Source organism: Apteryx rowi, unplaced genomic scaffold (genome assembly GCF_003343035.1).
Source record: "Apteryx rowi isolate R43461 unplaced genomic scaffold, aptRow1 scaffold_604, whole genome shotgun sequence".
NCBI lineage: Eukaryota > Metazoa > Chordata > Aves > Apterygiformes > Apterygidae > Apteryx > Apteryx rowi.
Window position 1 is genome coordinate 174,495 of NW_020450877.1, and position 71,787 is coordinate 246,281.

The window sequence follows — 71,787 nt, forward strand, 5'->3', positions numbered from 1 at the left end:
TGCCTTCAGTATATGAGAGGATTGTTTTTATTGATCTTTTTTGTGACAAAATTTTGCTTTAAGTAAAAAAGAGGAAACAATTACAGTCAGTGAGTTTTGCAGGCCTTTGAGGGGCACTCTGATGTAAGCAGTGTCTTGAAATCACTTCCTAATCTACCGAATAAATTTGGTAAAGTAACACTTCTCATCCACTTCCATTAACGGTGCAAAAGCAGATGTAAATTTAGTACCATAAACGTGCTAAATACAGACTAAATACAACACAATACACTCAGTTAGGTGTGTTGAGCTTAGAGCTTTGGGATCAAGTAACATAGTTCATATCTAAATGTTTCATACTACTCCTTAACATGACTTAAGGCCCTGTACATGGCAGGTAAGATTTCATTATTAACAATCTTCTTCATTTGTGCTTTTTATATCAATACTAAATTACTTACAACTCTTTCTGATAATCTTTTAAAAGAAGAGGAGATTTAATATGTATAAACAAATACAAAATGCAAGTGTTTGGCTCTATAAGTATTTCTTTTACTCATAACTTTCCTGATGGCATGAAAGAGGAGAAGCTGATGCAGGTATTTAACTCATTGACTACAAGAAATTTACTCACCCAGTTATTAAATGGACAAAGAATGATCAGAAGATACTACTGACAAGAACTGAAAGCCTAGCTACTTTTTTTATATACACATGACACTAAGTGAAGCATTCATTTAATTAAATTATTATATGCTTTTTTTTAGGCATAAACAGTGAAGCTCAAAGGTCTGTAAAGCAAAAAGATAACTACTGCAAACACCCAGCGGCTGAAGCCTGGTTTCCAAAGAATTTATCATGTCCTTTATACAACCTCGCCACAACAGATCTACCTATCCCTCATGTTTTCCCTGAACCTTTTAGTTTCTGTGCTCCCTTCATCATAATACTCAGCTTCTTCATCTGCCACCATCAACACCACTGCAACACCCTCATGTCTTCACTGCAATACCTCCACTTTTCTGCCACCCAGATTTATTCTCAGCTGCCTCAACCTCAATTCTCTCCCTCCTCAGGTTTTTTTATTTCCTTAATGTCTCCTATGACCTTACAGACCTGCCTCACCTCATATCCTTTCTCGATTTGATCAGCCATGTGAGCAAGTGACAACATGGGAGATGGATGGATGGATGGATGGATGATCATATTAACACCATACATAAGATGTATTTCCTTAGTGAATCAGGCCAAATGGGGCTACCCACTCAGTACTTAGGAGGCATCCTCTTCCACAAAACAGAAGTTGCCAGTAGTATCTCAGAGTCCAGGCACAGATCCAGTTTCTCCAGCAGCACCCTCAGGTTCCCAGTTCAATCACACCAGACTGTGCACCTCCCAAAAACTCAGGGTTCAAAATTCAGTCATAGTATGTGTATCTTGCTGACATGACAGCACAGCCCTCTTCCTGTCCATGTAGACCATAATTATCTTTCAGATAAGCATAGGGCAATGAAATCTAATGCTACCCACTATTTCCTGCTGTCCAACAGATCAGTCATGAAAAACAGTGAAATACGGAACGGAGTAAGCTACACCATATCATTATGGCTTGAATTTGTTCACTTCCTCTCTGATTTGTTACACAAATAAAAGCATGCACGTGCCAGGACATTCTGAGTACTGTGTGAGTGCTCTATGCAATCAGCATGTGTGTAACAAGTCTAGCTGAGGACAGTTGTGTCAGACCCTCTGTGCATGAGCAGACTGGCTCTACAACACCTGCACAGTGGACACTACATTTGTAATGCACAGTGTGCACCCAAGGACAGCAGATTGGACTAACCAAGCATACAAAATATAGTTGAGCTGAACACAGACAGCTGTCATTTGTCCTGCTACTGCTTTGAATGGACTGCTGGGCATCCAGAAATCCCAGAGAAAATGGCTGAAGCTAGTAGGAGGGCAGGCGGTGAGACATAAAAGCAATCAGCTACTGCCAAAAACAGTAACATTAGCAGGTGCATATTCCCTTGTCTGCCTCTGAGGCAACCTAGATGGGATCATTGCAAAGTTACAAGTAGGACACATGATAAAAGTTGCAAAGTAGTAATTACTGTACAATACAAAATCTTATATTCAGTCATTGTCTCAAGCTGTTGTGTTTCTCATTATAGAGTAAAAAAGGTATTTAAAAGTTAAAACAGGCCCTAGAAATGTTGCCATTAATTTGGTTCTGTGGCAAAATTGCTACATTGCATGTCACTGAAGCTGCTTATAGTTGTCTAAGAGAAGAATTTCGCCTGTTATGTCTCTCACAAGTATTTTTCTTATACTCTCCATGCTTATTGTTTCACTTTTTCACATTGATTTTTATAATTTATATCATGTTCACTTAGACAGGTTTTAGTAACAACCACCTGGCACAGTCTGGCAATAAAATATTTCTCAGAATTTGCTTTATCAGATTAACCATTAAAATCATTGGGACCTTTCTCATTTTCTTTATCAGAAGCTGTATTGGGATGACAAACCCATTACATAACTCACTAGCATATGCGACTTATATGTATTTATGTATGTATTTATATATTTGTCATATAAATTACACATACATAAATGTAATAAAGCACCCATAGTATATGCTATTATACTAAAAGACACAGAACCTATTTTTTAAAGCATACAAATTGCATGTTTGTCTCAATAGGTTACAAACAGATGGGGTGTTGTGTTCAGCACATTTCTTCAGAGTTTCTAAATCTGCCTGAGGGGAATTCCATTACCTGCACCAGCTGTACAGGCGACCTCTTTGACTTCCACTTGCCAGGCTCTGAATATATGAGGCAGTGCTGGCATGTTTTTAAAATAAAGTATATGCATATATGGACATATTTGGCATGTTCCTGTAGTGCCTATTTAAAATGTGTGCTATCTGGTTTAACCCTTGCTCCCATAATTATAAAGTGTTTCAAACTGTCTGTGCAATAAAATGCTTTTATAGCTTTCTTTTTGGTTAATCTACTTTACTTTTATCCTTAATCAGAACCTATTAAGATTTCTTTTCACCTGAAATTAAAAGCCTTTTTGTTTCATTAAACTGTGGAAAGTTAGGAACCTACTGCACTACTAAGGCTGAATTTTTCAGACACTGAGTACCTACTTCCCACCCTACCTGCAAATGTTCAGCAGATCTTGAAAGCCTTCAGTATTAGGAACCTTGTTATACAAGAAATAAGGGACATTTCTTGTTTTCATAGAAACTTAGCACATGAAAAAATCCTCTGTTTTTGTCTCATTTATTTCAAAATATCAAAGTGAACACATCCATTACATAATGTTTTAAAGCTACAGTAAGTGCCTTTATTGAAAATGACATGAAAATGGCCATTAGTTTTGTCAGCCTATAGCCGTCTGCTGATTGAGAGTTACCATACACTTGAGACAGTCACCCTCTTACACAAATGGCAGAATGTTCCTTTCCTAGGACTATGAATAGCCTGCATAAGAAGATAGGTCCAATTTTAAGAAAACACATACCTAAATCCAAATGATTTCCTTGGGTTTAAGGCATTCATGTGAGTATGGTCTTGAATGAGGATGTGTTCCCCAATGAGGTTATGGTTGATAGGTAAGGTACAAGGACAAATTAATTAAAATGTAGTGTCCCCAGCAAATGGATCACCCCATGGAAGAAGGCTCTAGCCCTCCGCTCAAAGCTAATCCACAGAAGGGCTTCTCAAAGTTTAGTGGGCTTCAGAAATAGGGGGGAAAAACCTCTTTAGTTCCTTGAATTCTCCCTATGACCTTTCTCCATTTCTGATAATTATAGTTGTTAGGCTCAAAATACTGTTTAAGGGCAAAGAGAAAACTCATTTTATAAATAAAGCCAAGAATTTATTGTTAGCATAATTGAAATCTAATCCAAGAATCATTATTAGACCAGATCTAATTATTACAGGAAATGAAAGAATACTTTTATGCAGAAAAGTAGTCTCTCTAATAACAATAATAATACAGTCAACATTTTTATACACACATTTCTTAGTTTCTACCCCTTTTCCTGGTGTTATATTCACCCCTCTTCTGCTCCTCTGGGTCCTAAGATCAGTGATTTCATTCTGGTTGCGGGGATGGTGAGGAGTGTTACCACAAGCCATCATAAGCCACAGTCTTTCACCGGAGGAATACGTTGGTTGATGGTTTCTGCTTCCTCACTCTAGGATCCACTTGTCATTTTTGTGTTTGCTAACACGTTTTTACACCTTGCTCTTTCTTCATATGTCTGCAACTCCATGTTGCATCTGAATTTACTATATATGGTGCCTTTTACATATCTTACAAACTATTTCTTTGTTCTCTTTGTTACCTGTGAAATCCAGTTTTGTACAGCTCCAGGTCTGCATTTTTTTAACTGACCATTAGTGAGCTGCTTATAGCCATGGGGTCTCCAGTGTCAGGTCTATGTCCTGTCTCTTATCATCCCATGTCTGTATTCCTCCACACTGCATCTTGTGACTCTCCTTCTCAAGATCTCTGCTATTGTAGCAGCTCTGTATTTCTCTATAGTACAACCTTATATTAAAGTTATAAATATATCATTCTACATAGATAACTGCTTGTTATTGTTAACTAAATAAGACTAGGCTGTACCATACAAGGATAAACAAATTAGCCGTAAGCACCTGGTAACTAGAAAAAATGTTGTTATAGCTAACCCAAGTAAAATAAAGCTGCAGGCAAGGCAATAAAAGTTCAGACAGAGCAAGCCGTGCAAATACAGCTCAAAGCCTGTGTCCTAACTAGCTAACTAGCATGGGCAATATTATATTATGGGGCTACAGGATCACAGAGTTAAGTCTATGTATTGTAACTATAAACATATCTCATGAAAAACTACCAAAGCTTATTTTCATTTTGTATTGTCTCAGATCACTATGCATGGTACCAAATTCCTGCGCTGAATTAACATCTGATAAACTTGCACACTGTGGATTTTAACGGAGCTCTTATGATCAGTGTATAAAATGCATCCTGACCTAAATCACTCTGTTGCTGCCAAGAGTCCTCTTCCATCCCCAATATGCACTCTATAAGACACTTGCCTCCCTGCTGTTGTATTAACTGGGACTAGAAATTAGCAAATGGAAGTGAAGACAGGTGTTCCAGCCAAACTCAGAAAAGGCTTAGAAAAGAAACTGATGTAAAGCAGAAGTAGGACAGAACAAGGGAATAAGCAGGTTTTAGGAATGGGATAGTGAGAAGAATAGGAGGTGGCAAAGAGTCTGAGCTCTCAAGAGAGGAAGAGACGTGACCAGCAAGAATGCAGCTCAGTGTCTGTTACATATGAGGGAGAGAACTCATAAATAGCAACATATTCATCTTCAGTTTCACAAAGCTCATCATTGTGAGGAGAAGTATAGGGTTAATTTAAACACCAGGTGCTTCATAATCCTCATGAAATTGCTAGATGAAATGTCAGATTTATTGTTTATACTAACCGCAAAAAACTCCACAGATCTGCCCAAGACCTGAAACATAATAGATTTTCTCTGGCTAACACTAACCCTTGCTTTATATTTCTCAGTACTGGTGAATTTAAAATATATATTTACAGTCAATCTTAAAAGTGCCAGGCAGTAATAATTCTAATCTAAATTTACAAGGATCAAGTAACTACTTATAGAAGGTATTCTATGGGCATTGCAGAAACAGTTCATAGTTTACAGTGGTCCAACAAATGTAACAAGAGTCTATGCTTACAGACCATAAAAATGAAGTACAGTAAAAACCTAAGATTGCTACTATCGATTTGAAATATCAATATCAAATCAATCTTGAGCCTAGCATCATACAGAAAAGTGATTGTAACATTTATTATTAAGTCTAGATATAGCAGAAGTTTTGCACACTTTCTAAACTTTGATATCTAAAAGTGAAAACCATAGTTCTTTAATTTATTTTGAACAATATTTTTTATTTTCTACTAAAAACAGCTGAAATGTGCAAGGGTTTATCTGCCTTTAATAGTAGCTTTTGGCAATAGCAGTCTAATCTCTTCTTAGATGGAGAACACAGAAGCTACCTGTAAGCCAAATTGCATTTTTCACACATGACAAAGCAACTCAATATAATGGAACCCAGGTGTTAGACTAATTTCTAATTTAACCATAAATGAAGAAAAGAGAAATATTAATCCTCAATGCAAGTTGTTGTGGTATTACAGAATCCATCATAATGAAAAAGTGACCCCACTTTGCACAAAGGTTAACTGTACAAATGGTACTGCATTGACGAAAATGTTAATGAGTTTGTGTGGTAGCAAGTAAGCAAGAGCTGGCAGAAGGAAGCTATTGTGATAGGCAGATAATTACAATGGAAGTCATGTCTTCAGTAATGACTAGGATTCACATCACATATCTTTTCAGTCACAGTACAATTTCCCTAGCTCTGTTTATGGTAATCTATGGGATTATTTGACAGCAAGGTGACACTTTGACTTTGGAACAAATTTCTTTCATAGACAGCACAATTACTGATATTGTGACATTCAGTTAGACACATCACTGTTGTATAATTTTGATTTTAGAAAATATACAACCATTAGATATACTTTTCATTAGTACATAAGTTCTTGGTTCTCAATATTTGGGTCTCATCATGCTAGATGCTTTGATCTTACTAATGTGTAGGAGTTGGGAGAAATTTAACAACTGTGAGTTTTTAACCATTCAGCTACAGGATTAATAAAGAAAAAGGAAAATGATATATTTCAAATATATAATTGTCTTAAAGAGAAGAAATACAGAATTCCAGGTAAAGTTTATGTGGTTATAAACTCTACTAACTAACAAAGGATTTACAATATACATTTTGAAAGGGAAGGTCTCTGACAATAGTTACATGTATTGAATCACATGGTAGGCCATACCTCCAGCTATACTTATTTACCTCAGCCTTGCAAAAGAGCTAGGAATAGGAATATATCCAGGTGAAGAACAAAACCTATGTCACCCACACTTTCCTTTACAGAAGGAATTTGTAACAGGGAGAGGACAGTAATGACAGGGAAAGCAGTGCGTAGCTTCTGAAATTCCACCATACCTTTAGTCCACAGGAATAAGCAAGATGTTACTCTGAGCAATTCATTGCAAGATCAGAGCCTACCGCATCCTTGCAGTGGAGAGTCAGTATTTCAGCATGTAAGTAAGAAGTGTTATACCTGGTTCAGAGAAATGATCCTTCACACGTTACAAAAATGTACAGTAGCAAACAGACAGCATTTTTTTCAGAGAGAGGTTTGCTGTCAGTTTGAAATTCTTCAAAGAACACTTTGTGCAAACAAACTTTGGCCTCTGGGATGCTCATAAACATTTTCTCCCCGTGTTTCATGTGTATGTTTCTGTCCCTGAACTTGTGTGGTTGGTCACTTAAAACACACTTTGTTACTTCAGTTCTTTCAGTGGCTGATCTAATCCTCCATAATAGCCAAAAAACCTGCCTTGCATCATAAACTTATATATTCACAAATATAACATTGTAAATAAGACATTTCTGGCAAAAAATGAGAATATAAGAAGGTGTATGAATGCATCAGAAGCAAAAATTTGTTTGGAAGACAAAAGAATTCTACCAATTCTTTGTCTTACTATCAGCATGGCTATTGTCATACCAGTGATTTTTTTCTTGCTGTAGGTTTTACAGTCTAAAGTCTGTGTATTGGCCTTCTTTGTTTTTCTGATCCCTGTGAAGTGTTCATTATTTCAAGATATGGGATCCAGGCATTAATTAGAGAGCAGCACTAAGGGACAGTAACCACTCTTATAATGTCTGCATCAGTCTTTCCACTGAACTTAGGTGTAAACTTTTATACTGAAACTGAATTAGAAAAGTTGGCTTAGGTAACTTATTTATAGTTGTGATGTGGAAAAACACAATTTGTTATCAGTATCCTATTATTTCCACTTCTGCTCAGTAATTTGTGACTTGAATGAATAAAACCCAAAGCTTTAATGGGATGAGGATGCTGCTAAGATTTGTTAGAGCAGTGAGGATGTCACGTTTTCTCTCTCCAAGGAGACGAGTTGCCATGATAATGATAGTACATTTATAGAGTGGTTTTCATGTCAAAGAGCCCCCAAATGCTTTAAAAACTTGACAAATTATATACAGGATTTTTTCCATTCATCATTGAAGTTCAGCAGCCTGTGTTGTGAAAAGGCTTTTAACAATGCCCAGTGAACTCCAGTTCTCTTCAGGACAAGATATGACTGCTTCTATAAAGCAGGAAGAGTCTGGGCAGGCAGACAGTAACACTTGGAAATGCAACCAGACCACTGAGTTTAACATACTCAGGAAGTTTGGCACATCAATTTAATGACCTTTCTTTTGTGTTTTTAGAAGACCGTACATCCAACAACTCACTGAGCAAGTCCAAGAGACATTTATCACTTCTTAATGCACTTAGAGCATGGCTCTTGAAGGTGCTGAGCACTGTGGTTGAGAAGACAACAAATGGTAAGTCTGTAAAAATGATTAAATGTAAATAAATGCTTAAGTACTTTACTGATCAGAACTTAGTCAAGTGCTCAGTTCCTTCCAGATTCAAATCCTAATGCCTGTCAAGAGAAGGAATGCAACTGAGGTCAGAATATGTTGTTACAGAGCTGTAGAAAAGTGTTCCTGATAGTCCGAGGCTGAGAAACCAGAATTCCTGAAGTGGAGAAACAGAAGCAGTGACAGGGATCAGTATTTTTTATAGACACAGTTTACAAGGACAGAATGAGGTAATTCCTCTCAAAATCCTTTCTCTGTGACATTCCTTGAGAATTTGCTCTGTGGGGCTACTGTTGAAGAGGAGGACAAAGGGACATATTAAGAAAAAAGAAAGGATTAAAGCACATAAGAAGAAATTTAGGCAAAACCTTGGTGTCTGAAAAACTTCTGCACATTTTTCAATCTAACTCTAGAGATGCCTATTTCTATAGATGCCTCTGGTGCTGTAGTAAAGATTGTAAAAGAGAAGGGTCTACTGTAAGCACTACTTCCAGAGGTATCTCAGATTGAGGCAAATATACGTAAGGCCTGTTAGCTGCTACCACCATGGCTGCTGAAGGTGAGTGGTGAGGGAGAGAGCAAGCAGTAGTCTGGTGAGACTCTCAGGAGATGAGAAGCGTGTCTGCGGGTCTCAAGAAGCAAGAGGGAGGGCCACCTGAGGGAAGGGTGATTTTGAATATAGAGATTTATTCTCCTAAGTTTCTCCTAAAGTTTACCCACAGGTGCTTCAGTCTTTCTTGGACAGATCAACTGCCTGAGCCTGGCTGCTTTCACAAACCACTCACTTCTCCAACTATTTGAGTTAATCATGGAATAGGAAGTGCTTTCACATTCCTATCAGATTCAATCTACTCAAATTCAGTGACAGACACTGTTCTTCCTTAAACATGGGGATTCAGGAGTTTTCTCTACCGCAGAATTAGTTTGCTTACCCTTCCAACCTTCTCAACACTCCTAGGGCCACATCTGTGCCTTCTACATCAGCCCTTGCATTAGAGTTATGTTCCTTATATTAAGTATCTCTTTTATGAAAGATGACAGTTATATGCCTCAAAAGGCATCCACAAAGGCCAGAATGGCAAGACAAAGCAATATGAAGTCATTATACTGAATTTTAATACTTCCTAAAGTAAAATCTAAGTAAATGTTGAGGGAAGAGCTTGCATTTGCTTCTTTTTCCAGGTTTAGACACATTGTTAAGGGATGAATGAGTGGTCTTATTTATCTGTGATTCAGAGGCGTGAACCGATTTCTAAGGTGAGGGTACATAGCCTGTCTTTCTATAAAAACTGAAACAGAAGTCACACTTCCTTTTTTAAAACAGCAGGAGGAAGAGGGTCATAAGCTGTTTCACAATATTCAGTTGTTAGATAACTCATCTGCACAATGGATGACAAGGTTCAAGAACCTGCTTACCCTAAGGGTAAGGTTACCCACTTCTCCTGCAGATGCCCTAACCAACAGGTTATAGGCTAATGAAGCTACGCCACATTGCAACTCATTACTGACTGGCCCAAGGCAAGGGGGAGAATGACTCTCTGCATTTTTATCCTAGCAAGGAAAGATCTGTGCCCTGGTTTTGCCTTTCTCTTTAACATTAACTGCAGCATGGCAAATACTTACATTTTCTACGTTTCTTATCTACATTTTTTGTAGTAGATTCACAATGGTATCAGTAAGCTTTCAAAGTATTAAAGAGAAAATCTCAAAGGTTCAAACAAGCCAGTTAATTATCACCCAGAAAGTGGAAAGCCAGCCTGAGTGGGCCCAGTAGAAAGGAAGACATAATGTGAGTTGAAACCCTAGCTAAGCAGAGACAGGTTGAAATTACAGCCACATGCAAACGGTTTTATGACAGATGAACAACAGCAGTAAGGACGTCAGCAATACATCTTTATGTGCTTAAGGAAGCAAAATGTCATGTAAAGCTCAATTTATGAAAGATCAATATGTCATAATAGGGATTATTGCAGTAACACTGTACAGGTGCCTGGCTTCACAGTGAAATTTGTAGTGTACAAGTTACATGTCTGGCCTCTCTGGGAAATGTATGGTGTTAGTGGATGACTAGAAAAGGATGCCCACCCAAGATACGCAATCAAAAAGGATTGTGAAAAGTACATTTCCAAAAAACCCACGCTCATCTAGGACTCAAGTACCCTACACCCAGGATTCACTGTCTGAACCCAGGAAAGCTTTCTGAGCCTTAGACCTGAAATATGGAGCAGGCATTCTTCCTTTCTGAGCAGACACCTGAGGAGATCTGAACCCACATTCCCACCCCTCAGAGAATGTCCTAACTGGCAGAGTTGGGTACTCAGAAAAGAAGGAAGGGGAAACCCTCATTGTCTTTTACATGGAGTAAGTAAATGTGGGAGCAAGAAAGAGACAACTTAATAACCAGTCCTCTTCAATTAGTGGTTGGTAGACAAATTGCCTCTAACAGAGACATCGAAAGAGAGCAGAAGGAGAAGGATGTAATGTTAGAGCTGGCCTCTTACCTCTACTCTCACCCAGCAGTCAGAAAGGGGAATTGAGATGGAAATGTGTATTTTGTGATTTTATTTTCTCATCTTCCTAGTCCTACAGGTAATTAGTCTTCTACTTTTCATACCAGATCTAAGGCAGCAGGAACGACACCCAAAGGTAATACCTATGCTATGATACCTAGAAATGCTTTTCAAGTCCCATGAATGAATATTCAACCCTGCCTAGAGTTCAGCTCAATATCAGCATGAGGCCTAAGTATTAATCCCACTCTCTGGCATGATTTTTATGCTGAAGAAATATAAATACAGCCAAATGTATTCCAGCAGAACGTCAAATTAGGAACCTAAGGGACTGATAGATCACCAGTTGGCACCCAACCACAGTTCAGTGTGCATGCAGACAGCATGAGAAAATTGGGAGCATCAGCCAGCTGCAAGAGCTGGGGTGGGGTGGGGAGAGTGGGGAGATGCAGTCATGACACATACACACGCCCAAGTTCATTCATGAGCATATGAGCAGGGACGAGAAGGAAGTTCTGTAAAAATAGCATCGGGGGAAGGGGTTTCACATCCTCATTCAGTCTCCCTTGTGTAAGCTGGAGATGCATTGTGGAGCAGAAGGAGGGAACTAGTAATAGGACAAAAAGAAGAAAGGGCTTCCTTTACACACACACACACGAGGATGCTCAGGAGGAAAGCAGGATGAGCATAATGTTTTCACTGAGAAGAAACTAAATGGGAAGAAAACAGGAGAAAGAAAAAGGAGGCTAAGAAAAACCACTCAGCTGTGAAGCATTTTGGAGAGAGGGAAAGTTGTCTCCTGCTGAAGCTGTTCCACTTTGCACTGGGACAGAGGGAAGGGAACTAACTGAAGTAGGACAGCAAAGGCACCCTGCTCCCTCTGCAGCCATCAGACTCTGCCAGCCTGTCATCCAGCCCTGATTTGTTTACAACCTTTTTCCTGGCTGATGCCTGTGAGCAGGGAGTATGGGATTATAAATCTTCTACTGCTTCAGTATTTTTTTTACATAGCGTTCAATGGAGCAGGAACAGAAACCAAGATCAGTCTTCATATATTGGTTCCCTAAACCACCCTATGCACACAGAGTCCTCTGTGAATACTCTTCATTTTTCCCTCTTTCCTTCCTTTTCAAGAAAGAGAAAGCAATGGCTTCACTTTCTTCCAAGCTCTGGATGTAGAAATCCTAAATTCCCTTCATCCTGCTAAAGAACTCTAACCAACAAACTATTGAATAAAAAGATGATGGAAAGCTTTGTTTTGCCAGGTCTTTTTTTGATCAGGCTTACAGGCAAGCTGATGAGGAATACTTGTTGGTAAATTTGGATGGCATTTTGGTGTGGATGGATGCTTAACTCTTCAGCTCTGTCAAGCGCATTTACCTCCTGTACGTGCCCTGAAGAAGACTTCTAAACACCCCAATAACTTTTTATTACATCAGAGCTGGGTTTTTCTGCTTACTGCTGATTTGTGTTGTTTACACTTATAATTGCTACCATTCTCTAAAACAGTTTCAAAAAACTACAATCAACACATGAAGTCTCCTGTGGTAACTTTGGCATCTGTCCATGCAACTGTGAACTAAGTAACTACAAAATTTAAAAATGCATCTGCCAGAGAACTGTCAGTGAGGTATGTCATGGCTAGCACTTCTTCTCTAGGAAAAAGCACCTCAACACTGATTATTAAATCACTCTCCATTGTAAAAGTATATCTTCTTACTGTTTGGACAACACCCCTCATCTTTTCTTAGTTTTACCTTGTTAGCATTGAAAATCAACTTCAGCCAGAGATACAGTGTAAGCAGAAAGTATTGGTGCTTCTAGTGGTATTAAAAAGCCTGGATGCTTAGCTGGTGTTTGGTACTCCCACAGGTAGAGTTAACTGGATGGCATTAGAAATGTGAGTTAGCGCCTAACCAGATTAATACATTCCTGCAAGTCCTGAGCCAGAACTTCCAAACCTTTCAAAAATAAGAGAAAAAAAATCAAAATGTAATGGAAATACAGGCATGGGAAATAAGAGATTAAGAAAATATAATTTTTCTGATTCTGATTAGTGATGATGGGTCTTTATAGCTTAATGTTTTGGTCTGCAATGCGCACCCCAGCATTTACCTAACTGCCCCTGCAAACATAGTCACGCTCCAAAATGTCAGAGATGGAAAATGTATTTCCATGTCTGTTCTGAGGTGATCCTCTGAAGGAAGCAAATATTCTGCAAAAGCAGAATAATGAATGGAAATATATTTAATTTTTAATCTATTTTAACATTAGAGTTATGCAAATTTGATTAAAACAGATATTTATACAAAAACAGAACTGCACACTGAGCAAATGCTGTATCTGATCTGCAGGTGGCTTTTCATTGCAGCATGCTGTTCAATGGTCCTTCAGCTCCCTCTGCTGTGTTATTTTTCAAATTTGCAATAAGCTTTTCCTCTTTTTTTTTTTTTTAAACATCTGTTTTGATGAGAAAAAATGATGCAGATTAAAATTGCACCTAAAGCAATGAAATGATTGCTTGAATTGATAAACAGTGTGTGCAAAGTTTCATATAATTACTGACCCTCATCTTTTCAGGGAACAGCAAGAAGCCCATCATACAGTTCTGATTGCTTTCCAGTAACTTGTAGTGCATATATTCTGCCATTAGAATCTGATTTGGTGTAACTGCAATGTGTCTGTTGCTTAAGCTGGCATTTCCTGGTAATGCAATTTTATAACATACTGATCATTTTTTTAAAATAATTATGTCTTCCTGTAGATCTATGTACTCTTTATTACCAATGTCTTTTTCAGATGTATCTTTGGCATACAGTCTTTCCTGGATTTTGATGGTGTTCATCTATCAAAAATGGTAAACAAAATAAGAAGCAGCTTGTATGTTTATATTTTAGTCTTTGTTGTTTTCCCATTTTTAAATAGACTTGACAATGCTTATCCTAGATAGCAGACAACTGTAAATATTCAATGAATGTATGAGTCAAAAAGCAATATAAATACAAAACACACACACATTCATTAAATCAGAACTATGCTTAAAAAGGTATAATGAACGGAAGGAATATATGCCTGAATATATGTTAGAAACATTATGAAAAATTCAGCATCATACATCATACTGACTAAAATGGGGATCTGAAAAGAAGTAAAGGTTAAGGGAATATTAACACACAAGATTATGTTGTTCCGAGGCATCTCTGATCCGCAGGGGATTTTAGAAAATGCAGAATGTCTAGCTAGATTACATCAAAGATGGAAAGCTTAGAATTCAATGTGTAATTTTCTCCATAGGTATGTAGGGTATTTTATCCATTTTTTTTCCTGCTGGATATGCAGCCATGTGATTATGTCAGTCACTGACGGAATTATTCTGAGAAAATAAGATTATGAAATCTCCATGTGAAATTCTGCAAAACTATTGAAAACACAGATTTGGGGAATCTTGGGCAAGATGATATTTTCTCCAACACAACTAGGATGCATTTCTGAGGGATCTACATTAATGAGTAACCCCAGAAGCAATAGTACCTAATGATATGTATTATGCCTCCTATGGGAATAAAGGGGCATTCCTCACGTAACCCAGCATGAACAGAACAAGACAGACCACTTGATAAAATCTCTCATAGACTCTTTGGATGTGTTCCTGCGGTCCTCTATGAGGGCAGTGCTTACATCTGAATATTCTCAAAATGTTTTTTTCTGTTCAGGAAATGGCAGCACAGCACTGGATCTGCTTGGGTGACAAAAGAAATTGCTGCCTTTTCTATCTTCCTGTTAATGCAACTTGATCTTTAGTGAGGCCTGTAGGAGCAGACCCCTTGGAACTGAGACTAATTACATGACAGAATTAATCATGGGGAATTACAGAATTAGAATCAGACTCAAAGAATGTAGGCATCCAAAACAGGCTGTAGGTAGATTGTAGGAGCCCAAAACTGGAGTTTAACAAAAGCCCTTTCAGATGCTGCTTAATTCTGGAGGTACCTTGGAGGAGCTAGGGAGGACCTTCCCATTCCAGCCTGAGAGTTTGTTGGGCACTTGAAATCTTTTGTGCATGTTCAGACCTTCCCCTGACTGAGCAGCTCAGTACCTCACTCCTGCTCAAGTCCCACCAGTGAGTCTGTTGCCTGTACCAGCCAAATCTAGCACGTGGTATCCTCTGAGGAAGCTTCATACACTGACAAATCAGTCATCACAAAATACATAGGGACACAGACCAGGAAAAGACAATGCTGATTACTATATCCAGTCCTCCACCACCAGGGACAACCATAACATGAGCAGCAGTTGAGAGCATGAATGACACAAGCTAAAAAAGGTTTCCCATTGCTGATAATCTTCAGATCTACAGTAAAAGAGGCCTGTGTCTCAGCTGTGATGTGCCACAGCTGAAGAAGAGAAAGTGTTCAAGGTCATGTCAGTGAGCTTCATCCCTGCAAAAAAAAAAAAATCATCATTTACCAGGGAATTCACAGGTGACTCTGTGATGCTATCTAATAGCTGCTCCTTCCAGAACTGCCTTTTCCACTGGCCACACTGTCCCAGGGGCTACTATTGGCCCAGGAAGCCTAACTCCCAGCTAACACCCCAGCATGTAGCTCATCCTGCACAGACTTAATTGTCTGATCCAGAGCTCATATCAGATCTCATTTCTGAGGGCCAGACTCACCCACCCTTGCCACTATCACAGCTTATCACACTATCACAGACCTCTTTATTCAGAGCAGTAATAGTAAGCAGTGAACATAAAGGTATGTACTAGTGACTGAGCAGCACAAAACAGTGTCCAGCTTGAATCCAGTTCATCAGCTTGAATCCAAAGAATCCAAGCAACATCTCTTTATTATGTGCATTTAGTTAGGTCCTTATACATTTTACCACGCTGTTTATCCTAGTATATGATCTTCTCTCATGCAATTCCAGTGCTTTGCTCATATGCTAAGTATGCATGCAAACACCAATCAGTAGTAGCACTGTATGTTCCATTCATGCTACATTTTGTTATACATCAACGCCTTCCTCCACTCAACGTCACAGGTGTCTTCTGTAGATCTTAGCTAGTCCTTTAATGGCTCACAGACAGCCTGTTCTCAGTCCAGTATCTAACTGCTTTCCTATACACACACTATTCACCTTCTTACTACTTCTGTAGGACAGCTACAGTAACTACAGTACTTCTTTTTTAAGCCTTCAGAGTATTGTTTTAGTCTTCGTACTATGGAGTAAGGCAAAAAAACCCGCCAGTGATCTCTACCATATTACTCAAGGAAAATTTTCTTTCTGATCCCAGATTTAGTGATTAGTTTAACCTTCAGCATATGAGTAAAATACACCAAACTGGCACTAAAAGAGTTTAAGACCTTAAATCCATCAGCTCATTCTAACTCATGCCTATTACTGTTGTCTCCCCAGTGTTGCGGGGGCCGGAAATGAAGAACTAGAACTTTGGGAGTGGAGAAGAAGAAAGAAGCAAAGACTATTCCTTTCCTTTATGAACTCTGCAAATAACTAGCAGAAATCCTGAAACACAGGATTAATACAACAGAAATAAAATACAAATTAATGTGAATACACAACAATCTAGTTTCACTTAAACATTTTTGAAATACTCAAGAGCTTAACTTTTCTCATTTTAGGATCACCCCTTTCCATAAACTTTTCATTCCATGTGTAAATAATGCATGTTCCTTGTCCACTGTCATATTAAGAATGCCTTTACTCTTCAGATGCCATCTTTTAATTTTCTATTTAAATTAATCATGACCAATTTATAACAGTTTGACCTTGTACCATTACTCAAATAATTCCCTCTCCCAACGTTTTTATAGAGTAATCCCATCCACTCTCATTCAGTTTTTTTTGCTTTCTTTCCAAACCTTGCTGGGAGAAAGAATCCAAGAAAGCAAAATGTACAGGGCCAATGAAAGCAAGAACAGGAACACCAAATTGTAACTCTGTGACAGGGACATTCTCTTGGGAGTGGGCAAGTGAGGAACCTGGGCTGGCAGACCTGGGAGTTCAGGTCCCCCAGGACTACTTACGCATTTTACACTAAACAGGCAGCAAATAAAATGTGTGTATCTATGCAGTTATTCTTCCAAAAGATTGAGCCTGAGCTCTGGGTTCACACTACAGATTTGCATAGTGACCTCACATGTCATCTAAGCCCACCCAGGTAGCAGGTGGCATTCTACTGCTATTTCCAAGTAGTTTGAACTCAACAAGTAACAGAGCAGAGGGTTTTTTTTTGCTTGAGTGAATTCAGTGTGAACAAAACATAATTGGCAGATTCTTGTGCTTAGGACTCAGGCTCCAGGTACTGTATAACCAACTACATCTACAGTGATAAATTAAACTTGACTAGGATGGTTATCTAACACTGATGGTGAGTGAACAAAACAACTCCCATCTATATTTTCTAAACTTTTCAAATCTCCGGAGGACTGGCATGCAAACTGCCTAGTGGGAATGTTCCCAAGTTCATGTAGGCTCTTTAACTGTATCTGGGACACCCATGCCGAAGCGACTGTATTACTTGTCATGAAAAGAATGCCCTAGCGTCTAGGTGCATGGAGTAATTTCACACTGGGAGTGTCAGTCTCACCCAGATATCTACAGTCTAGAACACAGTTGCATTTCAGATCCATCTCTTTCAGGCATTTCTTGTAGGCTGTCCCATGTACAGTTCAAGGCACCGAATTCTACTACAGCTTTGCAGATAACTGGCATCAACTCAGCATTGTTGCTTCTATGCTAGGAGCTGAACATTTGAAACACAGGTGAAAATACTTTGAATTTTAACTTACACAGTTCCTTCTCTTGATCCAAATCTAACTGCTGCACAGAACTAATGTAAAATTTGTTTTTAAACTGAACTAGTATCTGTGGCATAGTATCTTGTTAGGTGTTCAGCTGAAGAAAGGGATAATCTAGATGATACATTAGAAGTCTGTACTATTCAATCATTTTTTAAGATGCTGGGGGGGGGGGGTTGTTGTTTTGTTTTTTAGCAATGCCCTATCCTGCAGATGCAAAGAAGAGTTATGAAGAATTAAGCTAAAACAGGAGGAATCAGATGCTTGCATGCAGCTACATGGCTATGATCTCACTAGGATGACAGAGACGTGGTGGGATAGCTCACACGACCAGAGTGCTGCAACGCAGTGATGAAACACGCTCTTTAGGAAGGACGGGCTGAGGAGGAGTTGCCCTTTTTGTGAGAGAGCAGTGGGAATGCATGGAGCTCTGCCTAGGGTCAGGTGATGAGTCAACTGAGAGCTGATGGAATTAGAAGGCATACCAGCACAGGAAGCTTTTACTGTGGAGCCTCATCACCATTATGTCAGTGAACCATACTTGAGGTAAAGAAGCCTCTAATTTCAAGAGAGAAGAGAATGTGGTTATCTCACATCTGAGACAATCATTAGAATACCTTGTATTTGGAAATAACGGAGGAGTGAGACATTAGATCTTTGTTTGTGCTGTGGTATCCAAGACATTTTTCTCTCAGATATAGGATGTAGCTAGTAACCCGCCTTCCCTCAGAGGAACAGGGGATCTGGATAACTAGATACCCTGTACAGTTTATCTGCCTTGCAGTATAGGAAGAAAACTGTAAGCTACACCTACCTTTTGGGCAAGGCCCAATCAGGTGAATACACTCTCACAATGCTTATTTAGCTTAAGCCAGAGAATTGTCAGTTAAACCCCTAATAAACCAAAGGGCTTGGTGTACCTGTGCAGTTGACATCAGTTGGCTGGGTTTCCAAGGATCTCAGAGGTGCTGAAAGACTGAACTTTAGAGACAAATGCAGCAGTTTAGGCAACTAGGGATAATCCAAAATTTAATGGAGACCCAAGAGCTATACTTCGGGTGCTCACTTTTGAAAATGGAATGATCAAGATTATCAGGTTTATGACTATGTATCAGAAATGATGGAAATTTAAAGATTTTATGAAAAGATTTATTCAGTAAAGACAGAACTTATAGAAACAAAGTCCTAATCATACTGAGCAGAATTAATTTGCATTGAATTGTGCAGAATAGGTCTTATTTGCCAAGTCATTTGATACACTGAATGATCTTGCTGAAATAACAGGTGAGGAAACACACTGTTTATAGTCTTGCTTACTTCATTTACCTCAATGGAACTTGGCTCCTGGATAAAGTCTACAAAATGAATTGATTCACTTGGTAGAACTGCCCTTTCCACCAGAGCTGTGTGCGTAGGCTTAATCTAGGCATAACCAGATATTAAAATAATTTTTCAAGTTTTTTCCTTTACAAATTAGCATTATAGCGATCTCGGTTCTGAAAGTCTTTATAAGCACGTTTTGCATCTGATTTGTTGTGTGGGATTCTTCCAAATGGTTCCAAATCATTGAAGCAGGCATCAAAAACTTCATCCACAGCTTTTTCTGCTGTTTCTTTGCTAACTTTTCTAACAGCCAGAATGGAACGAATAGCTCTGTCTCGTACACAAGTCTGAAAGTGGGAAATAGATGAAGAAAATTTGTCATTATCTGAGAAGTTAAAATAGATTACATTGTTCAGATTTTGTCAAATATTAACTCCTACTACATATGCAGAAATTTTATAGCACAGAAGAGTCAAACAATGCCTGTAATAAAGTACATTTTTGTTCAATCCTATGTTAACTATGTATTTTAGTTTTCCATTATGCACATAAGCCTTTGGCTAAAAAAAGGAGTTTTCCTGTAACAGGAAATAAAATGCAATTTGACTTTTGTTGTAGTATCACATATTTGTACAACTTAGAATTACACACAAGAGAAAGTATGTCAAAAAGATAACCCAACATAAATTTCAGTTAGCGCTTTTCCAACCGAAGTGCTGTAAAAAATAAGACCAAGTAATGGATTCCTCTGCTGACCTTCATTTTGATACCTCTCCTTAAGACAACATTTGCTGATATGAAAAACAAAAAAGGTGGACAATATCTCCAGCTACAAGGTCACTGCTGCTCTAGATTAAAAGGGAACAATTACTTGAGACTCAACCTGTAGTCTTTATTCTTATTAAAGAAAAAAAAAATAGTATAGGACTTAATGCACTAGGTTATTTAGACCCCTTGTCGTTCTCTCTCTTCCAGTTTTCAAACTCTTTTAATCATATAGAGGGTAAGACATTTCCTGCCAAAACTTATTAAACATCTACTAACAAAATTATTAAATAGTAACTGGGATGAGAAAACAAGCTCCTAATTTAAAAATCACTTCTGAGTCAAAAAAAGTTTTCTATAAAGCAGCTAAAGCTTTCCAAAGATGTTTTAGAAACTGTATTCAAACCTGGCCTTTAAGAATTTTTTTATTGTTCATTCAGTGCTCTTCCACTGTCAGTGGTACTGCGCTAATCATTGACTCAGTTCTCTTCAGTTGTCGGTGATACTGCTCTAGAATATGACTAGGTATTCAGCTATTTCACTCCAACAAAAATAACAGAAAAGGCAAACAAAATCAATCATGAAGCATTAAAGTTTAATTAAGAGAAAGCAGCAAATACATAGCATATTCTCCGGCATTGCTGCACCCTACTGCTCTGCAAATATGGAATTGTGATGGAATATGGCAAACATCCACTAGCAATATAAAAGGGGGACAATAAATACCAAAAGCCATAAGGGGGAATGGTATCATTATGTATTCACTTTTCAGGTGCAAGTGATAATGAAAACTGTGAAACAGAATTACGGCTCAGTGTTATAGGAGGGGCCTGTACACTGTATCTGTAAAAAAGTAGAAGAAAGTAACAGAAAACTTAAGTAGACTGCTGCTTTGCAGCAAAGTACTCAGTCAGCTGCCATTTAACTGCGCGACAGTACAGGAAATTCATTGCAGCTTCCTGACAAAACCAAGCAGGATCAGGCTCTTTATGATTTTTTCCCTCGCCAGTCAAGACATTTGCCCTTTGAGAACAGTAAGAGGAGGATGCAGATTAGTCAGCAGCTACCAGTGTTCCATTCAGCTACGGTTCCTCTCTCTTCTCCTTAGTAGAGAGGTTTAAGAAGGAATCCAGGGATGAGAAATGAGTAGAGAAAAACACTGCAAGAAGAGCCAAAAATGAAAGAGGCACTGGTTAAAAGGAAAAACATCCAACAGCAACAAAACACAGCTTGTCCAAGGCAGATATAGATGCTAGACAGAACTAGGGGAGTAGGAATACATTTCCAAGGGAAAACTTCAGAATAGAAAGACAAGACAAGCCTTGAGGAAGAAGAGACACAGAACAGTGAAGCAGGGCTCAAAAATGGGAGAATAAAATTAAATGGAGGACAGATAAACATTTACAAGAGTATCAATGATTCTGAGATCTACTTCTTTCTGTGATGTTTTCAGCTATGAAAGTATGGAAGGCAGAGCTCAAAAATAGAAAGAATGCTCATAACAAATCAACAGACTAACATCTACAGTCTTTACCTGATGGTGTTGCTTTAATCCAAATTTAAACCTGGCTATTTCATTCATCAGTGTACAGTCTCCACTGAGATTAGCAGCTCGAATCTATTGTGGGGGAAGAAAAAAAGCCACAAGATCAGAGAAAAAAAAATTGTAATACAAAGTCAAACAAACAACTTTTTTTCTGGTGACTGCCAGTAAAGAATGTTCCCAGGACCACTTGCACTTATTAAGTACATAATATCTTTATATCCTCTCAATTCCAACAAATGGCAACATATTACTATAAAACCTGCAGATAGCTCCAGGGATCAGGTTTAGACAAATGAGCAGAAAAGATCATAAATACATGAACTGCTAAAGAAACATGGAAACAGATTCTCCCCAAACCATCTATATGAGAAACTGATACAATGGCCAGGAAGGAAGACAAGATACCTTTCAAAGAGATAGAACAGCAGTAACCTGCTAAATCACCTGCTTTAGAAAAAGACACATTTAAAAGAATACATCTTTATTCCCTTGTAAACTGTCTTCTCTTGTGCCTTGAAATTTCCTTTGTCAGCCAACTGTTCCACACCATATCTCCTCAACTGGGAAATGTAACTAAAATTGTATTTCCTATAATTAAATACCAGAGTGAAGGGTAATATATCAAAAAAATGAAATGGAAGAATTAAAAAGTTGAATGAGCAAAAGTTATAAACGCCATGGTTATAGAAAATAACTACCAAAAGAGCTGAAGCACGCAAAGAATTTCAACAAAAGCAAGATCAAGCCAAACTTGTTTTATGCATGTTCTCTAATTTCATGTTTGAGATGTACATTTGTTAATCTGCACTGTGTAGATACATAGACAAAAAAAGCAGGTAAGATAACAATTTTGAATTATACAGAATGGCTTTAATGACACCATATAACATTACTTGACACTAAATTATATCTATTAAAAGATAAAGATGATACCTGACAATGGAAAGTATTTCCAAGGCAAATATGCTTAAAATTTGTTTTTATGAAGTCTGATCTGTTCTGTACCAAATTTGTCATGTCAGTTCTCTGACCTACTGTTTACAGTTTATAGATGAAACTTGTGCATATCTTAAGTCTCAAATTGAGTACGTTCCCTAAAGAATGATTGCAAAGTATTTTGATATCATTTTATTTTTAAAAAATACAGTCAAAGAGTCACCTAATCCTATTCATTTGCACAGTCACAAAGACATGGTTTTGTAACATTAATCATAAGGGTAAGATTTTATGTGCTCACATGATAAGGATTACATAGGAAAACAATTAAAAGTATGTGAATATACACAAGCTGTATACATAAGAGGCATCTTTAGTAGCCTAAGCAGTGGTCTGACTTCATCTCATAATGTATCCAATTTCCAAAGCCTTTCAAGTAGCTTATTCCTATTTCCTCTGAAATGTATATGAAATCATGAGCAAAATGTACTACTAACAATGTTACACTTAATCAGAAAAAAAAGTATGTTATGGGAATCACAGAATCGCTGAGGTTGGAAGGGACCTCTGGAGATCATCTAGTCCAACCCCCCTGCTCAAGCAGGGTCACCTACAGCACGTTGCACAGGATTGCATCCAGGCGGGTTTTGAACATCTCCAGAGAAGGAGACTCCACAACCTCTCTGGGCAACCTGGTCCAGTGCTCTGTCACCCTCACAGTGAAAAAGTATTTCCTCGTGTTCAGATGGAGCTTCCTGTGTTTGAGTTTGTGCCCGTTGCCTTGCGTCCTGTCACTGGGCACCACTGAAAAGAGTCTGGTCCCATCCTCTCGACACCCTCCCTTCAGATACTTGCACACGTTGATAAGATCTCCTCTCAGCCTTCTCTTCTCCAAGCTAAACAGGCCCAGCTCTCTCAGTCTTTCCTCATAAGAGAGATGCTCCAGTCCCCTAATCATCTTTGTAGCCCTTCGCTGGACTTGCTCCAGTAGTGCCACATCCCTCTTGTACTGGGGAGCCCAGAACTGGACGCAGTACTCTAGATGTGGCCTCATCAGGGCTGAGTGGAGGGGGAGGATCACCTCCCTCGACCTGCTGGCAACACTCTTCCTGATGCACCCCAGGACACCATTGGCCTTCTTGGCCACAAGGGCACATTGCTGCCTCATGCTTAACTTGGTGTCCACCAGCACTCCCAGGTCCTTCTCAGCAGAGCTGCTTTCCAGCAGGTCAGCCCCCAACCTGTACTGCTGCATGGGGTTATTCCTCCCCAGGTGCAGGACCCTGCACTTCCCTTTGTTGAACTTCATGAGGTTCCTCTCCGCCCACCTCTCCAGCCTGTCCAGGTTTCTCTGAATGGCAGCACAGCCCTCTGGTGTATCGGCCACTCCTCCCAGTTTTGTATCATCAGCAAACTTGCTGAGGGTGCACTCTGTGCCTTCATCCAGGTCATTGATGAAGAAGTTGGACAAGACTGGACCCAGGACTGACCCCTGGGGGACACCGCTAGCTACAGGCCTCCACCTAGACTGCACCGCTGATCACAACTCTCTGAGCTCTGCCATTCAGCCAGTTCTCAATCCACCTCACTGTCTACTCATCTAGCCCGCATTTCCTGAGTCTACCTATGAGGATGTTATGGTAGACAGTGTCAAAAGTCTTAAAACATGAAACATCCCTAATAACCAGCAGTAATAGAGTGACAATGTTAGAAGCATTTTAACTTACCTCTGAACATGCTAAGTGTTTGACATTTTTGAACCAGTCAACATGTGCACGGCAGTGATCAAAAGCATGAATCAATTCATGTGTAACCACACGGTTCATATGGGATTGGTGACGAATATTGTTCTGACACAGAACAATCTGTAGAAGAAAAGATATGGATAGTCTTTTATAGAAAAATAAACCATCACTGCTAGTGGTACATACTTTATTTACTGACTCTGAGCTACACTAACTTTCAGCACCTCCCTTACTCCTCAGAGACCTTGTGGAGATCACCTGCATTGTTTAAACCCTTAAAAATGACCAATGGTTTTCAACATTAACTGTCTCATCATTCTGCAGTTTACCAGTAATGCTAGTTCTATATTGCTGGACATCTTGCACGTCTTCTTTTTATGTTTTCAAATCAGATACCAGTATTAGCAATTCAACTCCTTTTTCACTTAGTAACAAAATACTAAAACATTCATAGTCAGTTCTTTGAAAGACGACAATGTGTAGTTCAGTGCCTACCTGAGATGTGGCAGAATCAAAACCTCCACTGACGCAGCCATCACAGTTTTCACAAGAAAAGTGCCGGTCATTGAAGACAGTGCTGAAAAGACCCAAATGAACAAAGTTACAGGAGAGAATTTTAATAAGACTATTAACCCCATATAATACAGATGTTACCACACAAAGCAATATCAGTTAGTTTACATACCAACCAGATTGCTTCATAGCCTCAAGAAGTAGTTGAGCATATGGATCTAGAAAAACATGGCTGCAATCAATTTCTCTAGACAAAACTTTTGTACAGAAAGTCATCTATAATCAAGAATACAAAGATAGTCATGAAAAAAGCACCATGCATACAAATTTATATATTGCAATATTTGACCATAACGCATTATAGCTGATATCTAATCAGTAGAGCTCAGGCTATGTAAAGTGATATATATACAATACTATTCAGGAATCAAGTCACACCAGACATTATTTTATTGGTAATAAATACCAATGTAGGGACTAATATCTACCTCCATGTCCTCACCAACGCTTAGCACAGTCAACACACCGTAATGAAAAATCCACACATGAACCAAAAATCTGTCGATCCTCTCAAATTTTTAAGAAGAAGAAATAGAGAAAGTCTTGCCGGGAGAAATAAAACACACAGCCACTTTTCAAAAGTTTTCTTTGTCTTAACCAAAACCAGGGTGTTCATTAAGCACCGGCCGCATCCCTGCCTTCTCCTCAGGCCAGGCCAGGCCCACTGCCCGGGTCCCCCGGAGGGGCAGAGACGGTGCCCAGCGGCGGAGGGCCCCGAGGGACAGCGCCGGAGAAGGCAGCAGCGCTCGGAGGAGGGGCTCCCGGCAGCCCGGGCCCCGCAGCCAAGGCCACCGCAAGACACAGACACACACACACCCTCCCCCTCCCCCGGCGGGCGGGCGCCCGCCGCTGCCCCGGCCCGGCCCTGCCCGGCAGCGAGGCGCCGCCACCGGGCGGCGGGGAAGCGCTTACTCGTGTCCAGGGTCATCCTCAGCATCAGCTGGCACCTGTTATGGAAGGTGAAGAGGCTGCGGGCCAGGAAACTCTGCGGCTTCTTGTTGCGGTCCGGGAAGAGCCGGTAGCCGAAATCATCCTCCTCCTCTGCCGCCTTCTCCTCGGCCGGCGGCGGGACCGGCTCCCCGGCCTCCATGTCCGCCCCCTCCCCGCGTCGGCCACCGCCCCCGGCTGCGGAGCAAAGGGCACGGCAAGCCCCACCAATCGCCGGGCCGGCTGCCCGCCACGTGACGCGAGAGGGGGCGTGACCAGGCAGCGCCGAGGGCCGCCGTTCCGCGAGCCGGGAGGCAAAGCGCGGCCGGGCCGAGCCGGGGCAGCGTGGGCGCATGCGCTGTCTGTTCCTGTCGCCGCGGGGCCGCCGGGGTGCTGGGGCGACCGCGCCGCTCGCCCGAGGGGCCGCGGTGCATCCTGGGAGGCGGCCGGGCCGCGCGGCGCGGGGGGCCGGCGGCGGCGGCAGGAAGCGGCGGGACGCGGCGCAGGTGGGGCCGGGACGGGGCTGCGAGGGGGTCGCCGGGTGCCGCCTGTGGCGCCGCCGCCGCCCGCGGGGAGGGCGCCCGGTGCCGCAGCGCGCTCCGGGCGGGGTTCCGCGGCGGAGATACTGGGGGGAGGGGGCGGGTATCGCGATACCTGGGAGTGTCGCGGTGCTCCAACACGGCTCCCTCCATATCCCCCCCACTCGCACGGGAGGGGGCTCTGGGGGGCCGCCGGCGCCGCGGCCGCCCTTGCCGCTTCCCTGCGCCGCCCTCGGCCACGGCGGCGGGACCGGGACCGGGCCTGGGCCTCCCTCCGTCCCGTCCGCCTCGCGGCGACTCCTCTGCGCCGTTGCGCAGCTCCCGGGCGCATCCCTAGCTGTTCCCTAGCACCCGCAACGCGTGGGGAAGGGAAAGCGGCGAAAGCGTAATTAACTGGTTAATGAAAGAGCTGTCGGTGCACCCGCCCTGAAGAAGCCTTAATTGAGCTCTCCTGTAACTGTTGAGTGGTTGAGAGGCCGACTTCGAAATTCAGATGAACTTGCTTTTCTTCTTGGGCTTCTCTTTTGAAGCCTCGTGCCTTCTGAGGTGCAAAACTGCTAAATGGCACAGTCAGCCTGAGGGTTGAGGTAAATCTCATTATTGAGATGTGCCTACAGTATAGCAGAGGTATAGTATGCGGAAGCCACGAGTTAACCTGCCCTGCTGGTTATCAGCAAAGTCAGCTTGGGGTAATCGGATGACTCCTCCAGTGTATTTCTGGCTGGAGTTGCTGGGACAAGGAGGCCCTAGGCTGCTAGGGAAAGTTCTTTTGTTTGTTTTTTAAAAAAAAGGGGGGGGGGAGCAGCAACACTGAGAGTCAGACAAAGCTGCCTTAAAGAGTGTATAATATCTGTGCTATAAAGGGATCTACTACCGGCTTTTGGCTTAAGATCATCACCAAGCTATGTGCAAGATGCAGCAAACGATGTTAGGCTAGTGGATGACAAGAGCCTGCTTAAATTACACATTTCTGTAAGATGCTTTAGTATCCGAGAAAATAACATGACTTGATATCAGGTTGTTGTCTTCAACACTAAAAATAAGACAAAATTCATGGAGACTTCTAAATATTAGTAATTATTAAACAGTATTCTAGGGACTTGAAGGGCTGCAGGTATGTGGAAAGAGCATGTTCAAAGAATATACTGGAGTTGTAATTCATCTGACTTCATAATAAAACTCCTCATTCATTTACTCTCTCCTGTGCTAAAATGTAAATACGTGCATATTTGAGCATACTTTGTAGGGGCAGAAGATGATTTTGGGATTGATTTTTGGCAGATGTCTTGTTTCTATTAAGATACAAGGCAGCATATATATTTTAGTCTGTTTTATAGTTGAAACTTAATGTGTTAATTTCTTTCTTCTGTCATCTGGGAAACAGTACGGAAATTTCTTTAAATTACAATCACCTTGTTATCACCTTCAGGATTATAATTGACTTGTTAGGTCCTATAGCGTGCACTTATTGTTTACTGTATTTTGGTGTATTTTATTTTATCTGAATACTGTGGCTTCCCTTCGTGTTTTCAGAAACATTTAACTTGTGTTTCTTCTTGGTCTCTTACTATTTAATGGTTTTTACTTACGCTGTTGGGAATCCTGTCGTGCATGTAAAATAAGCCAATTTTCTTCAGTTTGAAGAGTGTAACTTCCTTCAGTTACATACTTACAGTTCTCACTAAAGAGTTTTTCCCTGAAACTTGGCAGATTACAATGACTGCACCAAATAAAGCATTGGAGCTACAACTGCAAATGAAGCAAAATGCTGAAGAGCTGCAGGATTTTATGAGAGAGTTAGAGAGCTGGGAAAAAGATATTAAGCAGGTGGATTCTGAACTAAGGAAACAGAGTGGTGTTCCAGAAGAGGTAAAATTGCAAGTCCAGTATGAATATTAATGCAGCTATTCATGATAGTGTTTTTAATAGTTGCTTGTTTGTTCTTCCCCTCATATAATGATGTAGAATGATGTAGATGTAGAAAGATACTCATTTTGCAGGTGTTTTACTTGAGACAGCCCAGTCTGCTTCAGCAAAATTGCATGTGTCGACTTAAAATATCTGGATAGGTGGTATGAGCTAACCAAGCTGATTGGTTGCTCTTGATCAAGGATTCCTTCATAACTGCTTCACCAACAGAGCTGTGGCACAGTAGCTTCTTGAGCTGATGAATGCTTGAGGCCAACAAATTTTTAACCAGCTCCAAGTAGATCTAGGAGAATATTTCTGTCTGCAGCCTCACTGTTGCTTATTTATTGCTGACTTTTAATATATTAATGTTATTCTGTGGTGATGTTCTTCAGTGAATTGTTTTCTAAAACTTAACTTTTTACCGTACATATAATGTGTTACTGTGTGTTGAAAGATTTATGCTTGCTGTCCTTACTGGTTTTATAGAATTCAGAACAGCTTGCTTGTTGGGTTTCTAAAATAAAACCAGCCCAATAGGTATAGATAAATAGTGTATGCCTTTTTTTCTTTATATTTAAGGTTGTCAAAATCAAAAGAATGAATTAACTTGTTCATTTTACAACAACTAATGTGGTTCATGCAGGAAAAAAATTTTTTTTTTTGTAAACATTTGAGAGCTTGAAGTGGTCAAACATCTTTAGCAACAAAGAATTGTTTTCAGCTTATAAGAGTAGTGATACCTCTCTTAATCAGACTTCTCCAAAATAAGTGGCTTTCATGCTTCTGTTTTATAATAAATTACTTATTTCAATTTAGAATTTGCCACCAATTCGAAACGAGGCTTTTAAGAAAAAGAAAAAAAGCAAAACTAAAGTCCCCTCTAAGACAACCACTAAGGAAAACAAGAAAAACAAGATCAAGTCCTACGATTATGAAGCATGGGGAAAACTAGATGTGGTGAGTCAGAATATCTGCTTGTTACCTTTGCTGTTGTGTCCCCAGTTGATTTTTATTTTAAATTAGATTTTATTGTATTGCTGAGAGTTCAGTTTAGAAACCAGTATCTTGTTGTGCTGGATACTGTATAAACATAGAAAACATGTTAAAATTTGAAAAGTTGAGAAATACTGCCTACCTAGTTTAACAATAGGTCTATTAAAAAGTCATAATTCTAGTAGAATATAAGACTGAACACACCTAGCAGTATTAGAAGATACATCTCTTACTTGTAGAATTTTTCTCAATGAGGACTTCAAGCAATAGAGATTTTTAAAGATGCACTACCTATTCTCCTAAAGTCCTACTTCATTTATTTTATATTCTTAAATTATAATGAAGATAGTTTATTTTTTTTCTATTTATCTATTTCTAATTTCAGGATAAAATACTTGAAGAACTTGATAAAGAAGATAGTACTCATGATTCTATATCTGCAGAATCAGACTCCGAAGAAGACGGAATTCGTATAGATGCAGAAAAGGCTCTTGCAGAGAAAGAAAAGGTTATTACATTATAAACATTCCTTGTTTACAAAATAAAACTTAAGCAAATGAGCGTTTATAATTTCTTTTAAAAGATTATCAACTGAGACTACACTTCTGATGGGAATGTGCCTGTTCTTCAGATTCTTTGTTTTTTTTACTACCCTTTGTTCCAATGTATAAAGTTCTCAACGCGTTTGTGTTCTCATCACACATTTCGGCAAAGCCCATTAGACTGAACTTAATGTACACTGATGATAATATATATTTTTTTCTTTAAACTGTTGGATTGCCGTATAGAATTGCCTTATTGATCAAATTGGTGTTTACCTGAACACAAGGTCACAATGCCCAAAACTGGATCCCGAAGGATTTAAATTGGTCCCTTTGCGAGGCCTGTACATTTGGGAATGATGAACAAAGTAGTATGTCTCCTCTGCCTTGGCGATGGCATGTTGGTAGCACTTGCACTTCTACAAAGAGAATACAGCAAGCCCTATCTCATGCTTCTCCTTCTTAGTGTACATAGTGAGGATTTCTTGAGATCCAAAATAAAAAATTTCTTCCATTCAGCAAGATCTTCAGCAAACTCTGCCTTTGGGCAAGGTTCTGAATTTACAAAGCCACTCTTCACACTGAATTTGGGAGGAAGATAAAATAGCTGCCAGTTATCTAGACAACTTTTAAGACTTGTGGCAAACAGTCTGCCAACTCTAAAAAAATTTCTGGAGGAAAACTGTATAAATTCTGGTCTTTAGGTTTTGTAGGTATCCAGGATGTCTGTTAGACATGCCACGCCCACTATGAAAAATTTGTTAGAACTCATTAAGGGCATATGGTAAACCTTGATTTCAACAACATTTGTTTATGAGAAAAATCAGCATTTTCTGTAAGGTTTCCAGAACATGTTATTTGTCATACATGACAGATTCAAGTAGCAGGGACATTTAGTCAAACCATGATAATAACTTTAGTCTTAATAATTCTCTATTTAAAGTTCCAGTAGGAATTTATTGCTTTCTACCTGTTAGGCACTTTCTTCCATATATCTATTTACCTAAGACAAAATTATCCTAAATTCAAATAGAAGCGTCTTTTAGCAGTACTAAGAGTAATTACCAAATAACTGGCATAGAGCACTACTTTGTCTAGGAAAAAAAGAAATCTTGGTGTAACCATACCTCAGTGATGCAGTAGGGTTTGTTGTTGATGGCTTTTTTTCTTGGAAAAAGATTGCATGACAGGTGAAAACCTCACCTATTATGTGTTAATGCCTTTAGGTTTTTAGACTCATCAAGAGTTCCATTTATGAGTGAGTTTCTTCCTCACAGTCCTAGAACCTGCTTGTTATCCCATTGTAATATTAGAAGGTTCTGTCAATCCTGTTATGTGCTGAATGCTTGATATTTTTCTGATACCATTGTGCCAAGGAGTCTTTTTCATGACTTTTCCCAAAGAGTTAGTAACCATGAGGGATCTGACATTTGTATTAAGTGAAATGAATAATTTGAGCATTAGTTCATGTGACCTATATCATCACGTGAGATAGTCTATCTAAGTTTGTTGTATAGAAGTTTCTGTGGTTCTGAGAAACTTTATTTTACAAGCAAACACCTAACATTATATGTCAGTCCATACTTTCCTTCAGTAGAGTTTCTTAGTTTTTTAGTTGTCTTCATGGGTGACATTATCTGCTTTCTTTTCCTGATGCAATGGAGTTCCATACTGTATCGCCTGCATTCTGTATTGAGGAAAAATTGAGGTGTCTTTGACCTTTATCACCTCAACTGCACTGAAAGAGATGAGGGCACATTTAGGTATAAGTTGTGTCCCAGAGGTAGCCAAAAAATAGGATCTCATACAATGGCAGTATGCCTGTTTTGAAGTGAAATCCATATAGAAAGCTGTTATTTTAGGTAAATAACTGTTCTTTTTCTCCACTTTGTTTTCAACTAGAATATGTATTTTCTCTGTTACTGGTTTTAACGATGAGAAGAAGATAGATGCTTGACTTCTGTGTTTATATTTTATTTTTATATATATATGCACACACATATTTGTGTGTATGTGTGTGTGTATATATATATATTTTAGTCTTTTTTTTCCCCTTGTTAAAGCTGTCAGATTATTAAGGCTATTGTCCATTGATCTGTGATGCAAAAAGCAAAAATTGCAGGAGAGACTAGAATATTTATCTTGAGAAGCAAAGATGCTGAATCTAGTTGCTAAAAACTGAAAAATTTCAATAGTTCTGCATTCTATTTGAGCAGCTATGTATGTACTTATTCTAGGTTTGCAAAAATGACCTACAGTTCCTGAAAGATCCTGAAAATAAGTTTATAATAAATCCTTTCTATTGCATAAGTGATGAAAAATATTTAATATGGGATGTTTAAAGTGTTTAAGTTAAAAGAAACATTTCAAGGTAAAGCATTACTTGATGAGAGATGTTAAACTAAAAACATCTGAGCATTCTAAAATATAAGGCTTTGAATTGTTTTTCCACCTAAAACTAGTGACATTAGTCAGTATACACTAATTTACTAAAATGACGCATCGTTTTGTGTTCACAGGGTAATAAGTACTTTAAACAAGGAAATTTTGATGAAGCAATAAAATGCTATACTAGAGGGATGCATTCTGATCCATACAATCCAGTATTGCCCACAAACAGAGCATCTGCTTTTTACAGAATGAAAAAGTAAGATTCATACTTTTAAATCCTTAATGTTTTCTTCTTTGAAATACTACCTTGCTTCAGATTTTTTGTTTGTTTTTATGCCTTGATGATATTATTAATCATGCTGTAATACACAGGTCTATGTGGGACTGCAGTCACAGTGTGCTTTGCAGTTTCAAAGTAAAATGGGGATTGCCAGGATAAGGAATCTTGTAGTTTCTCATCTTTTTTTCTCTGCAATTTCATGCTAGAAGTTTAATATCTGTCTTACAGCATAAGAGATTTAAAAAAGAAAAAGGACAGAAAGTTCACTATCTAATTTGCCCTTCAGATTCTTTAAGCACTGTTTAATTTGTTTTAATTTAATTTAATTTGGCTTTAATTTGTTTGGGGAGAAGAAAAGGGTACAGGGGAGTTGGTTAAGTGTAAGTTGGTTAAGTCATGAAGTATGTAAGATTTCCACTTTGGAGAAAATCTGTAAAACTTCAGAGTAAGCTAACTTGCTGAGGTTTTGGATTTATTCAAACTGTGTTCAAACTCACTCATTCACATTATTGATAGGTTTTCTGTTGCAGAATCTGACTGCAATTTAGCACTTGCTCTAGATAAAAATTACACAAAGGCTTATGCCAGAAGAGGGGCTGCTCGCTTTGCTTTGAAAAATCTTCAAGGAGCTAAAGAAGGTGAGTCTTTTTTTAATGCCTTCATTATAGTACATGCAATCTATTCATATGTGTACTTGATTAAAGCTGGTGTGATTTGCTAATGTGGTGTAGGAATTTAATTTCCATATTCTATAAACAAAGAAATAAAATACCAGATCTCATGTTTCTGGTAAGGTAAAATTCAAGTAGAATGTCCAAATGATTACTATAGCTCTAGACAGGTCTGGAATAATTCAGCTTTAGATGTCTTGGAATAATATGTTCTTTGTAATATCTCCGTTTCTTTATGTACTACACGAAACGGCTATTTCAAGGGATGCTTGTATTTTATGTTCTGTTACCTAGCCTATAATTCCCACCTGAAACTTTGTTTTCTGATCTTCTGATAGATTATGAAAAAGTTTTAGAGCTGGATGCAAACAACTTTGATGCGAAAAATGAACTGAAGAAAATTTATCAGGTAATAAGAGTAATGGTTGCTAACAGAGGTTAATACACAGTATTAAATTCATATCTGTATCAGCTTATAACAAAAATGCAATTCAACAAAATCTCTTGAGATTTTTCTGGCATTTGAAGTTTAGTGAGGTCAAAGTCTGTAATTTCTTTTAGATTAACTGGCACGTATGCATACATTAGTGTAACAGTAGGTTTGCAGACTAAGACCGGACGTGTGCACCAACCTCTGACCCTTCTGCCCCACCCCGTCCTTTTTTTCCCTCAAATGTGTTTTCCACCTCCCATGGTGTTTTTTCTGGTCATGCTTAGCACTTTGGTACAAACTGCAGGGTATCACTACAGATGTGAGAATCTATGTAGTCTCTTGGCCACAGAGTAATGCTAACTGCTAGCATGCTTGTAGTCTCACTGATTGCTACAGTATGCCAAGCCAGAACGTGGGTTTAAGCCTAGCAGAACATCATAACCTGTTGCAAGTCTGATCCCTTTCATGACAGGGAGGGAATGCTGATTATGATGACTTTAGTAGACCGTAAGCTCAACTAGCATTAATGCGTGAACATGCTTACACCTCTTCAACTGTCGTTTTGAAAGGCTTGAGGAAGTTTTTTTCAAAATGAAGACCCAAAATCTCTAATAACTGAGTAAGTAAATTTTTTGTAAACTGCAACATATAGGCAGGTTCCATGGATCATTTTGCATTGTGCTTCAGAAATTACTTACCTTTTCTTTATTATGTACTGTTCTGATTGACAGTCCTTCATAGAAGTATATTTTCAAGGACAGCTAGAATGATTATCTTCAGTTTGCACTCAAATTACAACAAAAGCACTTCTATTTAAAATGGTTGGGAGATTTTCACATCTTAAAAGTTTAGAATTTGTATGTTCTGAAAATGTATCTGAGCGAGGGAAATATATGTTGAGAAACAGTGGTATCTTTGGCAGGCTTTGTCATCAAAAGAAAATTCAGAACAGAAAGAGATTGAAGATGCAGTCAAACCCAAATTATCAGGTGAAGAGAAGCAGCACATAGAAGAGCAGCAGCTCAAGCAAAAGGCTATTACAGAAAAAGATCTGGTAAGTCACAGCTTTCAGTGGGACAGGAGAACTAACACAGAGAAGTGTTATATTATGCTGTTGGCTATGCAAATGTATAAATTAAACTTGATACTTTCCTGAACTTCATAAATACAGCATACTTGATATACCCTTAATTCATTCCCATTTCTGAGTTTATTTTATGAGTTTCTTCTGTTTAGAATCTTCTGGAACAAAATTATGCAAGGTAGCTTTTACAGCAATTTGTACACAGTAAATTTCACACAGATTGTAAGCTAAGTGAAACAAGAACTGTATTTTACAACTATCCTATTTCTTCAATATTATATGCATCTTGACCCCTGCTTGTCCAAGTAGAGTTGTGGACTGTTTTTTACAATTTCAAGCCTCTGATTAGAAAGTAAAAAGCAGCTATGAAAAAAGAACTTCAGAAAGTGCAGGCAGCAGGGACAATAAAAATGTATTTCTGGATACGTTGTCTTGACTCACAGTTGGCTTGGTTTTTGTTTTTTCCTCTCCCCTTTTCTGATTAGGAAATAACATTATGAGCTAAACATGATTTTCTTACTGTTCTCTTATGTAGCTATTTATAACTTCTGACTTTTTATCAATATTCATTTTTTCTGTACTGTCTGTAAGGGGTGATTAGTGGGAAAAGAATTAAAGCATACATTAGGCAATGGGAATAAAGTTTTGAAAGGGCCACAGAAAAGAAATTTGAGTCTAATGCAGTAGCTCAGTGGCAGCAAAGCTACATCAGTGTAGGCGTGTGCGTGGCGATATAGATCCTGTCATGTCTGAATTGTGACCATCACTTTTTTGTCAACAAGGAGAGAGTGGTAGAAGAACAGATAAGAGATACAGCTTTATAAACAAATTTTTGGTGCTGTATAATAAGTATAATATAAGTTTAGTCTTTTGGAAACAAAGTAAAAAAATCAATGTAATGTGTTTGTATGGAGCATTAAATGAAAAATTATATCAACATTTTGGCCCAAGTAATTTTTGAGGGTAACTGTTTTGTGGATGAAGCGGAGTAAAGAAGGATTTGTATAGAGTAGAGAGGGAGGTTATAAAGGTTAATTTGTGGAGCTGGTGTTTAAATTGGAAAGGTCTGAGAAGCAGGCTGTGTATGAGAACTAGGCAAGGAAGCTGAAACAAGTGGAAAGACACATTTCTGTCAAAGTAACAAAAACAAGGAATTAAAATTACTTGTGTGTGTGTGTGTGTGTGTATAAAGAAAAAATGCATCTTTGTGTTAGAGACTTGCAAAAGAGCAGAGAGTTAGGAAACTCAAAGTTGAAATGTATGGTCAGAAAGAAAGCACTTCAAAAAGGATGCAGTCAGAGTCAGTAAGTCCTTTAGTGTCCTGGCTAGGAGTTGCTCTTCACAGTGGGAGAGTAAAGGCAGTCTTATGGGAGATGTAGATTGAAGAAGGGGAGATGAAACAGTTACATTAGAAAAGGGGAGCAGAAGGAAGTTGAAAATGAAGAAAAGTGAGTTTATACTGATAATTGCCCTTACATCCCAGGCCTTACCTTTGTTGCAGACAGTAACTTAGGATAAATAATTCTCCAATGCTGTAATCACCTATTTGTTCTTTAAAAAGAGGGGACAAAAAGGAAGAAAACACTTGAAAAACTGTAAATAAATAAATAAAAATTTCTTGATACATAAGCATTGTGATACTAAGTTGATATGTTAAGAATTGGTGGGAGTTATTTATATATGTAGAATAGAAAGAGCAGTTGCAAAGGTATCCCTTTGTTGTTCGCTCAGTAAGAAAAAAATGCATTAGAAAGTGCGTTAGAATCATTACTGTCCTTTCTGCAAGTGTCTTATGATCTCTCAGAATGGGAGGAAGCAGGGAACCCCTCACTGGTGTGTCCTGTTCTCCCAGCGCCATCCAGGCAGGAAGGCAGAACGTTAAAAAGAGTCGGCAGTTGCTTGTCATCTCTTGGGGGGGGGGGGGGGGTTTTTTTTTTTTTTTTTTTTTTTTTTAAGCAAATTCTGCCTTTACCTAGCTGAGGTTTTTTTCCTGCAGGGATTGCAGGCAAACATGAGGTTTTACTCTTTTTTTCCTAGATTTAGTGAGCGATGCATTTCAATGCAGTAAACAGGAGGGGAAATAAAATATATATATGACAGGTATTTTTTTTTAAGTAGTTCAGGTTCTTTGGATTAGCCTTACTTTTTAAGCAACTGCAGAATTCAAGTATGGGCTTCAAGAGGGAAGGGAAAGATCAGTGAACTGATAAAGCATTTTGTGACCAGATAACATTTCAAAATGGCATTATTAAAATTTTATCCATAGAATATTAAGGATTTGTTTGGTCCTTTCTTTTGGTTTAGGCCTATTTTTTTTCTTTTTTAAGAATTGCTTGTGTTGCAATTAACTGTGGCCACAGAGTAGCTTATACTACACCTGAAGAGTGAAGAAAAAATCATAAGTATAGGCTTATAAGTCTATTCTTAAAATTTTTGCTACGTGCATTATTTATCCTTGAAGTATTAGAACAAATAAGGATTCAGCTTTTTGTGGTCTACCTTCAAAAGAGCATAGATACGAAGAAATATGCCATAAATACCTGCTCTGATATGGGTGATGTTTATGATCCATCATCTTCATAATCACAGTTCACAGTGATCTTGACTGCTAACAAGATGAGAAAAGCTGATTGCACTAGATCTTTTTCAATTTTTTTTTTTTTAAATAGGGTAATGCTTATTTCAAAGAAGGGAAGTATGAAGCTGCGATAGAATGTTATACGCGTGGTATAGCAGCAGATGGCACCAATGCACTTCTGCCAGCTAACAGAGCTATGGCCTATCTAAAGATTCAAAAGTAAGTAGTATTTCATGTACAATACTGTTTCTTTCTTTGCTGTGAATTAGAAGCAAAAATAATCCAATGGATTTTCACTGAAGTTCAGTTACTGTCTCTCGTCCTAATTCTTTATAGAATTCATATTAAAGAAACATACTGAGAGAAATAAGGGAGAGAAATGTGTGTGTAATCTTGCAGTGTGTGTCTTAGGAAAAAAAAATCTAAAGAATAAAATAGCAATGATCTGAAATTATAGTGAAACCTAAATGGCTTTCCTAAAGTTTGGGGGGTTTTTTGTTGTTTTGTTTTGTTTTTTTCACGTTCTTCCATGTGTGTGAAGTTCTAGTTTCTCAAAGGGCCTACCTAAAGCTATATGTTTTTGACAACTATAAAAACCAGTCAACTAATAAATGTTATACTGTATAAAGAAATGGATAACTTCTGACTTCAAAGAGACTGGATAGGAGCTTTCTCTAAAAATAGACATCTTTTAAAATATTTTTTCTTTAATTCCAATGTGTACCTGTAGTTTGCTCATTTTCAATTAAGCTTTACTCAAATAATCCAGTAAAAGTAGGAAATGTGCCACATGAGAGAAATTCTACATGACCAATTTTGAAATCTCTGAATTCTTTTGTTCCCACTACCTGAGGATAGTATGACAGTTTAAATCTTTTAAACTGACAGTATGGGAAGCAGGAAGCCGAACACTATGTTCATCATCTGTTCTAACATGATGTGGCTGGGTATCTGTAGAAACTATACATTCATTTCAAATTGTAAGATTATAAAATATGTTGCATGGGTAGTATTTTTGTATCACAACACTTAAAACTTAGTATTGAAGTCATAAGAGAATGTCATAATGCAAGTAATGTTGTCTGAAAAACAGAATCAGAGGCAATTGTAATTTAATTGAATGACCAAGCAAGAAAATTGATTCTGTAAGATAAATCAGTGTATCGTGGGTCTTTACAATTCAAAGAGGACACATATATAAAATGTACCAGGAGCTCATTGATATTCTTACAAACCTCCAGAACTGATCAGAGCTGCAAAAATACTTAGTCCATAAATTTATTAATAGAATGAAGGAGGAGAGAAGAGGAATGAAAGAAAATACTTCAATATGTACATAGTGGAATCGTGATCAAATGTAACTGGAATGAGGAAATTTGATCCTACACTGAAAACAAATGACATTAATGAAAGGATATGCTGAATTTGACTGTAACTATTTCAGAATGACAAGTCAAAGAAATTCAGACCTAGAGAAATCATTTTTGCATATGCTTGTTTTTCCTTTCTTGTATTCTTTTGTTTGTTTGTAATGGTAGTTCTAGTTTTCAAAAATACAAAGCTGTGATGCTTACTTTCATTTTAAGGTTGTTTAATGTTTAAAGTGGATTCAGCTCTGACAGGCTTTAAGGATGTTTATTTTCTGAGAGGAAATGAATTTCTTGTAAGATGTTAACAAGAGAGGCAGCATGGCATACCAAATGATTTGTCTGAAATTTGGGGAGTTGAGGAATTGTAATGTATGTTCCTCCAAGCATAAAAGATGGCTTTGAGAGCTTATATAGTCAAACCTCTGGTAAAAGGTCTTGTAAGATTTTAGAAGAAGCATATTGCATATTAAACCTGAAACCTGTAATTAGGCACTTTGACCTAAATCAAACTGCTTTATATTAGCATAAGTCATTAGAAAGCTCAAGACGTTTAGCACTTTTAAGTCCTGGGACTTCTGTTTTTAACTCATATTTTAAATATTTTGGGTAGCGCTGTGTTTTCAATTGAAACTGCTTCTTTTAAAAGTGCTTATTAATTTTGTACTACTCTTCTGCTGAGATATGAAGAGGCTGAAGATGACTGTACACAAGCTCTGCTGTTAGATGCCTCCTATTCTAAAGCTTTTGCTAGAAGAGGGGCTGCCAGAGTTGCTCTTGGAAAGCTAAAGGAAGCTATGCAAGGTAAGACTGAATTAGCACTAGTGGATGGGTAAGAGGTGAGTAGAAGGAGGTCCTTACTTTTGTTACCTTCTAATAGCAATTAAATCAGTTGCTGACTAATTGAGGTTGTTAGCGCAAAACTTAAGAGTGGGTGGAGTTTTTGTTTTTGTTTTTTTGGTAATAGAATATGTATAGAATCTTTGTGTTGGTATTCACATGATAGGAAGACAATTTTGTGTGAAATTATGTGCGAGTAACAGCAATCGCCAAAATCATGTAACTTATTCATCAAAATTATTAATTAGCATTTATGCTAATTCAGTGTTAGGATTACATATAAAAGAAGCTTACATATGCTGGAGATGTGGAAACACACAGGCTAGGCATCAAAACAAACCTTAATTTTTGTCCTAGTCTGAAATTATGTATGAAATGTATTTCATGATTAAGGACTGACTTATTGCAGACTAAATTAAAAAACAAGAGAAGTAAAGAATGTTTTACTTGATTTTGCTCTATGTATCTGCTCTTTTTTGGTGTTTCTGTAAGGCAAAGTCAGGCTTAGTTGGGTGTCCTGTATTAGTTCCTCAAAAAATGTAGAATTCCATACAAACTTCAGTATATTCTGTAACTACGTTTCTGTTGCTTATATTAAGTAGTAAGAAATAGTTTGAAAAATGTGCTTAAAATTAGATTGCAGTATAAGCTTTGGGATGACTTATCTGCCATAAATTATTTTAGAGGTTTGAAAGGAAAATGGGAGGTTTAAAGAACTTGCCAGTACTTCTTAACATCAGTTTAAATGCATACGGTTTTCATATGTTAATTTTTCACTCAGATTTTGAAGCTGTTCTGAAGCTGGAACCTGGCAATAAACAAGCAGTAAATGAACTTGCTAAAATAAGGAATGTACGTATACTTGTGATTATTTTGTTTTTCTAAGCTTATATTAATGGAATGTTTCATTCTCTGTTAAGTAAATGTTAATGCATATTATAATCATTCCTGAAATTTTTGATTTTCTGAACAACTATCTTTTCTTTTTTTAAGGAATTAGCCGAGAAAGAGCGATGGATTCATCAAGAATATCCTGAAATACTGGTAAAAGAAACAGAAATACAAAATATAGTGAAAGTCATTGATAAACCATTACACCTGAGATCAACAGTAAGTAATTTTCTTTTGTGATTGAATATGTAGAATGATGGAAAAAGTAGAGCTTAAAGTTAAAATCCACTTGCTTATTTGTGTGGCTGCCTCCTGATAGGTATTCCTTACATGTGAAAACCCAAGGTTTAGAGATTTACCTTTTCAGTGTTTTTCAAGAACGTGACTTCTGCATTTTCATGTGTGTGTAACTGAATACTGTGGCCATGGTGTAAACATTCAGCCTTCACCTCCGCTCAGGAAACATGGTATATGCCTATGCCAATAATATGAAATGGGGAGGCGATACCACAACCCTCTGCTGGGTCCACAACTGACAGGGAAGATGAGAGTAAAGGGGAAGCAGCTGACTGCAGACTTGAGAAAAAAGCTCTGAGTAAACTCCCTTTCTCTCTCTGCTGTGCTAGGTTTCTACGGTAGATTTAGTGGTAACAAGACATGCTGCCTGTCCTTATTCTCATACTCTGGCGTCACCCAAAGCTATTGCAGTTACCTTGAGCCTGCATTTTCATCCACATAATATGTAGATTAGCTGGCCAATGGTTCACGAGAAGTGTTATTTTAGGAGTGTAAATTTTCTGTGGTACTAGTCAAATTAATGAGTTAGAAGATAATATGGCAGTGTAGCGAGCAATATCAGCTTGCTTTATGCATTAGGCTGCCCCTTTTAGTACATTTACTGATTTTTTTGTACATTCAGAAGCAAATTCTTCTGTAAATACAAAGTGTGTTCACACTGTGTAGAATACTCTAGTGTTCTGCTCTTAATAACTTCTATACTTTTATTTAGCTCTGTTAGTTATATACTTCAAGTGGATAGTTTAGTCGAAAAGGTGTGATTGTTTTAATACTGATTTTTAAACATATTACATGCTAGATGAAATATCTTTTAAAATCTGAATGGATTTGTTGTGAAGTAGAAGAAATACTGTAGAAAATGAAATTCAGTTTTCATTTTGACTGCTAAATTAATTGGAGATACTAGGTTGCTGTTTTAGTGTAATTCTGTTAATGTTGGACAAGTGTTAGATTAAGCATCTCTACTCTTTTTATTGTCCAAGGATTGCAGAGAGCGCTATAATTTTCTGTCTCTCTTATCCAGTCTCCCAGTTCTAGTACAATGATGGGATGGTATGTTTTCAAAGCAAGCCATATATTTATTGTCTGTCATCACCAACCTGACAGGGTTTTTGGACCTAATTTAAAGCAAATAGCAAACTGCTGTGGAGACATATCATGGAACTGTGTTAGCTGGACAGAGAAATCTACCATATCAAGACATCTAAATTGTTGAATATGTTTAACTGTGTATATTTGCAGAGCAATATACACCACATTTTATGTTCAGTGAATGGAATTCCCAAGTAAAAGCGGTGAATTTCTTTTCTTACTAAATGATGCCTCCTCTTAAGTACTGTGAAGGTGCTGTTTGGCAGTGTTCAAAAATAACGGTGATCATGCAGATATGAAATCTAATAACTGGAAAAAATGGAACAAGCGGAAGCTTTTTAGCTGCATAGCATGTCCTTCACTGGTGGCATTAGTTGCCTTGGGATGTATGCAACTTGGTCAACCAGTAAGACTAAGTTACAAATATTTATCATTTCAAAATTTGAAGTTATGTATGCAAAATAAGGGTTGTCAATTCTATGTTGTTAGATACTTGTTTAGCCAAAATACAAAGATTGATCAGGCCATTGGTCAAAATATACGTTAGTCCTTGCCCATTCATCTCTTTTAGGGAAAAAAACAAAAACTAATGATATTTCATTACTGGAAAAGAGGAATGCAGATTCTGAGATCTTCTAGAGTAAGTATACACTGATTTATAAGGGATGAAGCAAGAAAATGATCATAGAACACTTTCCATAGAATGTGTTGGAGTTTCCTATTTTGGCATTTATTTTAATACAAAGCATCTTCCCTGTGCATGAACACAGGTGAACCTGGTTATCATGAGATTGTTTTTTAAGTTTAAACACAGCCCTTTTCCAAGGGCTTTATATACACTGATGTAAAGGCTATACACATGACATTAGGTATGTGTTCTGTTTAGAAGCCTTTGAGAAGAATAGTCATTGAAGAAATTGATGATGACATACAAAATAGTGATTTTCCCAGCACTGCTTCTTTAGTCAATAATTGGAGAAATTCTACAAGTATTGAAACAACTGAAAATCTACGTGAAGATGATCAGTTAACTACAATGGATATTCCAAAAGCAAAACAATTGAAAATAGAAGAAATCAGTGATATGCCAACATTACAGTAAGTATAAAAATTCCAATTCTTTTTTTGAAAGGTAAATGTAGTTGAAATCTTCATTTTTCAAATTTCTACATGTGATGAGTTAGAACATGTTTTGAAGAATTTGGTTTACAAAAGGAAATGTTCAGAAAAAAAACTAGAATTCTTGCACATCTGCCTCTAATCACATAGTGGTTGAAACAAATATGATCTATTTAGGGTCAGATGGAAAGCTGTTTAACATGAATAGTTTTGCCCTTACATTCCAAACATAAAGAAATTTGTAGTATTTTCCCATATATCATACTCTTCCTTGTGCCTTTTATCTTTTTCATCTGTGATTTTTATTTGAGGTGTTCTAGATTCTTAAGCAGAGCTCCAAGATGTTCTTTGCACATCAGTCCTGTGAGATGAAAGGAATAGAGATGACAATGTCACTTACTACTCTTTCCTCCACTGAGCAGGTGGCCATTAACTTCAGGTTTGCTCAGAGTTCCTGAGAGTCCACTGTGTTACCTAGTCATACCCAAGTTTGGCTGGGTGAGAGTAGGCTGAGGTATAGAAGGAGCTATACTGACTTTTTCCCAACCAAGTGCTGGAACTCTACCTGTTGTCTGCTCAAGGAAAGCTTTGCATGCACCAGTGCCATCTCAACATGTTAATAGCAGATGCTTTTTGTGATATACTGATTGATGACTTTCTGTGAGAATTCCTCCCTTGCACTCCACTTTCTCAGCTCAGATGGATTTAGTGTGAAGTGTTGAAGACAAAAGTATATTTTATAGCCATTTTATGACTTCTGAAAAATAAATGGACTTAAATGACAAATTATAGAACAACAAATGGTTCCACTGTAATCAATGTTGAAAACTGTTTGTTCATCTGACGTGGTTATTGTTTCACATTATGAAATTGCAGAAAACCTAGTATTTTTTGCAGCTGTGTATGGTAGAAATTTGTACCATAAAATATAGTTATTTCCAGAAACAAAGTAGAGACAGGCTGAGTATATTTATCAGTGTTTGCAAATGTGTTTTTAAGAAAAGATAAATCAACTGTAAGGTTTTTCATAGTTTGAAGGGTTTCGTAGTTTGTTCTTAAAATACCTACTTAAACAAAACTTCTATGAAAACTTTAAAAATTATTGTATTTTAGATTTTTTCAGGAATCCGAAGAGCTACTGTTCTAGTTAGGTCTGTGTAAGATTCCTTAAGTGTTTCCTCGATTATGAATTTCCAAATCTCTCTGCAGGCTTCCCACCAGTGTGAAAGGAATTTCATCAATTATACATCCGTCTTTCACTATGAAAAAGAAGATAGAAAAGGAAGTCAAAACATCAACTCGATCTGCATCTCCAGTCCCTGTTATTCCTGCCAATTCTTTCCAGCTTGAGTCTGATTTCAGGAAGTTGAAAGAATGTCCAGAAAAAATGTACATGTACCTGAAGGTATGAAACATATGTAGTATTAATCCCTGATACTGAAGAATACTGATACTGAAGAACAGCACGAATGACTGAAAAGGGTAGTTTCATTTAAGTTGCTTGACTTATCAGTGTACAGTAGTATTTCTTTTAACTTCTTGCACATAATATTAAGTAGCTTGATCCACATTTAAATGGTTCTCCTCTTTTGTGTGATTTATTTCACTTTCAGTATGGTCTCTGCATAAATCTGTCTTATCTCTCAAACATTGGCCCCAGTTCTGTAAATACATTAGTAGCCATGTTAAATTCTAATTTTTCAGATGAATACTTCTAGGTTAAACATGGCAGCTTTCTTATCTCTCTAAGCTGCACACATACTTGAAGCACATCAGTCTACTTAATGTGTGCTTCTGTTTATGTGTATTTGGCAAAAGATCTTTTTTTGAGAAGTTAACTTAGCAATCCTCTTGCAAACCCCTCCACTTCCCCCCAGAACAATATTAATTTATATTCAACATAAGCTATGTTTCATGTCAACTAGTACAGCACTGATTTGTTTTTCTTTTCGGTGTCATGTACTTCCAGCATTGCCCAAGAGATCATGAAAACTCATTTCTAATTCTCATAATTATTTTTTGCCTCTAAATAACATCTTTTTTTCTAATTCTTCCAAAGCAAATAGAACCTTCATTTTATCCAAAACTGTTCCAGAAGTCGTTAGATCCAGATTTGTTTAACCAGATACTGAGAATTCTACATGATTTCTACATTGAGTAAGTTCAGTTCCTCCTTTTTTGTGTAGAGGTTTATATTGCTTTTTGCCATTCTGCTCTGTTCCTTCCTGTTGCCCCACCCCTGGGTTTACAAAACTATTTCCAGCATGTGGCATTACATTAGCAGGACACAATCATTGGAATGATTCAGCTGCTCCTTATTAAAAAAAATTAAACTTACCTTGAAAAACTAGTTTGAAGTGAAAAGAGGTATATAAAAAGAAAGCATTTACTGTATGTTGTTGACTTCAATTCATATAACTAGCATTGATAACTTATTATTAGATTATATGAAATAATTTTTCTTTTGTTCAGATTACTGTGTATGCTGTTGCCGCATATAGTTGCATAGTATTAATTTTTTAAAGAAGAAATAGCTAAGAAACACCAACAGTTTTATTTTTTTCTGTGCTATGTTAATGGTGATGCATTCTGAATTTTATTTTTAATTACCTGCTAGCATTCTGCAGAAAAGCAGTATGTTGTAGCAAATAAATATTGGAGCCGGAAGTTCTTATAAGCAAAGACCTCACGATTATTCTTGACATGCCTATCCATGCTATCATTCGACTTTAAAAAAAAAAAAAAAAAAATCATTTTGCATGTTAGATGCAATGTGCCACTCCTGAATTACTCCTGTCTTAGAATTTTAGGTGGTTTTATGCAGAAAAGCAAGCATAAACAAATACTAGCCTTTCCCTCCGTTTCTTCAAAAGCAAATGTCCATTATGTGTGTGAAACATGACATCTTAAGCGTTGTGGACCTATTTTTGGTGGTAGAACATACAAAGACTAAGGAGTTGAAATTGTTTGCAGTAAAGTAAAAGGTGTTTCTCTTGGAGGTAGACGGGACAGCCTGTTAAAGGAAAATACTATTTATTATTAGTATTTGTACCACAGATAGTACCTGCTTACTGTTGCCCAGAAGACTGTGAAATGAAATTGCAGTCTTGAAGTTTTCTTTACAGATAAAAATGACAGCAACTGTAGTGTGGTGCTTGTTGCTGAGTTTTCTATAACCACAGATGATATATTCTCTCTCTCTCTTTCTCTCTCCCCACTCTCATGCATAGCCCCCCACGCTCATGCATACCCCCCCACACCCACCGCTTCCTACTGAAGTGTAGAAAAATAGCAAACTTATGGCAAGGTGTAAGCATTAAATCATATAATAGCTATTCTGTGCCTCAACAGCAATCACTTTGTATCTGTCCAGTTTTTTGTATTTTTTCACTCTTGCTCTGTATTATCTGCATTATCTGCATACAGATGTGTAGATGTTTGGCTTTTTGCTTTGTGGGTTGAAGAATGGCAGGAAAGAGGAGAAAGGCAGGGAAGGAAGTTCCATTGGTCCTTTAATTTGATGTTTCTGAAGTCTTTAATCTTGCTTGCGGCTATTGAATCTTTCTAATCAACAGTAGCTATTTTTATGTATCTAATAATCTTCTTTAGGAAAGAAGAGCCATCACTCATCCTTGAAATACTCCAGAGGCTATCTGAATTAAAAAGATTTGATATGGCAGTAATGTTTATGTCAGGCTTGGAGAAGAAAAGTAAGTAATTCAGTAGCATCTTTTTAAACTTGGATTGTGATACTATAGAATCTAACAAGGGATGTGTAAAATGTAGTGCTATTCTTATTAGGGATGTTACTGTTCTAGATGATGTACGTATCTCTTAGTGGAAGCTAGATGTCCTTTATTTTCATTAGAGCTCAATCTTCATAAATGTGCTACTATTTATTAAATCATCAGTTAAGACAAGTTTACTTATCTGGTTAGAAGCTTTTTGATTATTTTAGAAGCTAATACGAAAATAAAATTTTATTAAATTTTTAATTGCTTATTAAATGACAAAACTTGAAGATTTAGTTGTAGTTTTCTGTGTTTTTATAAACAATACCACTATATTTGTCTGATAACATTAGCACTACCATTTGCAACTAATAAGTTTTCATATAAATTCATGCATTATGTCAAAGGTACATGCTTCTTAAAAGGTGTCAAAATTATGCAGTTTTCACAGCTTGCAGCCTTTTCTTGGCAATGCTGACTTTACCATTGACTTCTGGCTTTATTGTTTTACCAATGAATGATTGCCATGTTAGAACACAGCTACTGCAATGCATGTTAAGTAATAGAGGCCATTAAGCAGTTAAATCAAGTCCATTGTGTCCCCCCTCACGCCACCACCCCCACTTAATTGCCTCTTTCACAGAGGTGCTAAATCGGTTAGTTCTAGACATTGGCTCTTTTCAGCTTACCTACAAAACAAATTACAGCAAAAAGAATGCAGGTATCTCCAAACCACTCAGCCTGTTTGCCTCCATCCTCTTCTTGAAGCATCAGTTAGATGAGTTTGCAGTTCAGGTTGACTTTGGCTTGAGTTTCTGGTTCATAAAAGTGTGTGTTTGTCTGTCTCTATTTAGTGTGCCAAACAGACTATATAACAGTGAGACACTTAAAAGCAAAGATTTCTGTGGGACCTGTATATATCTGAGTTTCATTAATAATCATCATGCTTTTACATAACAGAATTTTTGATCTCTTTAGAATAAAATTTCTTGTTTGACACTTACAGAAGTGCAGATAAGTTCTACCTGCAAATATGTTACGTGGCATTCAAACCATAACCTTATGTAAATTTTGTCTGTCATCTGCCATTAACTTTTTTTCTTCTGTGTTTAATGGTGCAGTGCCAAGATAGTAAACAAAATAAAATCTGTTTATGTCAGGATTTACACCTGTTTAAGAAAATGTTGTTAGCCAGCTCCTGTATATCAGAACAAAGAGGAGTCTTCTTGTTACTTTTTGTTTCTTCTCAACGGCAGTAATTTAAATTATCATATTTCAGCTATATAATCCAACCGTTGCCCTCACTGAGGAAAGAGTTGGACTTTAACATAAGTTTAACTTTATCTTAAGTCTGTGAATCACAAAAATAACACTTAATGTTGGATTTCTATTTTTACAGTTGCACAAGTATTGTTCAGTCATGTGAACCACATGGGGTTGAAAGATCCTTCTGTCGAAGAATTGGAGAAGAAATACAGAGTTTTCTTTTAGTGAGATTACTGACATTACATATGTAAATTGCTGTATTTCCACGCTTCCTTCTTGTGGAAATCAGCCGAAGAAGTTTATACAGACTAGAATTTTGTTGCTTTTGTATAAGTAATGAAACTCATACACTTGATTTAGCCAAATGGCAAGTGCCTGAAGAGATAATGACCTAATTGCGCAGGTACGTTTGCTTTCCAACTCCTGCAACAATACAGATCTACATTGTCTTCAGTGGACTCTGTTGAAAAACTGCTTGAGTGGATTGACATTCAGGATTGGGACTGTAGATAGAGATCTTTATTAAAAAGGAAAAAAATATTTATAAATGTCTTTGGTAAGAATCAAATGATTTACTTGGTGTCCATTACAAATCCACTTTTTTTATTTTAGAAAATAAACTAAATGTTGAATTCAAAATACCAAAATTGTCAGGAAGCTTCTTATTAAGGTGCTAAATCACTTTTCTCTAAAGATACACCACACCAGAACATACAGTATGCTAAGCAAACCTAAGGTAAGTTGGCCAAAAAATTACAGAATTCCTTTACTTGAGTTTCTCTACTGTTTATCCAAAAGCCGAATTTTGTCATTGATAGCTAAGATGTTTCTGTGAACCTAAACTGTAATTCCAGAATAGAAGGAAGCAAAATACTTTGAAATTAAAAGGTGGAGGGAAATGGGAGTATTTTGTGTCCTCTGGGCAATACTTTTAAAATCATCTGATCAAATTTATCCTTTGGGTCAATGGGTCCTAAATAGGTAAAGCTCTTAAGACTCAGAAAGCTAAGCAGAACACCTTTCCAGTGTAAAGAAGACAATAAAGGCATGAAATAATCTGAAATTCACAGATGAGAAAAGAAATAGTTAGGCAAAGGCATGATAAACTCTTCTAACTGTTCACATGATTAGAAGAAGGAAAGAATAGTACTTACCAAATTTAGGTTAAAAAGTAGTATCCTACTATGGCTTTCAAAAATTTGCTGGCGTATATGTCTCTAGACTTGACAGTATCTTTTTATCCTGTTGGTATTTATTCTGTCAGATTGCTTTCACCCTGATTCAGATTTTGTGCTTTCCTAGTGCTTCTCTTACTATTGAAACTTTCTGACATTAGTTAATGCATTTGTTTTGGTAGCTGTGCTCTTTTTCAGAGGGCTGGTGCAACAGTTAAAATACTCAAAAAGAATTCAAACTTCCAATGTGGATTAATGGGAATAGGAGTGAATGTTATCTTCTGTGTAGTTGGTTTTTGAAATCTAACTTCAGGCTTTCCCAGCTGTGTAATGTTCTGGTTCAGATACAATCCGAAGCAAAAAAAATGTAACTGAGCTACATCCTCAGCTGGCTCTGAGTTTTAACTGACACGAGTGAAGGGCTAGGACAATAACCAGTGTTGTTAGGGAAATGGAAGAGCCTTTGTAGAACACTGCTTGCGGCTTACCTACATTGTGAACTGTTATTACTAGGTGTGTCTCATGTTACTTGATACAGGCTATTTTTTCCCCTGTTGTAAAGCACTTTTGATAATGTATAAGCAATGTTGCTGCAGCTAATAGAAGTGAATAAAAAGTAGTTACCAAAGTAATTTTATATACCTGTATAGATACAGATATCCTCTAATGGGCTGTTACGCTTGTCGTATGAGCTGTTTAGTGGCCCTCAAACACAGATGTACCTCTCTAGGGTTATGCTCATGGAACACTGGGTGTCTTACCAAGAAGCTGTTTCCTGAAGGCTATCAGTGAAGAGCAGGTGATTGTAATATGGGCCCCTAAAAGTAAAAGCGCAAGATGATAGCAGAAACATTGAAAGCTGTAGGCCAACAGTCACAACTCCATCCGCCCTGCTGTGCTTTTACTGAGAACAAGCTGCTGCCTTCTGGTCCCACTCTTGCTTTTATGTAGAGTCCTCCTCAGTATTTGTACATAAGGAGGGCTGGTTGAAAGGAAGCTGTTCCTGCATGTAGAATTTAGTGGTGTGGATGGATGGATCTGGTTCATGTTCCTACTGAATTTAGGTCACCAGGGTTTATCTTGCTCATTGCACTATGCTGTAGCTTATTGCTTATACTTCTGAATACAATATCTGATAGTAGCCTGCTGGAACAAAGTCCTTGAGATTATTTTTCCATGCATAAAAACAATGCAAGATGGGCAACACAACACAAGCATTCAAAGAACTGCAAGCTTAATTTGCTCCAGGAGATGGCAGTATTTTTTCCCTTCTAAATTGGAGATTGCTATATTGCTGAATTGAAAAGCTTAATGAAACACGGAGAAACTTCATAGATCTGAAGTAGATCAAATCAAAAATTCTCTTTTTGGGGGGAGGAGGGGAAGTTTTTGTTTGTTTTTTGTTTGTTTGTTTCTTTATCCAACACCATCTCAATGGTGTTTCTATTGTGTTAGGGGAAAAAAAAGGCTACAGTAAATAGTATAAGGCAGTTAAATTGTACGGAGTAGCTTATGGCCTGCTATGCTAAGACATTCAAGATGACAGAACTCTTAGTTCATACTCCCTGCAGTGACTGTTTCAGACTTGAGTTTTGAGTATCAGTGTCTTGGGTAGTTGACACAACCAGTGAGCTTTGAAAGACTACTGATTAGGGATAGCTTCTCCCTTTTGCTAGGTATGTCCACACTTGACTAATACCTAACCAGTTGTTCACTCATCATATGTCTGTTGCAGGTGATTAACACTTAATGCTGAGAGAACAGAGAACTGAGATTTGAGAACAAAATAATGTATATTTTAGACCACTTTTCTAGCTTGTCAGAATCATTTTTAATTTGAATTTTGCCTTCCAGTAAATCCAGAGGACTTCCAACCTCCATATTGTCTATTTATTTCGTTACTTAGGTGGTTGTTAGTGAAAATATTGGTGGAATTGATCCTAGGACATGTTTCTGCAGAACATCCTTACAGCTTCCTGTTTTGACAGTGGGTTTTTTTTTTTCTTTTGATAACTGTAGCTACTTCTGCATTCATACTGTAATAGTTTCATCTAGGCCATGTTTCTCCATCTCGCTTAGAGAATGTCCTGTGATAATCAGACATATGCTAACATAAAGATACTTCATCTATTACTTTTTTATTATGCTACTATGGAAGACAGAGTCAGTTTTGTCATAACTTGTTCTTGACCAACTTATACCAGTTACTGTGGAAGGCATAAATTTATGAGTATAGTTTGAATATTTGCTCCAAAACTTTCTTTAGAATTAAAAACCAGTGGTGTTGACTCTGATCAATAAGACCTTGTTCTTTCTCTTTTTTCACTCCCCTCCCCACTCTTTTAAAAATAGACATTTTCAAAATGCCAGTAACTTAAAATTCTCAAATATAACTATTGCTACTACTTTTGAGGCTGCTTCAGCCAAGTTTTAACATTTTATAATGAAGTTTTTTGGACCCAGGTAATCTGTAAGCATCTGGTTTAAGGAAGCTTCTAACCTAACCCATTCCTTTCTTTTGCTAGGCTGAGATCTCACTCCTTTGTCGATTGATGCAAATATAACTGCTTGCAGTTACCCTCATTAGTGGAGACTGAAACCATCAAACAGTTCATTCTTAACACCATCAGCTGTGAGTTGTTTTCCCTCCCTGTTGTGTAGCTAATACTTTACTTTGTCTTTTCTTTTAATGCAGGTGTGTGTAGAACAATTTCTTCTTATTCCTGTTGATTGTTTTGTTTTCTTTTTCTGGTTCTGATACTGTATCTGTGTTCTGTCATGGCTCGTATGTATTCTTAAATAATCTGTCCTAGTTTCCATTATTTGCATGCTTTCCTTTTCTGAGGTCAGTAAAGAGCTCTTTGATTTGGTTAGTCCCTTTCCACATGTGCTACCCTTCCTTTGCATAGTTTGAGCTTGTTATCTTGATATCATTTCTTTGGGAACTGCCAGCTCCTGAACTCTTTTTCCCTTAGACCTGCCTCCCAAAAAACTTACCTTCCAGTGTCAGAATGGAAGAATAAGTAAGTCTAAAAAGTCTTCAAAGCTTGTATTTGGGTTCTGTGGCATCTAGGCTGCTGAAGTCTAATGAGGGCAGCTTGAAATCACTCTTCTGTCAGTGTCTAAGGGGCTAAAATAGAAGCTAAGCATTTGGGGCATTAAATACACATCCCCTTTTCCCTCCTTCTCCACCTATGTCCTCTGTGATGGCAATAGTAACAAAGAACAAAGGAGTCTATGCCCATTTTCTGCCACCAGATTTCTTCTTTTGGTAAAATAGTGCTCTTCTAAAAACAACAAGAAAGACCTTAATAAAAGTATTTTTATAGGGCTGCATGTTTGCAGGCTCTCATTTCTCCCCAAGTGAAACTCACCCAGTAGCTTTTTTTTCTTAGCAACTGTCAATCTTGCTATATTTTTCTGTCTCAGATCTTACTGAACTGATGGCGTACTGAACTGATGGTGTTCTGAAATGCACTTGTATAACTGCTTTAGTAACTCCTTCAACCCATATTTCCCAAGCTTGCATTATTCAGAGGACAAAACTACCCTGCGAAATCCTTCGTTATTGATGAACATCAATGACAAAGGAGGAAACTAGCCTGGCCCCTTAGGAACACATCCTAAGTTTGAATACAGTCTTTGTTTAATGTAAGCAGGTGTAGGTCTGCTAAAGGTCCTGAAACTGCATTAGTGTTTAATCTGGATTTATCTGCTTTCCTGGTTAGGCTTAGGAAAATACAACTTGGAATAAAAGATGGATTTTTTTTTTTTCATTTTTGTCACATCTCAAGCATACAGTTCAGCCTGATTGGAGCAGTGAAGTTGTGTGGGTTTTATGCATCTGTCTATTCCCTTTTCTTCTTTGTCCTATTTCACATAAACTGTTTGCATCAGATCTTTCTCATTACATCTGTCACCTTGTGCTGAATCCCTCTCTTTGAATTTCAGTCTTCCTTTTTCACTGTGTCCTTTCTGTTTTCCATCAGGTTCAAAACATTCTCCACTGCCTTCCTTCTCCTGTCATTAGTAGCAAGGAGCTGAGCCTCTAAAAGTGTCTTTTGAAGGTTCTTTTTTAGTTTTCTAAAAATTTCTGCTCAAGGCTCTTTATGTTTCTAAAAGGTACATTCAACAGCTCTACTTCTTGAGGTTCCATTTTATAGGAATATTTTTCTCTAGTGTCTGGCTTTATAAACTGAAGCAAGTACAGCATAAAGACCAAGGGAATTCTTCTCTTTTTTTTCTTACCTCCTATTCAAGTTGTTGCAGAGTTGAGTTGTAGAGGGATATGCTGGAATCTGTTGCTTTCTAAATATTAGCAGAAAGTAATGTTTGCTTTTCAGACTTCTTTTTTTCTTCAGACTTCAGACCTTTTGATCTTTCTCCCAACAGTTGTTAGATTAATAGAGTTTATGGTGACAGGTTGAAAAGTAAGTTTGATTTCTTGCTTCTTCTTGCTTATTCATACCAAATAATTCCACCTGGGTGTTAAAACAAGAAGTGAACCATTAGGCACAAATATTGACTAGACTAACAGACAACTGAGTATACAAATGCCTTCCTTGCTCTGATGCCTGATGAGATGGTCCAGATTAACATTCTCTATTTATCAAATTAAAACCCAACCTTGTAACTACATCCTTTATCAGGTCTGCCCCAAGGCTCTGAGTGCTAGATCAGGACCTAAGTGAGGAAACCTATCACCAAAAAAAGGCAAATTTTAGACTTTTATATGCATTACAGGAATGACTGTTTGTACTTCAAATTGCAAAAAACATCTTCCTCCTTAAAGAATTTGCAGTCTGTATATCATCAAAAAGCGGAGAAGGTTTAACTGGCAATGTGAGATTTGCCCAGCTGTGATTGTGATGGGAGCCTCCATATTCCTCGAGTCCAAATCCAGGACCTTTCTGACTGCACTAGTCTGACTACTCAGTTTGAGAAGTGATGCTTAAACTTGATTTATAATGAATTGCTGTCACTTTTGAAAAAATCAGGAAGACTTTGCTGACTTCGGAGAACTGTACTGTAATGTCTTGGTTGGGAAGTGAAAATGCTGCTAGCTTTTTCTAAAATAGCCTAACGTGCGGGCTGTTGCAATGCGAAATAGTGAGCTACTGATGTACACTGAAGCCTGTATGTAATGCTGTATATAGCTCATGAGCTTTAAGGACTCAAATTTTCTCCCCAGTGTTAAGATTAATTTGCGTTTTGTTACCGGATTCTAGTGGCTGTGAAAATTAGGCTATTATAGAATTACATCTTATTAAATGATTAATGTGATATTTAAGTGAAAATGGGTATGTTTTCTCAACAGTTGGCTGAAGACTTTGTTAGGGAATATTTCCCTTTTAATCTGCAGTAATGAAAGGGCAAAAAATAAATACTTTGGCATTTGCTAGATTTCTGGAAAGAGTTTCTTCTGTTTCATGTTTCATTTTTCTGTGGAGAAGCTTGTCTGATTGGTAGAGCTGGCATCTCTCACCCAAAAACCTGCAAGCATTAATTAAGCTTTGGGGGAATATCATGTGGACAAGTGAAAACAGGCTTGTCAAGTCTCATGCTTTGGTCACTGAAGTGCTATTTTTGGTCACTCTGTCTTGTGTTAAGGTGCATGTTTTTCGTCCACGAGGAGCATGACACTGTTCTTTCTCAGTGGTTCCCAGACTTCAAGTGCCTTGATCAACTTGGTGACATGTCTGAGTCTGTAGCACAGGATACCAGAGCAGCAGAAAGGTAGTGAGGCTTATCTGAAACAAGGGAGAAGAGACACTTCCAGGTAGCAGCCGTAGGCCATGAATCCTCACAGCATGCTCAGAAGCATGTTCATCACCACATGGCCCCGTCTTCTGTCGTCTTCTCTGATTGGATCTAGTCTTTATCAGATGATCTGATGTGTCTGCAGTATTGGCATTCAGATAACTTTTGAGATTTGAGTGTTTTTTTTCAACGGTGATAAGCATTAGGCCACACTGAACTTCCTTTAACTTTACCCTCCCTACACTTTAAAATTAAAGCAAGAGATAGAAGTGGGTTCATCCCTTGCACTGTTTTGAAACTATCAAGCTTTAGCTTGATCCTCTAAGCTTGAGAGGCTCATTGTCCTGGTTTCCACCCCCAGCTGCCCTTAAAATACTACTACGAATGATTTAATGCTGCCTGAAAATGGGTACCAGCCATGGTGAGAGGGGTCTTACTTGGCTGCAACTTTTCTGAGGAGAGACTTCTACTTCATTTCATTCTTTAATTCCAAATATGATTTCTGGCTAACTGAAAGAAATGATTTGTAGCTGGATTAACTGTTTGCCTGCTTTGTTTAGACTGTGACTATATAGAGTGCTTTGAAATGCAGTGCCCCAGTAATCCCTTGGGCTCCAGGTGAGGTTGGCGCCCTGTGGTTCTTATATAGGCGCTTACAGAAGTGACTTACAGATACTTGCTTCTGGTGGCACAGCATATGTCCTTGCTCCATGCAATTAGAGATGAGGGAATGAATGCCTGGAGAGGCTGAGGAGACTTCCCTTTTTGCAGCAAAACCATTTCTATGGGTGGTCTGAACTAACCTGCTGTTTTTTTCCTGAGGTGGATTAGGAGGGACTTCAGCTGCCCAGCTGAGAGGGATGTGAGATGGTTCATCTCTCTGAGCTGTCATGGGCGCAGGACCATCAGTTGACACAATGTGTCAAGCAAGATCTAGAAGAGGATGTGTTTTGCCAATATAAGTACCAGCTCATTCCCAGTCTAACATGGAAATATGGTGACTAGTGGGAAAAAAAAAGGGGGAGATAGGAGTTTTAGGAAATTTTTCAATATTAATGTTTCTATCTCACAGAACTAGAAATAAGCATAATTTTTGAGACTTCAGAAGTTCAATCCCTGTGTATTTAATTCTGATTTTTTTGTCTGATTTTTTTCCAGTTTGTTTTCCTACTGAAATATTTTTTTTTAAGAAATAGCTGTATAGACATTTCAGTGAAAAAGGTAAAAGCCTTCATTAAAACTCAGTGAAAGAGGCACAAAATATATATCCTTGACATACTTGTCTGAAAGAGTTGGTTTCCAGAAAAAATGATATTTTAAAAAAAGAATTTTAACAAACAGTTATAATGTGAAATTTTTGGGACCTGGGAACTGAACAACCTCCCAGCCCTCTTTAGGCCCTGGGTTTATTTTAATAGTTTCAGCTAGCTTTTCTCTCTCAATTACTTTTTGTCCTTGTCTTCATCCTTTCATGCTTTTGCCCGTGACATACCAGGTCTACGTGAAGCCAGCAGTACTAAGGACAGATTCCAGCAGTCAGTGTTCCCATTATCAGATTCTGTCAGAACATCTCTGTTAGATCAAAAGCAAAGAAGAAATTTGCCTTGATCAGGATTCCCATGCGCTGCATATAAAACACCCAGCAAGTCTTCAGCTGTATTCCTGCATGGCTTGTTCTAAACCTAATGGAAACAGGAAACCACAGTACTATGCAGCCAGAGATCCAGTCTGAAGTCATTTAACAAGGCTTCTCTCTCCAGCTACGGTAATGCCAATGGAAGATAACATTATACAGATCAGCTTGAAAACTGCAGAGACTGACTGGGGGTCTTGTTTGTTGCTATTCAGTTACTGATGATAATGATACAGGACTCTGTCCTAAGACTCTCAAACCTTAGAGCCTGAGAAGGGAAGTTTGTTCATCATCCCCAGTTACCTAATGTATAAAACACAGCTTGTTTTAATATTCATTTCCTTCTTCTTCCCCTGCTGATTCCTTTCAGGCTGATACTTCAGCCTGCCCATGCTCGCTCTCATTGCTGATTGCTGGCTGATATAGGCCATGCATTTGTCAGAGCAAGACCTAAGCGACATTTCAAATGGGACATTTCAAAATGGGGCAGGTGCCTCAGTGTGTTTCACCCCTGTGTACAGGATTCTCCCAGGTACAGTACCACACACTGACTAAATTCAAAACTTAACGAGATGGGTATTTCCAAACTGATGAGCATCTGTTGGGAGATTGCCCAAGATGCAAGTGACAATTAGGTGCCCGTGTGCCTCTGAGTCTCAGGAAGAAGCGGCTGCATTGCAGAGCCTGCTGGAGCAGTTCTAGGTCCAGCTTTATTGCAGACCACAGGGATGTATGGACTAATCGCCACTTGGGAAAAGAAGCAAAAGGAAAGCAAGACAACGAAGTGAGTGATGTGATTGTACCTCTCCATAATTATTTTCCATGCTTGTAATGAATTGCTCCATGTTGAAAATTGCTGTTTATATGCATAGCCGCACACCTCAGACAAGTTGCTTCTTAAGTATTAGTTGTTGTCCTGCATGCTGAAGATTTGGGGGAAGTGTGTGTGTGCGGGGGGGGGGGGGGTTCAGCATTATTGGTAAGATGTGGCTGTGCTGTTTTTTCTTCAGGCAACAGGAGGCTTTTTGCTCCTGTAACTGTTAGGATCATGAAGGAGCAAAGCAGGTTTGACGTAGTCTGAAAGTCGTGTGGAAAATTAAAAAGACACCAGCAGAGAAGGTCTTTCCTTCAGCAGTAATTGGCCATGTCAACCTACTAACTACAAAACATTTCTCAAAGATCTAACTGGAAGTATTGATAGGTTTTTTTTTTTTTTTTTTTTTTGAAAACACTTTTTGCCACTCCAGTATCTCAGTAAAAAAAAATAAACAGAGGAGTTTCCATACATCTTTTATGATCTGGAATATTCAGAAAGAACTTGATTTCCCTCAGGAAGTATTTTTTCAAATAATTCTGCCTGTAGATAGACTGTTCTGTAACCCTTTATTGTTTCTTTCTAGGTTCTTATAAATACTTTCTTCCCTGGAGAAAAGAAAATAAATACTTCCCTTAAATACTGCCTTCCCCATAATTACTCTCTCCTTTTGTAGCCTGTCCCTGCTTCTACCTCCTGTATGCTGCCTTTTTCTCGCTGGAGCTCTGCCATGAGTGCCCTGCTTAGCCAAGCTGGTGTCCACCTGATATGTCCACTTGTCTTCCTGAATATCAAGATGGACCGTTCCTGTGCTTGGAGGATGCTGACCTTAAAGGCTTGCCAGATTTCCTGAACTCCTTTGCACTTTCAGAGCTACCCCATGAGATCACACCAACCAATTCCCTGAATAAGCCTCAGTTTGCTCACCTGGAGCCTAGGCTCTGTGCTCTGCAGCGCTCCTTCCTCACTCCCCTCCAGATTTTGAACCCCACTATTGTGCAATCACTATGGCCAAGGCTGCCACTGACTCTCATATCCCCAACTGGTTCTTCCTTGTTAGCAAATAGCAGATCCCTGGGAGCATCACCCTGGTCAGCCAACCTAGTGCCTGTATCAAGAAGTTATCCCTGACACCTCCAGAGGTCTTGACTATCTGTCCCTCTGTGTCGCCCTTCTAGCAGATGAAGGGAGGATGAAGTGTCCATATGAATGAGGAGCTGTGACACGGAGACCTTGAGTTGTTTAAAGAAGGCTTAGTGCACATCCTCACCCTGACTGGGTGGTCTGTGACACACTCCCACTGCAATGCCACCCTCATTGGCCTCTCTGATCCTGACGCACGTGCTCGTGCCCAGCCTGTTGCCCGTACCATGGAAGAACTTGCAAGTGGTCCCACCATGTCTCAGTTCTTGCAGCGATGTTGCAACTCTGCGACTGCATGCAGAGTGCTGGTCAATCCACCTTGTTTCCCAGGCTGTGTCCATTTGTGTACATACACAGTAGAGGGGGACCTCCTTTTGCCCTGTTCCTGAGGTGTCTCTTGTTTTCCTCACCCTGCGCCCCTTATCTTCCTTAAGCATTTCAAATTTGACAAGTTTGGTTTAAAAAAAAAGACATTTAAAAAATATAAAATTAGATACCTTTTACAAACCTCAAGTGTTTGTTTAGCTGCAAGCCCAAATTTAAGTCTTTCTCCAGGTCAGTTTCCTCACCTAGACCTATAGCCTTTATCACTCAGAAGGATAAACATAATCAAAACTTTCCCAAACTGAGGCCTGGGGGGCATCAAGTTGATGAGAAGCTTCTGTCATGCCACTTGCTTATACCAATCTATTTTGCATTCCCTCACTCGAGTGTTGTTACTGCTGCCTAAGAACTAAATTGTCAAAGTTTGAAACTGCATTGCAATGGTGGAGCTGAAGTCCTTACTGCACTCAGAGAATTTAGCATCTGAGTCTTTCAGAGATAATTAGAAACAGTGCTGCCAGAGTGTAAAGATGAGATTCAAAAGAATAAAGATTTCTTCATTGGCAGAAAAAGGTAAAAATATTTTCTCCTGACAAGGAAGGCAGCTCTAGGTCTGAGGGAGAGTTGCCAGAGGGAAGTTCATTGCACCTCTCTGGAGGGCAGGAGATTCTTGTAGGAATCAGATGAAAACTGAAAATTAGGAAAGAAAACCTTAGAACAACTTTTGCTTTCAGATTATAAATAAGAGTGCTAGTCATTGAAGATCATATTTGATGAAATTTGCATTAAATACCCTTTTTCCCTCCTAATTATAGAGCTGGAATAATGATTCAAGAATATCCACAGACTATTTTTGTGAAGGGAAAGCTATGAACTATATTTGATTTGTTTAATTTATTTGACAAGCTTTGAGTCTTGAGGGCAAAAAAATGCTGGCAGAGAAAGGGAGCACAAGGCCTTTATTTCCAATGCATTATTTCTGCTAGCAAAGAAAACCTTTGGCTCTTCAATTATTTCAGTCCCAACCTGATGTTTGTTTCTTATCACCAAGGCCTGGATCATCTGACCTGTCATACAGAATCACGGTTGCTTTTTCCTATTCCACATAATGCTAAAAATTAGAAGCTTGATTCTTCTTCTTGCTCCGATAGCCTAGCAACAAGGCATGTTTTGACAGGAAGTTTTGGAACTGCACAGAATTGCCATGAAATCCAATATCAATGCCAAAATGATCTCCACTGACGGCTAGGGCATGAACTGGACATAGGTCTTCCAGGCCAAAGCTTTTTTGGGACTTCACTGTTGCTATTAAAAAGAGTAGCATAAGACTGTTAGGCAAGCAGAGAAAGTGTGAAAGCCCAGCATAAACAGGTAGATAGAAAGGGACAGTAGTAGCAAACCCTTGGCTCGTGGGCAGTTTTTCTTCCCTGAAATGACTCACTGGCACTATTCATTGTCAAAGGAAATGTAAAAGTTAAAGCTGAACCATTGCCTTCTGCTCTGACTGGAAAAGCAAAATTTGCCCCATGTTGCTTATTATGTACTTATTTATCCCTGAATAGTTGAGATGCCACTGTAGCTGACAGAAAGACTTCTCCTGATTGATGATTCATTAGCTTAGAAAATTTAAAATGTGTATATTGATTAATAAATAAGTAGGTTTCATTGGCTGTACCAGGCCTCCTGGATCATGTTTGAATATAATCATACAACACCCCATCTTAAAAGAGCAGTAGTAAAATTGCAAAATTGAGCAATCAAAAGGCTCAGAATGTCAGAGTTATGCCTAGAGTGACACTCAACTAGAGTGACACTTTTAGCTAGCCCATATGTGTATTTTTCATACCATAGTGTAATCTTTAATTACATCCTACACTCAATTTCTTATGCACTAGCAGCAAGACCCTAAATGTATTATCCTTCTCTAGTCAGTGCATCTTTGAAAATCTATGAACCTTTTTCCAGAAGGATTTTTGATGTCTGTGCTTAGCAGTTGAGAGGGCAGCCTGTCACTTTTGCAGCACAGTTCATGCTTTTAAACTTTTCATAATACAGGCATGCAAAAAAATCTAACAATGAGTTGCAGCTGCAGGGAGGTAAGTAAAGTGAGACTAACAGCTCTGGTTCAATTGGTTGTTAAAAAATTAATGACAGCATCAATGATACTCACATGCATGGTTGCTCTATTCTCACTATTTTAATAATAATTTTCTATTTCCTGGCTATTTGGCACTAGAGAGGAAAAATACCTGTATGACAGATAGGCACACCTCTATGTATGCTGGTTCAGCTGGACTTCATGCCACGTAGTATTTGCTTTATGTTGGACAGGCTGGGAAGGAAAAATCACTATAAAACCTACATCATCATGATAATCTATATTATTTTTTTTTGGTGCTTTGCTGTTATGGACTTACTTTATCTTTCTTCCAGTTCATTTTTGTTGTTGCGACTCCTCTAATTTTTCTTCCTTCTTTTCTTTTATTCATAAGTGCTAATTAACTGTGCCTATGAACTGTAACAACTTCTTAATGAGCAAGCTATAGGCTTTCTAAAAGCACCTCAAAAGACATGGAAAGATCTGCTTCCAGCTGAGCCAAACACAGCACCTCTCGTTGGCTGGTCAGAGAGAAAGAGGCTCCATTTAACAGCCTTATGGACAATTGCTGATGTTGTGCACCTAAAAGACAGCCTGGAATCGAAAGCAGTGAGTGCGTCAGTGCTCAGCAGCAGCAGCAGTGCTCTGGTAGCAGCAAGGGAGGTCAGTGCTTCACTGCTCGCTACACCGGGGGGTGGCGCTTCCCGGGAGCTCGCTGAAGCTGTGCAGACCCAGGTTCATGATGCTGTGTTCAGGTTTTGCCTGAAAAACATACCACTTTCAAGAAGAGAGAGTAATAGCTGAAGACAGGGGGAAAGTAGGATAATAGAGAGAAAAGCCAGTGCTGCAGGAACTTGCATTGTTAGTGTAAATTGGAGGTGTGTGTGAGTGCCTTCAAATGGAGAGAAAAGGTGAGTTCTTTCTGGGAAAGTGCTAAGTGGGAGAAATGGGTTGGTTTACTGCCTGCTCACTAACAGTGAACAAGATGAGTCCTTATTTCCACCCCTGCTTCTTTTGCAGGCATAATCAAAAACAAAAGTGTGCTGCTTTTCAGAGCTTTTATATTCTGCAACACAGTAGCCAAAAAATGGCACTTGGAAGAAATCAACTAATTCACAGTTTCCTTAATTTTTATGCATTTTAAATGAGACACCCATGTCAGACATGGTGATACAGACATAAATACAGGTAATGGGAAAGAAAGAACAGAAATGGACTACCATTTGGAGAAATTAAAATCTTTTATAATATCAACAACAATTGTTTCTATGAATCATTCTTCAGCAAGGCTTTTGACACTGTCTCCCATAGCATCCTCATAGACAAGCTCAGGAAGTGTGGGTTAGATGAGTGGACAGTGAGGTGGATTGAGACCTGGCTGAATGGCAGAGCTCAGAGAGTTGTGATCAGTGGTACAGAGTCTAGTTGGAGGCCTGTAGCTAGCGGTGTCCCCCAGGGGTCAGTACTGGGTCCAGTCTTGTCCAACTTCTTCATCAATGACCTGGATGAAGGCACAGAGTGCACACTCAGCAAGTTTGCTGATGATACAAAACTGGGAGGAGTGGCTGATACGCCAGAGGGCTGTGCTGCCATTCAAAGAGACTTGGACAGGCTGGAGAGGTGGGCAGAGAGGAACCTCATGAAATTCAACAAAGGGAAGTGCAGGGTCCTGCACCTGGGGAGGAATAACCCCATGCAGCAGTACAGGTTGGGGGTTGACCTGCTGGAAAGCAGCTCTGCTGAGAAGGACCTGGGAGTGCTGGTGGACACCAAGTTAAGTATGAGGCAGCAATGTGCCCTTGTGGCCAAGAAGGCCAATGGTATCCTGGGCTGCATCAGAAAGAGTGTTGCCAGCAGGTCGAGGGAAGTGATTCTCCCCCTCTACTCAGCCCTGGTGAGGCCACATCTGGAGTACTGCGTCCAGTTCTGGGCTCCCCAGTACAAGAGGGATGTGGCACTACTGGAGCAAGTCCAGCGAAGGGCCACAAAGATGATTAGGGGACTGGAGCATCTCTCTTATGAGGAAAGGCTGAGAGAGCTTGGCCTGTTTAGCTTGGAGAAGAGAAGGCTGAGAGGAGATCTTATCAATGTGTACAAGTATCTGAAGGGAGGGTGTCGAGAGGATGGGGCCAGACTCTTTTCAGTGGTGCCAAGCGACAGGACGCGAGGCAATGGGCACAAACTGAAACACAGACACTTCCATCTGAACATGAGGAAAAACTTTTTCACTGTGAGGGTGACAGAGCACTGGAACAGGTTGCCCCGAGAGGTGGTGGAGTCTCCTTCTCTGGAGATATTCAAAAGCCGCCTGGATGCAATCCTGTGCAATGTGCTCTAGGTGACCCTGCTTGAGCAGGGGGGTTGGACTAGATGATCTCCAGAGGTCCCTTCCAACCTCAGTGATTCTGTGATTCTGTGATTCTGAAACAGAAAAAGAAAGGATGTTTAATTTAAAGAAGTTCCTGCTTATCATTAATGGCAAGTGAAGCAAATACCATTTTATTGCATGAAAGAATGATCTTCAACTGGCTCGAACTATTATGCACTCCATTTTGCCCAGGGCCTAAATGAAAAATACAGCAAGAATAAATGTTATGTAAAATAAGCTCAGGTTGAGAAAAAGTTGTGAGAATGAAGCTACATGTGGTTGAAAAATGCCTTTCCTGTATTTCACTCTTTCTTCCATTTAGCCCACAGAATGGGGACTAGAAGAAACCCAGAAACAGCATTTCTCAGGTCGTGTATTGTGAATGGAGAGCACTGGCTGCACCATGCTGCAGCAAAGAGGGAAGGAGAGAGAGGAGCCCCAGCGCTCCCTGCTTGGCCGTCAGACCAGCGCTGCACTTCTTCTACCTCAACACTTGTTGAAATCACAGTAATTCTTCCAGTGGAAAGGTGAGTTTGCCAAACATAATGAATGAAAAAGAGTGCTTTCAGATATAAAGCTGTATGGCACACACTCCTCTCACCAGCTGAGAGTATCTGATAGCATATGCAACATACATTTCCCTTCTGTGGTTTCAAAAACACTTTTCCTCAGTTAAATCCACCTTGTGAAAACAAGACAAGCATGAATCTTTCATGATTCTTCACTGTTTCTTTGGACTTTACACTATACTCTTGTTCATAACATGAAGGAAAACCAAGTTAGAGCAACACTGTTTTTCCTCATAATGCTCTTTTATCTGTGTACACAAATGGAAGAAAAGCAAAGCAATATATAAATAGCTTTATAGAATAGTTTCCACCAAAGGAGTCTTTATGCCAAAGAAGAAAGAAAGATGAGGTTAATAGAGTGTATGGTCACACCAAAAAGTACACTGTGACTTTCTGTTTGACTGGTAGGCTGTGCTGCAAAAGCCAGCATTAAACCTGATTTATAAAAGAAACACACAGTGAGGAATATCCAGTCAGAAGAACCTGACTGCTAAGCTCATGATTACATTTGTAATCTGCAATTTTTTTCTAAATCATCTTTAAGAAGAAGAAATGTACGAACATTATTATTCCAAATAAAATGGATGGAAAATGCCCATAGAAAAATTGACATCATGACAACAGCAACAAAAATAATAAAAGTAAATTAGGCCAAGCATAGTGCAATGTGCCCAAAAGCCCAGGCTAAAGTAAATTAGGTTAAAAACAAAGTCAGGGTTTTTCATTTTCAAACTGTTCTGTGCTCGGCCTTCTTGACTTGTAAACCCTGTCCTTGTGAGACATGATGTACTCAAAACCTATTGCTGTTTTACATTCTTATTTAAGAGGACTTTTTAGCCTAAGGCATTAAAATTCCAATATTCCTGCTGGAGTCTCTCAAGTAATTCTAATAATTCTTTGGTTTAAGTATTGAAATAATTGCAATTTACATTCAATAAATGCAGCAGCCTGTTGCTGATTTAGAGGGTGTGCTAATATGTGCATTCTCAGCAGTACTATAAACATAAACAGTTATCAGTTATGTTGGTTCCCCCACATAAAACAATGATGGGGAGAGAGGTTTTTGGAGGGCTAATAGCCTAAAGAAAATTTGGATCCCACATCTCTTCCCACCACTAGGTAAATTTCTTCAGCAGGTCAATTTCTGCTACTGAAGTTCTGCAGGCATCTAACCTGTCTAACACCAGGTACATGCATGGCCACCAAAACCTTGCCAGAATAGAGTTGCACAACACCTATTTGATACTGAAACCCATTTGGGATATTTCTTTGTCTCGCCTAGTAACAGGGCCTGATCCTGTAGTTAAACCATACCCCTACAGAAAACCTTTTGCCCCTACGCACTCCCTAAGATCCCAATAGGTGAGCATTCAAACGGGATATCCTGGTTCAAGTTCCTTTCTCCATTCTTATAGTACAGGCCAGTGCCTTAGAGTGTCCTAGGACAGTGGCTCCTAAATCTTCTCTCTGAAACTTCCACTTCACATGACCTAATTACATATATATGTCAGAACAGGAACTGAAAAGCCCCAAATCTCCTCTTTATCACTCAATAAAAAAGAATTTCTATCACTCATATTTTTGCAAGCAAAGGGAGCACCTTCAACAGGCAATACTATTGGAGCCACACTTCTCCTCCTGCCACCTGCCACATAGTGGGTACAGCAGAAGGTGTGACATTGGGCAGATGGAAAACCTGAACTCAGCTTTGCACAATCCCAGGTATGTTTGCCCTGACTATTAGCTTATTTACTGGATCAAATAGAAGATGTCCTACTTGAACAGACATTTTTAGAAGAGGAAAACACACCTATTTCGTCATTTTTAAAGGCACTGGACTTTAGCAGGAAAGTAATGGTTGAAAATCCCAGGCAGAGACAAAGATCTCACCCAAGCAAAGTGTTAGGTGGTGCTGTCTTCAAGGGAGGGGAGCTCAAGGCATGCTTCTTTCTACACTTTTTAATGACTGATTGTGGAGTTCTCTTCTCTTGCTACTTGGACATTTACAAGAAGCTGGGACTGCCAATCACCTCAAGTGCTCTCTGGACATGGATCATTGTCTATTTTGAAAAGTTCCAGAAGAACGTGGTAGAATATGAAGAAACAAAACTTGATTTCTCTCCAGCTGCTGAGAGGAACTTCATAACTAGTTCTAAAACTTATTTTCCTTGCATACCAAATGAGCTGTTAAACTATGTAAGTGTACCACAAAGGATAGTTAAATACCTGCATAAATACTGGATTGATTGCTAGAGCAGCAGTCCTCAGCTTGTGGGCCACATGTGTAAAATCCTATGCTAAAACTGAGGCTAATCACAGAATCACAGAATCGCTGAGGTTGGAAGGGACCTCTGGAGGTCATCTAGTCCAACCCCCCTGCTCAAGCAGGGTCACCTACAGCACGTTGCACAGGATCGCATCCAGGCGGGTTTTGAATATCTCCAGAGAAGGAGACTCCACAACCTCTCTGGGCAACCTGGTCCAGTGCTCTGTCACCCTCACAGTGAAAAAGTTTTTCCTCATGTTCAGATGGAAGTGTCTGTGTTTGGGTTTGTGCCCGTTGCCTCGCGTCCTGTCACTGGGCACCACTGAAAAGAATCTGGTCCCATCCTCTCAACACCCTCCCTTCAGATACTTGTACACGTTGATAAGATCTCCTCTCAGCCTTCTCTTCTCCAGGATAAACAGGCCCAGCTCTCTCAGTCTTTCCTCATAAGAGAGATGCTCCAGTCCCCTAATCATCTTTGTAGCCCTTCGCTGGACTTGCTCCAGTAGTGCCACATCCCTCTTGTACTGGGGAGCCCAGAACTGGACGCAGTACTCTAGATGTGGCCTCATCAGGGCTGAGTGGAGGGGGAGGATCACCTCCCTCGACCTGCTGGCAACACTCTTCCTGATGCACCCCAGGACACCATTGGCCTTCTTGGCCACAAGGGCACATTGCTGCCTCATGCTTAACTTGGTGTCCACCAGCACTCCCAGGTCCTTCTCAGCAGAGCTGCTTTCCAGGAGGTCAACCCCCAACCTGTACTGCTGCATGGGGTTATTCCTCCCCAGGTGCAGGACCCTGCACTTGCCTTTGTTGAACTTCAGGAGGTTCCTCTCCGCCCATCTCTCCAGCCTGTCCAGGTTTCTCTGAATGGCAGCACAGCCCTCTGGTGTATCGGCCACTCCTCCCAGTTTTGTATCATCAGCAAACTTGCTGAGGGTGCACTCTGTCCCTTCATCCAGGTCATTGATGAAGAAGTTGGACAAGACTGGACCCAGGACTGACCCCTGGGGGACACCRCTAGCTACAGGCCTCCAACTAGACTCTGTGCCACTGATCACAACCCTCTGAGCTCTGCCATTCAGCCAGTTCTCAATCCATTTTACGGTCCACTCATCTAGCCCACACTTCCTGAGCTTGTCTATGAGGATGTTATGGGAGACAGTGTCAAAAGCCTTGCTGAAGTCTAGGTAGACAACATCCACTGCTCTCCCCTCATCTACCCAGCCAGTCATTCCATCATAGAAGGCTATCAGATTGGTTAGGCATGATTTCCCCTTGGTGAAGCCATGCTGACTACTCCTGATCACCTTCTTTTCCTCCACATGCTTGGAGATGGCCTCCAGGATGAGCTGCTCCATCACCTTTCCAGGGATGCAGGTGAGGCTGACTGGCCTGTAGTTCCCTGGGTCCTCCTTCTTGCCCTTTTTGAAGACTGGGGTAACATTGGCTTTCTTCCAGTCCTCAGGCACCTCTCCTGTCCTCCATGACCTTTCAAAGATGATGGAGAGTGGCTTAGCAATGACATCCGCCAGCTCCCTCAGCACTCGTGGGTGCATCCCATCAGGTCCCATGGATTTGTGGGTGTCARGTTTGCTTAAATGATCTCTAACCCACTCCTCTTCCACCAAGGGAAAGTCTTCCTTTCTCCAGACTTTCTCTCTTGCCTCCAGGGTCTGGGGTTCCTGAGGGCTGGCCTGAGCAGTAAAGACTGAAGCAAAGAAGGCATTCAGTAACTCTGCCTTCTCTGCATCCTTCATCACCAGGGCACCCACCCCATTCAGCAATGGGCCCACATTTTCCCTAGTCTTCCTCTTGCTACTGATGTATTTGAAGAAGCCCTTCTTGCTGTCCTTGACATCTCTAGCCAGATTTAATAAGGAAGAAAAAATACTATGTTACCTGCAGGACATCACCTTGCCCAATGCTGGCTATATCTGCAGGAGTCAGTCTTGGTGTGCGCACTGACTTTCTGTTCTGGGTGTGTATCACACCTTCTTCTCCTACCTCTGTCCTTCTTTCTCCTGTGGAAAGGAAACCCAGGTTCCTAGGCAAAAGGAACATATGGTGGCTTCCAGGCAGATTTCCAGTCTGGATGGTCAAATCCCAGAAGGAGGTGCTCACCTGCTGTTTCACCTAGAGGAGTCTTTTAAGCTACTGCAATTATAAAATTTATTTTTTTAAAAAAAGTAAATTATATACTTTGGGAAATTACTATGGTCTCCAGTTGAGGTATAGCACAAAGTCCAGAGATTCCCACATCTACTTCTGATAACAAAGAAATAACAGGGTTGATGGAGAAAGGACAGTGTGCTGGGGACAAGAGTCCCCAAGAGCTAGAGTACTCATATGATGCTCAATGTGTTTTTAGGCAGTAGGAATCCCTGCACAGACATAAATTATCAGAGATAGAAAATGTCTCAGCATCAATGCCACGTTCAGTGTGTGGGAAAGCCTCAATGCTAGCTCAAATATAGCTCAGTAAGCAGATGTCTTTACTACAGCAAGCATACTTAGACCTCCCTAGATTCACAGTGACAGCACAGAATTACAGTCTCTTTCATTCAAAAATGATAACAAAAAACTATGTTGCCACTCACCTTTTATAGAAGCTTGGGAGGTTACAGCACTCACCCACAGTGAAAAACCTTCAGTAAAGACAGGAAGGAGGAGGAGGAGTTAAAGAAGGAAGGAGGCAATTTCCATCCTTCCTTCTGAAGCCTGGCCTCTTTATAGGAAAGGATGCATGATTCTTTGTAGCCAAACTTGGAAGATGTAGACTATATGGGTAGGTTACAAGACAGGTGAAAAACTGGATGGAGCCTCAGGCTCCAAGGGTAATGATCTATTGTTTGAAGCCTAACCAGTGGTTGGTTACGATTGGTGTTCCTCATCAGTCGAAACTGGGGACAATACTATTTATTGTCTTCATTAACAATTTGGACAATGTGTTGGAATGCCCTGTCTGCAAGATAGTGAATGGCATCAAATTGGGATAGTGGTTGATGTACTGGAGGGCAGAGCTGCCATTCAAAGAGACCTCAACAAGCTAGATGAATAGGCTGACAGGAACCTCATGAAATTCAGCAACGACAGCTGTAAAGTCCTGCCCCTGGGGTGGAATAGCCCTGTGCAACAGTGCAGACTGGGCACTGACTGGCTAGAAAGCAGTTTTGCAGAAAAAGACCTGGGGGTTGCTATCCTGATGGACAAGAAGTTGAACCTTGAGCAAGCAGCGTGCCCCTTGCGGTGAAGAAGGCCAACCGCAAAAAGTACTAGCAAGAGTGCAGAATGATTATTTCTCTCTATTCAGCAGTTGTGAGGCTGCATCTGTACTACTGGGTTCAGTTATGGCCTGTCAAGTATGAGAAAGACCTTGACAAACTGGAGTTCAGTGGCAGGCCACCAAGGTGGTCAGGGGCTGAAGCACATGATGTACAAGGAGAGGCTGAGAGAGCTGGGTTTGTTCAGCCTGGGGAAAAGAAGGCTTCAGGGGCACCTCGTTGCTGTCTTCAGCTACCTGAAAGGGAGTTGTAGAGAAGATAGAGCCACAATCCTCTCATAGGAGTATAAAGAGGTGCTCTTCCCTGATAGGATAAGAGGCAATGGACAGAAGTTGTAGCAAGAGAAATTCCAACTGGACATATTGAAAAAAGTATTCACATTGACAGCAGTTCACCACTGGAACCAGTTTCCCAGAGAGGCTGTGAAAGCTCCATCCTTAGAGATGTTCCAAACTTGACTAGACCCTGAACAACCTGCTCTAACTTCAAAGCAGGCCCTGCTCTGAGACCTTCGAAACACCCTTACAACCTAAATTTTTCTATGATTTTATGATTCATAGAACCCAAGAGAGGAAGGAGGCAAGAGAGAACCCGAATCCTTAATACAAAGCTGAAGACTTTCTCCTGAGATAGGCAGTTTCTGGGAGGCAGAGGGCCCTGGCCTTTCCTTTCTTGATGGCAGAAGGGTCCATGCCTGAACCTTGTGAGTTTAATACCAGCTCTACAAATTCAGCAAAAATTCCGATTCCCAGCCCTGCCCCTTAAAAATCTCACAATTTGGGATGTTATTTCTATGAATAGTTATCAGGAGAAGCTTTGTGGCTGACAGTTATCCTGACCTTATCAGATATATATCTATATTGTTGTTAAGGGAATGTTAAAACACTTGCTTTTTGCTGGAGAGATTTTCACGGTCCACTTCACAGTGTTTGTGTCTTTCAAATACGAACTATAAACATCATGTCAAGTTTCCAGAAGATACTGCTCCACACCTATTCCTTTTGGCTTTGAAACAGCTCCCCAGAGAAAATCATAGAAGATTGGAAGATAAAGGAATTAACAAATATGTAGCAGCAACACTTACTATGAATACAAAACAAGGCAGCAAGAGAAGTAACTGTCATGTTTAATCCTTCCTAGCACCCTTTTCACAGAGATTGCAGTAGAAGCTGTTTAATCTGGTGTTTGGCATCAAGTTCTGTTAAAAACATTATACAGAGCCTTACTGAGTATGGCTACTGTGGATACAGTCTTTTTCACTTTGTCTTGATTCAGTGGAATAGAGGATGGACTACCTTAATGGAAAAACTAGTTTCAAATAAAGCCTATTGATGTTTTAATATGAGAAGCTATTGTTGAAGAACTCTAGGACACTAACTTAAATTCTTTATTGGGCTGTTGTCATTAAAAACAACTCTCCTTCTTATTTTAAAGCCGAAGTAGTGGAAAACAATATTGAGGTATGAAGTGTTGCTGCTTTATTATGATCCTGAAAGTATAGAATTAGATTTTTCTGACAGATTTACTGTTTTTAATTAGAATCAAAAGTGCAGACTGAAGTTGCAGTTATAACAAAATCTTAAATTTGCGGTAATGTTTTAACAGAGGCATCTGAAGTAGTCACTATGCCCAGAAGAACAGGTCAACCCTCTGAATATTTGATTTCCAAAGCCAAGTAAACTAATAATAGTGATTTAAATATAAAGCATTAAGTATATCAGCCAGGTACTGCTTTGAAGAAATAGACTGATGTAGAACAGCAGCAAAACAAAAGAAACATTTTTTAGCCTTTTATTGGACTTTTAGCAGCAAATATATGGAATTCTAACTGTGTGCCTGAAGTCAGGCCTCTCAGATAATTTCTTTTTGTAATGTAAATGAAAATCAATGATTAATGTAGCATTTCCTGACTGGGTACTAAAACTACTTCATCTTTTTGATGAATCTCTTAGGCATACACTGCAGTTTGCATTAAAAAGAAAATCAGATGTGAATTTACTGAGCCAAGAATATAGCCCTTCCCTCATTAAAATGCATGTTTTATGTAGATTCACTGTCTGTATCACATGGTAAAGATAGGAGAGTGGTCCTGAACTACACTAGTATCAATAGCCTTCAGCCTCTTTCTCTCCTTGCCCATCATTACTTGGCCCATCTCCAAAAATGTGTATACAGTCGTGGGTGAAATTCTCTCTCTTAACTGATTGTGAAAAATAATCAGAGGACTTTCACTTGTTGCTACATGTATCAGTTTTCCAGTCTCTATTTACATGGCATATGTTGTATAAATTCAAGCTTAGTTTTACCCATCTTTTTAAAAGTTTAGGGGGAATTTCTAGACCTTTCTAAAGAAGCATCACCTGGTACATGAGTTCAGCAGCACTGTGTACTGCCTTGGTCCTTAAAGCAATATAAGTATGGCACTGCGACTCAGGCAGCCAATGGCAGCTGCCAACTTTCTCTCAGCAAGGCTGTGTTGGCTCAGGTATCTCCACTTCGATCCATTGCACAGCCATGCCCATTACATACCCAGCTGGGTCTGGGTTTCCAGGGTATTCTTCCAGGATTGCACCTTACTCTGTAGACCTGAAGCCACTGCGTCTGTAGTTGTCTGGCTGAAGTTTCATTCCATTGCTCCATGACATAT

The 71,787-nt window shown here is 39.0% G+C and overlaps 2 protein-coding genes across 5 annotated transcripts; one reads left to right on the top strand and one right to left on the bottom strand.

Moving 5' to 3' along the window:
• Positions 1 to 18,996: 18,996 nt before the first annotated feature.
• On the bottom strand, positions 18,997 to 26,048 carry ATP23 (ATP23 metallopeptidase and ATP synthase assembly factor homolog). Of its 2 annotated transcripts, none has more exons than XM_026083502.1 (6): positions 25,664 to 26,048; positions 24,864 to 24,909; positions 24,674 to 24,755; positions 24,161 to 24,298; positions 21,486 to 21,569; positions 18,997 to 19,533 (listed from the first exon to the last, which is right to left on the bottom strand). In XM_026083502.1, the coding sequence occupies exons 1-6, from the start codon at positions 26,031 to 26,033 to the stop codon at positions 19,330 to 19,332; spliced, it is 924 nt and encodes a 307-aa protein (XP_025939287.1). In that variant the 5' UTR covers positions 26,034 to 26,048; the 3' UTR covers positions 18,997 to 19,329. The 2 variants fall into 2 exon arrangements, with proteins under 2 accessions (XP_025939287.1, XP_025939288.1); XM_026083503.1 differs by having other exon boundaries at positions 24,864 to 24,967; positions 25,664 to 25,832.
• A 97-nt stretch (positions 26,049 to 26,145) lies between these two features.
• RPAP3 (RNA polymerase II associated protein 3) lies at positions 26,146 to 48,350 on the top strand. Of its 3 annotated transcripts, none has more exons than XM_026083505.1 (18): positions 26,146 to 26,184; positions 27,928 to 28,086; positions 28,945 to 29,085; positions 29,507 to 29,629; positions 32,183 to 32,310; positions 32,851 to 32,972; positions 33,344 to 33,414; positions 34,361 to 34,492; positions 37,192 to 37,319; positions 39,150 to 39,271; positions 40,089 to 40,159; positions 40,301 to 40,417; positions 42,159 to 42,227; positions 42,474 to 42,685; positions 43,916 to 44,111; positions 44,766 to 44,863; positions 46,316 to 46,416; positions 47,837 to 48,344. In XM_026083505.1, exons 2-18 carry the CDS (start codon positions 27,934 to 27,936, stop codon positions 47,926 to 47,928), a joined length of 2,076 nt encoding a protein of 691 aa, XP_025939290.1. In that variant the 5' UTR covers positions 26,146 to 26,184; positions 27,928 to 27,933; the 3' UTR covers positions 47,929 to 48,344. The 3 variants fall into 3 exon arrangements, with proteins under 3 accessions (XP_025939290.1, XP_025939292.1, XP_025939291.1); XM_026083506.1 differs by lacking the exon at positions 26,146 to 26,184 and adding an exon at positions 26,509 to 26,804; XM_026083507.1 differs by lacking the exon at positions 42,159 to 42,227 and having other exon boundaries at positions 47,837 to 48,350.
• Positions 48,351 to 71,787: the final 23,437 nt, after the last annotated feature.

Excerpts from the sequence above, each read along its gene's own strand:
- RPAP3 (XM_026083505.1), top strand. The coding sequence starts at position 27,934 with ATGACTGCACCAAATAAAGCATTGGAGCTACAACTGCAAATGAAGCAA. Across the intron at positions 29,630-32,182 it reads CTCTTGCAGAGAAAGAAAAG|GGTAATAAGTACTTTAAACA; the intron begins GTTATTACATTA and ends TTGTGTTCACAG. Across the intron at positions 40,418-42,158 it reads CATTACACCTGAGATCAACA|GGAAAAAAACAAAAACTAAT; the intron begins GTAAGTAATTTT and ends CATCTCTTTTAG.
- ATP23 (XM_026083502.1), bottom strand. The coding sequence starts at position 26,033 with ATGCGCCCACGCTGCCCCGGCTCGGCCCGGCCGCGCTTTGCCTCCCGG. Across the intron at positions 24,756-24,863 it reads GCTATGAAGCAATCTGGTTG|CACTGTCTTCAATGACCGGC; the intron begins GTATGTAAACTA and ends GGGTCTTTTCAG. Across the intron at positions 21,570-24,160 it reads AACACTTAGCATGTTCAGAG|ATTCGAGCTGCTAATCTCAG; the intron begins GTAAGTTAAAAT and ends CCCCCACAATAG.